General features: G+C 45.5%; 1 protein-coding gene, 1 long non-coding RNA gene and 1 pseudogene across 4 annotated transcripts; 1 reads left to right on the forward strand and 2 right to left on the reverse strand.

Annotated features, from left to right (window-relative positions):
• Window positions 1-29,395: 29,395 nt before the first annotated feature.
• Window positions 29,396-29,693, reverse strand: LOC138822385 (small nucleolar RNA U3; annotated as a pseudogene).
• Window positions 29,694-39,124: 9,431 nt separating this feature from the next.
• On the reverse strand, window positions 39,125-43,541 carry Klf4 (KLF transcription factor 4). The gene is made up of 5 exons (XM_070011174.1): window positions 42,858-43,541; window positions 42,612-42,732; window positions 40,869-41,880; window positions 40,570-40,734; window positions 39,125-39,517 (listed from the first exon to the last, which is right to left on the reverse strand). The coding sequence occupies exons 1-5, from the start codon at window positions 42,860-42,862 to the stop codon at window positions 39,342-39,344; spliced, it is 1,479 nt and encodes a 492-aa protein (XP_069867275.1). The 5' UTR covers window positions 42,863-43,541; the 3' UTR covers window positions 39,125-39,341.
• A 340-nt stretch (window positions 43,542-43,881) lies between these two features.
• LOC138819686 (uncharacterized) lies at window positions 43,882-51,827 on the forward strand. Of its 3 annotated transcripts, none has more exons than XR_011369573.1 (3): window positions 43,882-44,093; window positions 45,152-45,933; window positions 51,633-51,827. It is a non-coding gene; the product is annotated as an uncharacterized lncRNA (long non-coding RNA). The 3 variants fall into 3 exon arrangements; XR_011369574.1 differs by lacking the exon at window positions 43,882-44,093 and adding an exon at window positions 44,344-44,541; XR_011369576.1 differs by lacking the exon at window positions 43,882-44,093 and adding an exon at window positions 44,597-44,840.
• Window positions 51,828-71,094: the final 19,267 nt, after the last annotated feature.

Genomic DNA, 71,094 nt, shown 5'->3' on the forward strand with positions numbered 1-71,094 from the left:
GCATGAGCCCAGGGCCTCACTTTCTCACTTCGCTCTTTTGATCAAGGTTGGCACTCTAACAGTTGGGCCATTCTGGCTCCCCCCCATCTCCCGCCTCCCCCGTTAATTGGGGATAAGAATTTCTTAGGGGACTGGGAAGGTGGCTCAGTGGTAGAGCGCTTGCCTTGCATGCATGAGGCCCTGGGTTCGATTCCTCAGCACCACATAAGCATAAAAAAAACCCGGAAGTGGCGCTGTGGCTCAAGTGGTAGAGCGCTAGCCTTGAGCTGAAGAGCTGAGGGACAGCGCCCAGGCCCATGACCAGACCCCCCCCCCCAAAAAAAAAGAATTTCTTGTATTTGTCTTCCTGGGTTGGATTTAAACTGCAGTTCCTCAGCTCTCAGCCTCCTGAGAAGTTAGGATTGCAGGCTTGAGCCACCAGTGCCTACAAGTTTCCCTTTAATAAAGATACTCTTCATTTTGGGCTGGGAATGTGGCTTAGTGGTAGAGTGCTTGCCTAGCATGGGTTTGATTCCTCAGTACCACATAAACAGAAAATGCCAGAAGTGGTGCTGTGGCTCAAGTAGTAGCATGCTAGCCTTGAGCAAAAGCAGCTCAGGGACAGTGCCCAGACCCTGAGTTCAAGCCCTAGGACTGGCAAAAAAACAACAACAACGATATTCTTTATATTAAATTAGGGGAAAGGTGGACTATTACATCTACAATTACTTTGTTTCCAAATAAGGTTCATATCTTTGTATATTAGAGTTAGGACAAATTCAAATAGTCTGTTGAGGGAACTAATATAACCCCTTCCTTTCTGTGAAGTGTGCAGGGTGGCCTAGGGGCTCCGGAAAGTTCTCAGAGTATGGGTCCAGTTCTCAGTGAGCACAGAGCTCCCCTGTTCTTCATGGTCTTTGGGGAGCAGAGCCTCAACCTGCATGCACTTCTCCATTTTGAAGGTAGATTGAGGAGAGCAGCAGACTGAGAGGGGGAAGTCCTGTAGGACTTTAAACCCCAAGATAAACAAAATGTGAGTATTAGTCCTTTAGGAGTTTAAATTAGAGGGGGGGAGGTAGTTGAGGAGGTGGGAGGGATGGGATGGTAGGGGGAAAACAAAGGAGGAGGCAACAATGCTGGATAAGAAATGTACTCATTACCTTGCTCATGTAACTGTAACCCCTCTGTACAGTATTTTCACAATAAAAAAACATATTTAAAAAAAAAGAACAATGAAAAAAAAAGTTTAAATTAAAAAAAAAAGCCAAGCACTGGTGGCTCAAGCCTGTAATCCTGGCTACTCAGGAGGCTGAGATCTGAGGATCACAGTTCAAAGACAGCCTGGGCAGGAAAGTCCATGAGACTCTTATCTCCAATAAACCACTAGAAAACCAGAAGTGGCGCTGTGGCTCAAGTGGTAGAGCGCTAGCCTTGAGCTGAAGAGTGCAGGGACAGCGCCCAAGCCCAGAGTTCAAGCCCCACGACCGAAAAAATAAAGAAAAAAAAGAAAGAAGCTAAGGGACTGGGAATGGGGTTTAGTGAGTGGTAGAGTGCTTGCCTAGCACTCATAAAGCCCTGGGTTCGATTCCTCAGTACCACACAAACAAAAAAGGCCAGAAGTGGTGCTGTGGCTCAAGTGGTAGAGTACTAGCCTTGAACAAAAGCAGCTCAGGGACAGTGCCCAGGCCCTGAATTGAAGCCCCAGAACTGACACAAAAACAAACAAATACAAAAAAGCTAAAGCCCCTCCAAGGTAATTACTAATTAGTTTCTTTTGTTGTTTTTGGAGGCTTAACCAAAAGAACTTTGTTTTCTCACAGGTTGGAAGGCAGAAGTTCAAGATTGAAGTGCTGCCTGGCGGAGCGGGTTACATGCTGAGCTGTCTCCTTGCGCAGGCCACCGTCCTTTCCCTTTATCTTTGGTGGGCTTTTCTCTGTTTCACAGGTCTGTGTTCTAATCTTCTCTCTTTTGCATTTTTTGTGACTAAATTTAAAGTTTAATGCAGAGGAGATTTCTAAACACAAATGAGGGAGAAAAAGATGATGTGACCTGGTCCTGGTAATTATTCACAGCATACCTACTCCTCAGGGGAAAGGAAGATTTCTCCTGGCTAATTTTCTCTTTTGTAAAAAGGATTTTTGGGGTTTTTGTTTGTTTGTTTGTTTGTTGTTGTTGTTGTATGTGTGTTAGTACAGGGGCTTGAACTCAGGGCCTTGCTCTCTACCTTAATTTTTGTTTTCTGTTTTTTGTGTTTGGTTCTTTTTGCTCAAGGCTAGTACTTTACCACTTGAGCCTCTGCTCCATTTCCCACTTTCTGGTGCTTAACTGGAGGTAACAGTCTCACAGACATGCTGGGAGAGGCTGGCTTTAAACTATATCCTCAGATTTCAGATTCTTCAGCAGCTAGGATTACAGGTGTGAGCCATCTAATACCAGCTCAGTGCTGGATTTTTACTAGTTAACTGGAGACAAGAGTCCCCTTGAGGGGCTGGTAGAGTGTTTGCCTTGCAAGCCCAAGGCCCTGGGTTTGATTCCTCAGCACCACATAAGCAGAAAAAGCTGGAAGTTGCACTGTGGCTCAAGTGGTAGAGTGCTAGCCTTGAGCTGAAGAGCTCAGGGACAGTGCCCAGGCCCAGAGTTCAGGCCCCACAACCGACAAAAAAAAAGTCCCCCAGATTTGTGTGCCCCATCTGGCTTTGAATCTGGATATGCAGATCTTAGCCTCATGAGTAGCTAGAATTAGGATGCAAAATATTCAGCAATTTTTAAAAATTTTTATGAACATATATTAATTGTACAAAAGTTTCATTATGATATTTCCACACATGAACATAATATACATCGACCAAATTCATCCCATCTCTTGCTCCTTCTTAATCTACCACAGTCCTTTTCTCCTCCCACCTCCATATTTCTGAGCAAGGTTGTTGATCAGGTAGATAGAATGTGGCCTGCTAACCTGCCTTCTTCAATAATCATGTGACATGCATACCCCTTGTAGTGTATGGGAGCTATGCCTGGAAAGCTGAAAATGCATTTGTTTGTTTCATGAATCATTTCTTTTTTTTGTTGGTAGTGGGGCCCGAACTCTCAGGCTGGGTGCTGTCCCTCAGCTCTTCAGCTCAAGGCTAGCACTCTACCACTTGAGCCACAGCGCCACTTCCGGCTTTTTCTGCTTATGTGGTGCTAAGGAATCGAACCCAGGGCCTCATGCATGCAAGGCAAGCACTCTACCACTGAGCCACCTTCCCAGTCCCTCATGAATCATTTCTGAGCACCTACTCACTACCTGTTAAGTGTATGCTACCCCAAAAGGAATGAGTCCACAACACCTGAAATAGTCCAAGGACTGAGCATAGGAGAGGAAGCTGTAAGGACTCACATATTTCCAACTATAAGCAGAGTAAGGGACCATAGTAAATGCAGTGGCTCTGAGACCCACCCCTGTGTTACCATGGCCACACAATCTACATGGTGAAGTACTGGTAACATAATGAGACATGAGAGAGAGAGAGAGAGAGAGAGAGAAAGAGAGAGAGAGAGAGAGATACAGAGACAGAGACAACAGACAGAGACAGAGATGAAGAGGGAGAGGCAGAAGAAGAGGGAGGGAGGGAGTAAAGGAGTGAGAGAGGTTGGGAGGGATTTCCTCACTGTTTCAGTTAAAATAGAGGACAAAGTTCTGCAGGTGGATGGTAGTGATAGTTATGCAATACTGTTAATATACTTAATGTCACAGAACTTTATGTTTAAATATAATTAAACTGGGTGCTGGTGGCTCACGCCTGTAATCTCAGGAAGGCTGAGATCTGAGGAAAGCAGTTCAAAGCCAGCCTGGGCAGGAAAGTCTGTGAGACTCTTATCTCCAATTAACCACTCAGAAAACCGGAAGTGGCGCTGTGGCTCAAGTGGTAGAGCACTAGCCTTGATCTGAAAAGCTGAGGGATAGAGTTCAAGCCCCACGACCAACAACAACAACAACAAAATTAAGTTAGGGGCTGAGGCAGGAGGATTTTATGGGCCACATAGTGAAAACTTATCCCAAAACAAATACACAAATAATAAAATTTCTGCCTATTGGAAAGCAGCCAACTTGGAAGTTGGGAATCAAGAGGCAATATGGCTGGTGCTGACATCCCTAATCTTGAACCAAGCACTCAACAATGTTCATTTCTGGATTATCTAGGATTATAGGTGTGAGCTACTACATTGGTTCAAATTGGTTTTTGTTTTGCTTTGCTTTGCTTTGTTTAGTTTTTTAGGTAGGGTCTCACTAGCTTTGTCTGGGCTGGCCTAAATCTCTAGTAGCTACATTATAGGCATGTGCCACCTTGCCCCACTATTTTAATCATTTAAATATTTCTTTTGCCGCACCCTATTAAACCATGTTACATGCACAAATAGCCAAGCTTTTCCATCTGGATAATCTTCTCAGTTGCTGTTAAAGAGCTATAAGGCTGGGCGCCAGCCACTCACATCTGTAATCCTAGCTACTGAGGAGCTTGAGATCTGAGGATTGTGGATCAAAGCCAGCCTGAGCAGGAAAGTCTATGAAACTCTCATCTCCAATTAACCATCAAAAAAGCCAAAAGTGGAACTATGGCTTAAGTGGTATAGTGATAGCCTGGAATACAAAAGCTCAAGGACAGTATTTAGACCTTGAGTTCAAGGGAAAGAGAGACAGACAGAGAGACAGAGACAGAGAGAGACAGAGACAGAGAGAGAGAAAGACAGAAAAAGACAGAGTACAGATTCAGGCACATGGCAAGGTAATTTGATCAAATATTCAATAGGTAGAAAATGAAAACATTCTTTCTGGTTTTATGTCCTTTTTTTTGCCTCTCATCTTCAAACTGAATAAAGAGAAATAGGCTAGAGCTTGAGCTTGCCAAGAAAACAGGTTCAAATCGCGGCTTGATCATATACTCTAGGCAAGTCACATAATTGTTGTAGGCCTTGGTTTCTTTACCTATAAATTGAAGGCAAAAGCAACAACTCTTGTATAAGGGCGTGGATATCATAGCAGGTAGAAATCACATTTTCTATGGGCAGACATTGTGCTAAGGCTCTTAAAGACATTGACTCATGTAATCCTCAAGCCCAAGATGATCTCATTCCAACGCATATGATCCTCACCACATTGAGATATTACATTTTGTTAATTGAAGAATGCTTGCAAAAAGAGGTAAGCCTGGCCTTAGTAAACATCCAGTAAGTCGGAGCAATTCTCACTTTTAGAGATGTTGACCTGGAGTTTGAGAAGACAAAAATCTCTCAAATCACAATGTGGAGATGCTAGAGCTGGACTCAGCACTGGATCTTTGCTCTCTAAATCCAAACAAGAATCCTAGCCACAGGCTCATGCCTGTCACCCTAGCTAATCAGGGGGCTGAGATCTGAGGATGGCTGTTGAAAGCCAGCCCAGGCAGAAAAGTTTGTCTTGCACTTGTCTCCAATTAATCACCAAAATGCCAGAATTGAAGGTATAGTTCAAGTGATAAAAATGCCAGCCTTGAGTGAAAACACTAGAAGACAGCTCCAAAGCCCTGAGTTCAAGCCCCAGTACTGGAACAACAACAACAACAACAAATGCAGGGGTGCAGAAGAGACTGGCTGTTAGGGAAAGAAGTGGGGCTTTGAGCTTTGAAAAAGAAGCGGAGATAGAAACAGGGAAAGAGAAGCATTGCAAGCCAGACCAGCATGGACAAAGTTCTAGAGATGAGTTTGGGCTCTAGGAATAGTACATAGGGGATGGCCTGGCTTGAGACCATGAGCACGAGGCTGGAGAGCGTTTGGGACCATATCCCAGTTGATAATGGATGCAACCCAAGAATGTACTTCACACCCCTTAACAACCCAGAAACAAGCTTCCTGATACATTCCCACAAATATACACAAAACATGTCTACCACAGCATTGTAGATAATGCTGAGAAAGTGGAAATAAACTTCGTGTCTTTGATAAGTAACTAAAGGATAATTATAGCCTAGCCATACAATGGAATACTATACAGAGGTGAACAGGAATGAAAGAAAACCACATGCAATAACATAGAATTAATGGATAAAGAAAGCAAGCTGCACATAATGGCTTATTATGCAGCCTTCTTTAAAAAAAAATGTTACCATTTGTGACATGGGTAAACCCTGAAGACATTGTTAAATGAAATAGACACAGAAAGACAAATATGGAATGATTCTACTTCAATGAATAAAAAGTCAAAGTTGGCTGGGTAGTAGCTCAATGGGTAGCGTACTGGGTTAACATGTCCAAGGCCCTGGATTCAATCAACAGCATAGTAATTTTAATAAGAATTTGAAAATAGAAAAAAGAAATAGTCAAACTCATAAAAACAAAGAGTAGAATGGTGTTGACCAGGGCTTGGAGAGGACGTAGGAATGTGAAATTACTAATTTTTAGTATATGACTATATATTTAGCATATGACTATATATTTAGTATATGACTATACATTGAGTGCCCTGGCCTTCACAATAGGATATTGTGCCCTCAGACTTCAGAGGGCATAGTCTGTGCGGGCGTTCTCACCACAGGAAAGAAGGGCACACAGAAATATTTGGATACGTTTTACAGCTGGGTTGTCATTAAAGGGATACATTTTGTATAACACAGTCCAACTGCATCAAGTTCCCTGTACTAGCTGGGTGCTGGTGGCTTACGTGTGTAATCCTACTTGCTTAGGAGGCTAAGAACTGGGGACTGAGGCCCAAGGAAAGTCAAGGCAGACAAATCTGTGAGATTCTTACCTCCACCTAACCGGCAAAAGGCTAGAACTGGAAACGTAGCTTAAGTGATAGAACACCAGCTATGTGTGTAACAGCCAAGCAAGAACTCAAGACCTTAAGTTCAAGACCCAGGACTGGCACTAAATAAATGAACACCCTCTGGGAGAAAAAGACATGATGTTTTTCTTGTGAATCGTGTTTGAAAGGAAAAAAAAGATGATTAGGAAAGTGCTGTATATTATTTTCTCTTGAAATAGTCTAATTTCCTATGTCTTATAGTGCACTTTTCTCAGATTTGGGATCTAGTACCCAGGCTTCATTACCATCCTGAACCACTGAGTGTCGTTCCTCAGCCCTTTGTTGGGATGACTTTCCACATTTAGTTTTCCCTAAGTGTCAGCAATACCTGTGAGCGAAGAGATACGATTGTGATTTTTATGTTCCCAGGAGCTGGCCCAAGAGAGCTGCTAGAACCAGAGTTCTCAAATGTCTGAAGGCAAGCAATCCTTTCTGGCTTTGGATCCTATATCCATCTATCTCTCCCCTTTGCTTAGCCATTCTCAGCTCAGGGCTCTAACACTTTTCTGAGCTGCAGTGTGTGCTGGATCTCAAAGCATCTCAAAGCCACATTGTAGAACCAGGGCGCATGCGTGTGTGTATGTGTGTGTGTGTGTGTGTGTGTGTGTGTGTGTGTGTGTGTGCCTGTGCATGTGTGTGTGGATGTACCCATGCAATCTGGTTATTCTGGTTACACAGCATCGCATTGAAAACCCCGGAGCACCAAGCTGTCCTCATTTAGGAGTTTAAAAACAACAATCCCTTCCACTCATTCAGAAGTGCTTACTGGCTAACAAAACACCGCCACAGCCATTCGCAGGGATTGGAACTCCCCATACTGTGGGAGCTGAGTACTGTTCCCCCTTTCCTGCTTTACCGATGGAGAAACAGATGCTCAGACTAGGAACACTGATCGACCAAACTCCAACAGACTCAGGTCTGCCTAAAGGCAGAGACTTTCAGGCACCTGGAAGCAGGTTGGTGCACAGGCTGTGCGGGGCCTGCTGCCTGCTCAGGAGGAGGGTAGAGATTCAGGTGAGCTAGATCTCATGCCCTGACTCGTCTCTCCCTCACACTCTATGCTGGTCAGAAGCTTGTTCCCTAGGATGGGCTGAACTGAAAACTAGAACGTTACCCCCCCCCCCAAAAGCTGTGCTTGACTTGTAGATTCAGCAACTACAGCAACTCAAAGCCTCTGCTCAGTCGAGCCCTGTGCTAAGTGCTTTCACTCCAGGGTTAGCTTAGCTCTCTGATTGGCTGCCAAGAACCCACAGAAGGAAGATACTGAGTCGAATCTGGACTACAAGTGGGTATGTGGGTGAGAGAAACAAAGAAGGACTGAGCTGGAGCTTCAAGGAGGAAAGGGCTTTGGCTGGATGAAGGGATTGGTGAGGGAAGAGACAGAAGTTAGGAATGGAGGAATAAGTCAAGCCTGAGAAAGAGTACACACGTTCTTCATGTCTACACATATCACCGCCATAATTTTTACTATGTATGACTACCATCTGCATGATATTTACATAATCTTTTATTGGACTGTTGGTAAGATTTAAATACGTCGATTTAAAAGGGACAGTCTGTGTCACAAGTTTGCTTGCTAGTTTCTTTTTTCCCTAAACACACATGAAAATAAGTATTCAGGTGAAGAATGGCTATCCTTTTCTCTCTGTAAGACACGCTGGTACATCCAGGAACCGGGGGTTCCACACTCAGGAATCAGTGAGCAAAGATCTGATGATGAGGGAGAGCAGGGGGATGGGAGCATGCGGCTGGAAGAGCAGGCCTAAGGCTGCATCTGTGTGTGGATGGAGGATGGGTGAGCCTGGGCTTGAAAGGCCTTGTGTGGTGGTTCAGATGTCGGGCTGGGATCATCTTGGAGTGAGAAATAGAGAACTACAGAGAGGTTACTGGAGAAGCCAGAGGAAGGTCTTACCTTAAAATAAACCATAAAGGGACAAGAGTAAGTCTAGAGGTAGAACACTTGTCTGGCATTCTCAGGGCTCTAGGCTGTCCTGAGCATGGCAACTCCATCATCATCATCATCATCATCATCGTTGTCATCATCAGCATCTTGAAAAATCAGGGTAACAATGGACCTTGAATCTCAGGAAATGTTGGACAGATCTCCAACAGAGAAGGAACCTTAGAGTCAGAAAGCCATCTACTTAATTCCTAAATGCCTTTGGACAGGTTGATAACCTCACCTCCAGCTTTGTGTTTATGACTGGATATATGCCAGGGCACCCTAGGCAAGACTGGGAGGTTGATGATCACAGTATCTTTGCCCACTTCCTTATAGATCAAAGGTTCTCAGCCTTGACACAATTGGGTTTTTTTAATTTTAACATTCTTTATTATTCAGCTGATTTCAAGACTTGTATTTGTATGAGCTATACAATTGATTTTTTTTTTTGAGCCAGATAACCTCTTTGCTGTGGGTCACCATGGGTCACTTTCCTGCATGATACTGTATCCCTGGCCTCTGCCCAATAGATGCCAATAATATCCTCCCAGTTATGACACTTCAAAATGTCTCTAGACATTGCCAGATGTCCGCTGGAGGAGGAAGAGGATGTCTTTGAAGAGGTGGAATAAGCCCCAGTGACCTCAACTGTTTAGGCTAAAGCTGGATAGCAGTGAGTCTTGATTCAGAACCCTAGATTAGAAAAGAAATTTGTTTTCATCATTGCCTTGATCCCTGCTGGGCTACTTATTGTTTGCCTAATGCACGTTAACTATTGGCTTTCTTACTGATGTCCCGAGAAGAATACACATAAAGATGGTCACATGCTCCAGCACTCAAGGTATGACTTCATGCCTCTCTGCTTGGACCTGCCTTCCATGAGAGGCAGCCAGCAGGAAGAGAAAAGGCCTTTGTTTTGGTCTTAGGGCAACTATGGGAACACGCAGGACGCTTGCCCAGCATGGCGGCAGATTCATACACACTTTCCAGTTCCAGATCTTAGAACCTGGCCAACCTGTTCTTTGACTCATACAAATAATTATAGGAAAGCATCACTGAGCACCTACTGTGCACCCCTGCACACACGTATCTATCTAATCCTCACAACAATCCATTATCCACTTTATTACGTGAGGAAATTATAATCCCGTGAGACCCGGCAACTTGTGTGACATTGCCTAACCATTAAGTCGAAACCAGTTTAAAAGATGGCAGCTGCTAGTGCCGGTCCACCTGACTCTAAGTCCTTTGCTTTTTCCTCTTAGATCAAGTGGTATTTTCTCTTTCAGGTGGTTTTGTGAGGAGGGAACATGGTCACAAAAATGCCAGGACTCTGAGGAACCATTGTCACTGGTTCCTCAACTGCTGCTTTGGGTGCCAGAGCTTCAACCACATGCACATAAAACTGGAGAATGCTACCTCTGACATGCCTAACCTTATAAAACTGAAGTCCAGAAACAGAAAACCTCACAAATGGATAGCCTGGTGCGTTATTATGAGGCACACAACCTTGTAACTAACCCAGTCTAAAACTTTACCGGCCATTCTAGAAGCCATCCACAGGCCCTAACTCGGTGATAGGCCCAACCCTTCCTGCAACAGCACACACAATTCTCACATAGACTACAGTACTTGATTTTTTTTTCAATCTTTCAGTTATACAAAAGAGCTTCAATTCAGATCAGTGCTTGATTTCTTGCAATCATCATCTAACAAGGCATAGCTAAACATTATCATAGACAGGAGATTTAATTCCACCCTTTGTCTATTTAGTTGATGGGTTTTTCCCACATCCCTTTGCTTCCTTTTATTTTATATCTTAATTGAATATATTTAAGGTAGATAATGTAATTTTTTGATAAACACACACCTAATGAAATGATTGTTACAACCAAAAATCATTTTATTTTCATCTTCCATAATGAGAGAGAGAGAGAATGTGTGTGTGTTGGATACCTTGGGGCCTGAACTCTTGCTTAGTTTTCTTTCTCAGGGCTGGTGCTCTACCACTTGAGCCACAATTCATATCTAGCTTTTTGTTAGTTGGAATTAATGGACTCTCAATCTTCTCTACCTGGGCTAGCTTCAAACCTTGATCCTCAGATCTCAGCTTCTTGAGTAGCTAAAGTTACAGGCATAAGCCACATGTACTTGGCCATTGTACTCTTTCTATGTGTAGTAAGAGCACATAAGATATATTCTTAGAAAATTTTCAGTGTGTAATCAAATATTATTAATTATAGCCCTCATGTTCTACATCTATCAACTCTCACAATTTGTTGTTGGTTGTGGGGCTTGAACTCTGGGCCTGGGCGCTGTCCCTAAGCTCTTTAGCTCAAGGTAAGTGCTCTACCACTTTGAGCCACAGTGCCACTTCCAGTTTTCTGATGGTTAATTGGACATAAGAGTCTCACAGACTTTCTTGCCTGGGCTGGCTTTGAACCACAACCCTCAGATCTCAGCCTCCTGAGTAGCTAGGATGACAGGTGTAAGCCACCAGCACCCAGCCCCAGAGTTTCTTTTGGTCAAGGCTAGCATTCTACCACTTGAGCCAGAGCTCCACATCTGGTTTTTAGGGATAGTTAATTGGAGATAAGAATCCCACAGACTTCCCTGCCCAGGCTAGCTTCAAACCACAGTCCTTCGAACTCAATCTCCTGAATACAAGCATTTGCCACCAATGTCTAGCTCTCACAAACTTCTTTACCCTCCATATCTTTCCACATTCCTTCCTGCCTTCTGAAACCACTGCTCTACTCTACTTCTCTTCTTTTCTTTTCTTTTCTTTCTTTTCTTTTTTGTCAGTTGTGGTGCCTGAACTCTGGGCCTGGGTGCTGTCCCTCAGCTCTTCAGCTCAAGGCTAGTGCTCTACCACTAGAGACACAGTGCCACTTCCGGCTTTTTTCTGCTTATGAGGTGCTAGGGAATCAAATCCAAGGCCTCATGCGCGAGGCAAGCACTGTACCACTGAGCCACCTTCCCAGCCCTCACTCTACCCTATTCCTATGCACTGACTTAGAAGTGAGATCAAGCCATCTTGTTCTTGCAGGGCTGGGCTAAGATCATGCAACCTTTGTCTTTGTGTGGCTAGTTTATGTTGCCTGCATATCCCCCAAGTAGACCCTCTGCTGATATGTGCACAAAGGACACACAAGTAGCACCTCATGAAGATAGCCAAGCCCCATGTTGATTGTAACAATATTCACAATAGCCACAATCTGGAAACAACCTTAGTGCCACTGGTGAAATGACTAGAGAAATGATGGATGTACAAGGAAATATCATGAAGTCTTTATTGTTTTCTTTTTTTCTTCTCTTCTCTTTTCTTTTTTTTTTTTTTTTTTTGTTGGTCATGGGGCTTGAACTCTGGAGCCTGGACGCTGTCCTTCAGCTTTTCAGCTCCAGGCTAGAGCTACCACTTTAGTCACAGCACCACTTCCAGCTTTTTCTGCTTATGTGGAGCTGAGGAATCGAACCCAGAGCCTCATGCATGCAAGGCAAGCACTCTACCACTGAGCCACCTCCCCAGCACCATCAGGTGCTGCCATTTGTCCTGCTGTGAAGGAGCCTACAGGCATTATCTACATACCTTATGCCTTCACCTTCTGCAAATTGACCTTGTAAAAACCTTATAAGGAGACATTTACCTTCATCTGTTAGGTGGCTGTCCAATGGTGTAATTCACCAATCGATTCTGATCTTGAAAGGGAACAAGGTAAATTTTTATAGAAGAGATTAAAACTCTTAGTCCACATATTTTATATGAGATTGTTTTCTCTTTGTCCTCACATTTTGTAGAAGAGATTATATTTTTAGGCCTCATATTTTCCCAGCTCTCCCACTTTCCTTCTGTTATGTCTTCAGATTCAGCTCTGTCCATTAGATCCTCTAGATCCTCATGTATTTACTTTATAGAATTTATGTTAGCTAAGAAAGAATTTACGAAAAAATTTCAAGCTCTCTGTGTTTGTTTTAACATATTTTGTTTCTAAATATTTACTTGGGGGCTGGGATGTAGTTCATTTGCAAGGCACTTGCCTACCAAGTGCAAAAAGAAGACAAACAAAAGCCGGGTGCTGGTGGCTCACACCTGTACTGTAGTCCTAGCTACTCAGGAGGCTGAGATCTGAGGATCACGGTTCAAAGCCAGCCCTGCCAGAAAGTCTGTGAGACTCTTATCTCCAATAAACCACTAGAAAACCGGAAGTGGTGCTGTGGCTCAAGTAGTAGAGTGCTCACCTTACAGGAAAGTTGCAAAAATAAAATTACTATGTTTTCCCATATATTTACCCAGATTTACCTGTTATTAAAGTTTTATTCTGTTTGAGGCTAGGTTATGTGCCTCATGGCCTTTTACCCCTTAACACTTGAGTGTGTATTTTCCAAAGGTGAGGACATTCAGCCAAGTATGGTGTTTCAAGCTTGTAATACCAGCTGCTTGGAAGACAAAGATTGAGGAATCACAGTTTAAGGCCAATCCAGGACCTGCCCCAACCAAAATTCACAAGCCTCCATCTCAACCAATGGCTGGACATGTGATGCATACCTATTATCCCGGCAATAAGGGGAAGCCCAAATAGGAGGATCAAAGGCTGGCCTTGGCACAAAGCAGGGCCCTATCTCACAAAATAATCAATGTAGAAAAGGGCTGGCATAGTGGCTCACATGGTAGGAAACTGACTAGTAAGTGTGAGGTCCTGAGTTCAAACCCTAGTACCAAAAACAGCAACAACAACAACAACAAAGGGAACATCTAATTTTATTCCACTTCACCGATTAATTTTGTTTGCATTGTACAGGACTTTATCAATGCATTTTTTTTCAATCCTGGGACTTGAATTTAGAGCCTGGGCACTGTCTCTGAGTTTCTTTCACTCAAGTCTATTACTCTACCAGTTGAGCCACAGCACCACTTCTGGCTTTTTCTGCTTATATGGTACTGAAGAATTGAACCCAGGGCTTCATGCATACTAGGAAAGCACTCTACCATGAAACCACATTCCCAACCCTATAGTAGGTTTTGACAACAGAAACTTGTCTCAAAAGCAAGAGATAGCCCAGGCAATTTTCAACATATAGCTATGGTGAGGAAAATTACATGTTCTCCTGCTTTCAGGCCAACAAAGTGGAATAGAAAACAAATTAAGAATTCTACAATGAGCATGTCCTGCAAGTTATAGCAGAGAATATGCTCAGTGTTCTTAAAAACCTAGAGTGAGTCCTTTATGTGGCCAGTTGGGGGAGAAACTCAGGCCTGAAGGGGGAGAAGGGCATACCTTAGACCCTAAAATTGGGAACCGGTGAGCAGAAGAGCTAGAGTTGGAGACCATCAAACATCAGAGAGCCTAGAGGTCCATTTGTACAATCTTTTTATAGAAGTGCATCAACAGCATTATTTAGGAAGTGTGCCCCAGCTGACACTTCTTTTACCTATAGACCGAGAGTTTGACCTAGTTATAATAATAATAGTCAAGCATGGTAGTATAGGTCTGTAATTCCAGACTTTTAGAGGCAGGGCAGGAGGATCACAAGTTTAAAACCAGCCTGGGCTACATAGTGAGACTGTATCTTAGATAACAGATGAGATAGATGATAGATAGATAGATAGATAGATAGATAGATAGATAGACAGACAGACAGACAGGGAGATAGATAGATAGATAGATAGACAGACAGACAGGGAGATAGATAGATAGATAGATAGATAGATAGATAGATAGATAGATAGATAGATAGATAGATAGATAGATAGATAGATAGATAGATGATAGATAGACAAACAGACAGACAGACAGACAGGGATATAGATAGATAGATAGATAGATAGATAGATAGATAGATAGATAGATAGATAGATAGATAGATGGATGGATGGATGGATGGATGGATAGATAGATAGACAGACAGACAGACACATACATACATACATACATACATACATACATACATACATAATCTGGTTTATCCAAAGGCCAGTGGCTCATACCTCTAACATTAGATACTTAGGAGGCTGAGACCTAGAGGATTACAGTTGAAAGCCAGTCTGGCTAATAAATCTCAAGGCTTCATCTTCAAATAACCTGCAAAATTCTGGATAGGAGTTGCTCAAGTATTAGAATGCCAACTATAAGCAAGAAAGCCAGCTAAATGAGCTCAAGACCCTGAGTTCAAGCCCCTGTATTGGGGTGTGCGTGTGCATGTGTGCACACGCACATACACACAGAGCTGGTTTATGGAATACTTGCTATGAGGCAAACTCTATATAAGACACTATTCCATTTAATTTACAATCTTACTTTTAACAAGCCTATTGTTCTTGCCATTTTACAGGTGATGAAACCCAGGATCTGCTGAGTTAAGTAACCTGCCTAAGTAAGGTAAGTCCCACCCTAAGAAAACAGACCTAGCAGCATAGAAGCGCCAGCCTCCAGCATGAAATCTCTCCAACCACAGCACTGTGAGGAAGACAAAGAAGGCCCTGAGCTTTGGGGATTCACACTGGGGAGGAGCTGGAGGTGGTCAAGTGGGACTTCTTAAATGTGTTTTAGAACTCGTATTCATAGTAGCCAGATGTAGGCTAGGGGTGTAACGTAATGGTAGAGCTGTTACCTAACAACTGAGAGGCCCTGGGTTTAATTCCCAGCACCATTCACACACACACACACACACACACACACACACACACACACACACACACACACACACACACACACACACACACACACACACACACACACTTCACATATAATGGTTAGGTGCACAGAAACACTTCTCACCAGTTGTTTCCTTTAATCCCTCTGGCTGGCTGTCCATTATAAGGGGATAAACATAAGGTCCAAAGTACTACAGTGCTTTCCACAAGTTTTCAGGGCTATTCTATGACAGAGAGGAGATTTGACCCAGTGCTACTGTTTCCTTCTTTCTTTCTTCCTTCCTTCCTTCCTTCCTTCCTTCCTTCCTTCCTTCCTTCCTTCCTTCCTTCCTTCCTTCCTTCCTTTCTTTCTTTCTTTCTTTCTTTCTTTCTTTCTTTCTTTCTTTTTTTCTTTTGCCAGTCCTGGGGTTTGAACTCAGGGCCGGGCACTGAGCCTGAGCTTCTTTTGCTCAAGGTTAGCACTCTTACCACTTGAGCCACAGTGCCACTTTTGGCTTTTTCTGTTTATGTGGTACTGTGGAATCGAACCTGGAGCTTCATGTATGCTAGGCAAGCACTCTACCACTAAGCCCCAGTCCCAGCCCCAGTTCTACCATTTTCTAATTCTACTTGCCAAGCAAGCTGATTTGTTATGGAATTATATGCTTGATGTCAACTCCCTCAAGTGCTTCTAGAAAATAGAATATTTTCCATATAAATCCTTCCCCACTCACTTCATGAAAACAGCATTATCCTGAGGTAAACACCAAAAACACTTCAAAGCACACTATTACAAACCAATTCCCTTCATGAATGTAGGTGCAAAAAACCTCACAAAATATCAGTGAACAACACTGAACAGCACATTAAAAAGATCATATAACATGACTGGATGGAATTTATCCCAGTATGCAATGATGTTCAACATAAGAAAACCAATAAATGTGATATACCATATAAACAAAATAAAAGACAAAAGGCATATGACTATCTCAATAAAAGTAGAAAAACACTGGACAAAACTGGATACCCTTGTGTAATAATAAATCTTCAACACGCTGTGCTTTGAAGAAATGTATATCAAGAAAATAAAGACTATATATGACAAGCCCAAAGGCAACATCATAATCAGTGGAAAAAATAAAAGTAGCCGGATGCCAGTGGCTCACATCTGTAATCCTAGCTACTCAGGAGGCTGAGATCTGAGGATCATGATTCAAAGCAAGCCCAGGCAAAAGTCCATGAGAGTCTTATCTCTAATTAGCCACAAAAAAAGCCAGAAGTGGAGCTGTGGCCATGTGTGGTAGACAACCAGCCTTGGCCCGAAAACTCAGGGACAGTGCCCAGGCCTGGAATTCAAGGTCCAGGACCAGAAAAGAAAGGAAAGAATGAAGGAAGGAAGGAAGGAGAGAGAAAGAGAGAGACAGAGAGACAGAGAGAGAGAGACAGAGAGACAGAGAGAGAGAGAGAGAGAGAGAGAGAGAGAGAGGAGAGAGAGAGAGAGAATATCTTGAGCCCAGTCTCCCAATACTGCAAAATAAACACACAATTGCAAAATGAAATTAAGAAAATGATCTCAGGGGCTAGGAAGATGGTTCAGTGGTAGAGTGCTTGTCTTGCATGCATGCATGTTCAATTCCTCAGCACCACATAAGCAGAAAAAGGTGGAAGTGGTGCTATGGCTCAAGTGGTAGAGCTCTAGTCTTAAGCTGAAGAACTGAGGCCCCCCCCCAAAAAAGAAAAAAGATCTCATTTAAAATAGAATCAAAATATAACAAATACTTAGAAAATAACCTACAAAGCTCTTAATGTTTTACACAGAAAAACATAAGACATTAATAAAGAAATTATAGAGGACTTGAATAAATGGAAAGGCATCCTGTTCCATTTCTTATTGTTGAAATGTCTACACTGGGACTGAAGATGTGGCTCCAGAGCACCTGCCTGCCTAGCGAGCTGGAGGCCCTAGTTCAAACCTCAGTACTTCCTGTATACTAGTAAAATGTCCACACTGCCTGAAATCATTCACAGATTCCATGCTACCCCTCTCAACCAACAAGATAGCCTAGACACAGTTCTACTCCTGTACACCAGGAAATACACACAGGCACTTTCCTAGCTGCTTTGTAAATGAGCAATGGTACTTAGAAGTAAGTATACTAACAATTTAACCACCAAAAAGCCAGGAGTAGATTTGTGGTTAAGTGGTAGGGCACTGGCCTTGAAGGCATAAAACCCTGAGTTCAAGCCCCAAAACTAGCACAAAAAAATAAGATCTTTCCCTCCCAGAGCCTCAGTTTCTTCATGGAAATGTGACTAATGTCACCCATTCCTCTGTGAGCAGCAGGTTTACCAGGCTTTCCACAGGCAGTGAAGTGTTTATCTGCACTGGAACATGGCTGACTAGTAAAGCCCACATGGGTATGTTCCTCCTCCCACACTGTGGACCACTGGACAGCAGACCAGATGATAACCTGCCAGGTGCTGGTGCATCACACTTGTAATACTAGCTAGTCAGGAGGCTGACATCTGAGAATCTCAGTTTGAAGCCAATCTGGGCAGGAGAGGCCATGAGACTCTTCTCTCCGTAATCATCAAAAAAGCTCAGGGATAGCACCTAGGTCCTGAGTTCAAACCCCAAGACCTACACACACACACACACACACACACACACACACACACACACACACACACACACACACACACACACACACACACACACACACACACCTTTCCATGTTTCCAAGCACAGAAACTGGCATGTGTAACTATTCAACAAATGCTTGCTGAATACATTTTTTTTTAATATAGGATACACATGCAGTCACACAAAACACTTAAGTTTTTTTACAGCTTGGTACTTCCCAGTTTGAAAAGTGCAGCCAACTACCCTCCACCCCAAGCTGACTGACCGACCTCCTCATTTTTAGTTCAGCTTCTAAGTATGGTCATCACTTGATAGTAACTTCTCTTTGCTTCCTGTGAGTCAGAGAGCAAAAGGCACTGTCTCCAAGCCACCAGCGCAAATTTTCAACAAACGGCCCCATAATGACTAGTTTGGGTTGAAGTAACACCTGTCCCATCCCTTGTTATAATGTGTGAAAGCTCTCTAATTTGTTCAGTTTCTGTATTAATAAAGTTCAGGTCCTGTCATTTCTAAAGAGTCTCTAAGGATGCTTGCTCAGACGGGAAGTGAAAAGTCAGAAATGTCAGAGCCTGAAAGAGCAGAATCTTTTCCTAACAGCATGGAGATCAGGCAGGATGTTGAGTGATGTCTGCTCTGGGGGCATTAACATTGGGGTCCCAAGTCCCTCAACCATTCTGAGAGTCATCCAGAAAATGGGTTGTGCAGACAAGTGAATGGGCAAGCGTACCATGACAGACACAAAAGCCTTAGACATTATTATTTTATGGATGTGTGTGTGTGTGTGTGTGTGTGTGTGTGTGTGTGTGTGTGTGTGTGTGTGTGTGTGTGTGTGTGTGTTGGTATTAGGCTTGACCTCGGGACTTGAGGACTGTCCCTTAGATTTTTCATTGAACACTGGCACTTTATCACTTGATCCACAGCTCCATTTCCAGCCTTTTGGTATTTAATTGGAGATGAGTCTCCTGGAATTCCTTTTGTTCAGTGCTCTGTTTTAATGAACTCCTCAGATCACAGCCTCCTGAGAAGTTAGGACTACAGGCGTGAGCTATAGGCACTGGACCTATGGGCTTTATTGTCCCCTCCCCCTACATTTGGACAATGCCAGGCTTGATTGAGAGCTAGAGAAGTCACAGGGATGGAACCCCAGCCCCTCCCCCCCCCCCCCCCGCAAGCTGCCGGAACCTATCACACATCTACAAAAGGTATCATATTTGGGTTTGGGACAGAAAATATTGTTATATATATACTCATACACTTCAGAATTATGCATTTTGCTTGTTTTTGGTTTTGTTAGTACCAGAGTTTGAACTCAGGGCCTCACCTACTCACATGCCTTCAACTGGGCTTTCTGCAGGCTATTTTTCAGTCTCATGGATTTTTCTGCCAAGGTTGACTTTGAACTACCATCCTCTGATCTCAGCCTCCTGAGTAGCTAGGATAACAGATGTGAGCCACCTGCACCCAGCTGTTCAAGGCATTCCTTTGAAATAACACTGCACCCCTGCCTTCTACACAGCACCCCCCACTCCCATTCAAAAGGCACAGAACTTTGGGTGTGATATGGCTGCAACACCTGTCACCCCATTGATTACTGGGGTTTGTTGCTGGCTGGCTGGCTGGCTGGCTGGCTGGCTGGCTGGATGGATGGATGGATGGATGGATGGATGGATGGCTGGATAGATGGATGGATGGATGGACAGGTTCTCTCCTTTCTCTCTCACTGCTCCATGTGTCTCTCTCTCCAACTGCACTCTCCATCCAAGATAACGACCGTCCTAAAGCAAAAAAACCATTCTGTCATCAAGGGTATATAAGAAGCTAGTACCTGCTAGAACCTCCAAACAAGCCTCAGAGGGCACAGAAGCAGCCAGGCACTGGTGGCTCACACCTGTAATCTGAGTTATTCAAAAGGATGAGATCTGAGGATTGAGGTTCAAAGCCAACTGGGGCAGGAAAGTCTGCGAGACTCTAATCTCCAATAAACTACTCAAAAAAGCCAGAAGTGGCACTGTGCTAGAGTGCTCCTCTTTAGCAAAAGAAGATCAAGGGGAAATGGTGCTGTGGCTTAAAGTGGTAGAGCACTAGCCTTGAGTGGAAAAAGGTCAAAGACAGCACCCAGGCCCTGACCGGTGTGGGGGAGGGGGAGGGGGGGTTGGGGAAGCAAGTAAAATAGCAACAACCAAACACATTTCCATGTTGACTTATCTTGGTTAACTTTGGAAGTCTCAGCGGACAGGATTGATAAAGCCAATACTAAACGTTTAGCTCTAGGAAGAGCCATTGCTCCTTCTCTATGCAACATGCTGAGAGAGAGACAGAGAGAGACAGAGACAGAGACAGAGAGACAGAGAGAGAAACAGACAGAGAGATGGAGTGGGAGAGGGAGAGAGAGAGGGAGAGAGGGAGGGAAGGAGGGAGGGAGAAGGAATGGGAGAGGGAGAGGGAGAGGGAGGGAGAGACAGAGACAGAGAGAGGGAGTGGGGGAGAGAGAGAGAGAGAGAGAGAGAGAGAGAGAGAGAGAGAGAGAGAGAGAGGCAGGTATACATTTGACAAGATCACGGACATGGTAAAAGTCTACAGGGAAGCCTTCCCACGTGTGAAACTTAGTGAAAGTGAAGCTCCATTCAATCTAACAAATACAACTAATTGCACCTCTGTTTTGTTTAAAAAACAAAACAATATTAAGCCAGTAGAGCAACAGTGGCTCATGTCTATAATCCCAGCTACTCGGGAGACTAAGATCTGAAGATCAATGTTCAAAGCCAGCTTGGGCAGACAAAACCTAAAGGCTCTTATCTCCAATTAGCCAGCAAAAAACTGGAAGTGGAGGTGTAGCTTAGGTGTTAGAGCCTTGAGCAAAACAAGCTAAGCAAGAGTTCAAGACCTAGTACCAGCACATACAAACAAAGTAAGTATTTCAGGGATGTTTGCTGTGTGTTGATTGATGCACACATCTCCATTCCTTCCCATGCTGGTCCCTGCAGGCATTACTGCCTCACATTGGAAAGACATGGTTACTGAGGTTCACAGAGGTCAGGATAAAGACAGCCATGAAAACCAGGTGCCTGTTGCAGAAGACTTTGGTGTAAGGCTAGCCTGGGCAAGAAGTTCACAATACCCCATTTCAACCAATAAAAAGCTGAGCACAGTAGTACATGTCTGTCATCCCAGCTACTTGGGAAGTACAAATAAAATGATCACTGCCCAGACTGGCCTGGGCAAAAACAGTGATCCTATTCAAAGGAAATGGAAAAGCTGGAGAGCAAGCAAGTGAGAAAGAGAGAAAGAGAGAGAGGAGAGGGAGGGAGACAGAGAGGTTAGGGAAGGACAGGAAGGAGAGGAAGGATGATGAAGTGGGAGATGGAAAGAGAGAGGGAGATAAAGAGAGAGGGAGGAAGAGAAGGGAAAGAGAGGGAGAAGGGGAAAAGAAAGGAGGGAGAGAGGGAGGCAAGGAATAGAAAGGTGCAGGAGGAAGAGGAGAGAGAGTGAAGGGTGGGGGAAGGATCTGAGACCTCTGAGGGAGGCGTTGAGGATTGCTGAGTTAGAAAGACCACAGCAGCTGGAGTTTCCCTCCTTGGTCAGGACAATAAACAGCATGCTCTCGGAGTCTGCCAGATCAGGTGGATGCGCCCAGGGCTTGTGCTGACCACCCCAGGGCCTAGGGCCTGCTGGCTGTCTGCAGTGCGTTTGGTGCAGCACGTGGTGCACCGTGAGGAGTGCTGCTCTGGACCTGACTGCAAGAAGGTTGAGGTTTTCTTACCTGCTAGCAACTCCCTGCGTGCACCGCTATTGTCCCCCAGTTCGGCAATGAGGTTCAAGCAAGAGACAAGCCGCCATCAGTAAGACGCTGGACCCCAGCGAGGCGCTCAGGGTTCCCTTTCCCACCTCAATGGGACGCCAGGGGAGAAGTGTGTGGCCTTGGATTCGAACCCTAGGACCAAACACAAATCTAAAGAAAGCCAGAAATGAGTCCCCCGCTGAAATCCACCCCAAAAATATCTGCTAGTGGGTGTGTGCGGTGGGAGGGGCGGGGCAGGGGGGGAAATCTCTCATTCAAAACCTAGCCAGCTAATAATGATCATGTCTGGCACTCTCACGCATGCAATAAACGATGTTTTTCTATTTATTCGACAATAACCTTTTTGTTTCCTATTCAAAACTAGAGAGGTGGGGGGAAGGAGAGGGAGATGGGAAGTGGGGAGAGAAAGGAGGGGGGCGGGGAGAGGGAAGGAGGGAGGAAGGACTGTCATTGGGCAAAGAGGGTCAGCGGGACCAGTCAGTGGCGAGCCAGGACGACCGGCCAGGACCAACGGAGGTTTACTTTCTCAGCACCAACAGGTCGGGCTCGGCGGGGGAGGAAGGGGAAGGGCGTGGTCTCTGCGCGAGGCGGGGGGGGGGGGTGCGGTGGCGTTTGGGGGCGGGGGGGGGGGGACGGGAACCCACTGTCCCCGTCTTGTGCCCCGCCGTCCGGTGGGAGGCGCTGTAGACCGCGACACGGAGCCCGCCTCCGGCTCCTGCTCCAGGCGCCAGGGACGGCCGCGCCCTCCGGCCTTGCCCCGCCGGGGGGGAGGGGCGGGCTGGGGATCCCCCCCCCTCCTGCTCCGGGAGACTGGATGGAGACGCGGCCCCGGCCCGCGGGGTCTGCGCGGTCACCCCCGCGCTGCGCTCTCCGGACGCCGGCCCCGGGCGTGCTGCGCCCTGCGCGCTCCCACGTCCACCTCCATTTGGACACGCAGGGGCCCCGGGGTCCGGGCGCCTCCGGGTGGGTGGGTGCGGGTGGAGGAGGATTCGGTCTGCTGGTGGGCGTTTGGACTCCGATCCAGCCGAGTGGAAACTTGGGTGCCAGAGCCTGGACTCCCCGGCGAACCCCACTTCTGAAGATTCCCCTAGTGCGTCTCCGAACGTGCGTCTGCGGTCCCCGAGCTCTCCTCTCCGCCCAGCACGCCCGGCTGTCGGCACACCCCACCCAGACCGTTCACCCGGTTCCCACTGGGAACCCCAAAACGGGCGGGCATGCTGGGAGGAGGGCAGCAAAGCCTGCGAGCGCGGGGCCCTGATAGCCTGGGACGTTGCCCCTCCCCCCGTGTCCCCCCCTCCCCGGAACCCGGACATAGATATTACAGATATGTAATATAGTGTATAATGTATATGGAAGGCAGTTCCACAGGACATAAAAGTGAAATATGCCTAGTGCCGTTTGGTTACAAGGAGAGACTTCATGTGTAGATCCCTCTGATGGAATTGTGTTTTTTCCTTCCTTCCTTCCTTCCTTCCTTCCTTCCTTCCTTCCTTCCTTCCTTCCTTCCTTCCTTCCTCCCTCCCTCCCTCCCTCCCTCCCTTCCTTTCTTCCTTTCTTCCTCCCTTCCTCCTTCCTCCCTTCCTTCCTCCCTCATTCCCTTCCTCACTCTTTTCCTTCGTTCTCTCTTTTGTTGCTTTTGTTTTTGCTTTATTTTTGTTTAGTTTTTGCGCAAGCATTGCCTTCTTTGCCCAAGGCTGGCACTCTACCACAAGGGATTGCCATTCAACATATCCATTGAGGATGCAATGCATCTTTATCACTATTATCCCTTTCATCATTGTCACCCATCACTCCCAGCCCAGTCCATCTGTTCAAATTTCACAGTTTCATACGCTATGTATTGAGTAGTACAACTGCATTCTCCTCACTTCTGATGTTTTGCTGGTTAATCAGAGATGAGTCTCATGGACTTTTCTGTCTGGGATGGCTTGGAACCAGGATCCTCAGATCTCAGTCTCTGGAGAGAATCACAGGCACCAGGCTAGCAGCTGACTTCTGAATGTTAATTGGTCATAATTGCCTTGTTAAAAGACTGTGGGCCATTCCAAACTCTAAAAAGACTAGAGGAAGAAAGTTTCTAAGACTCACAGCTGGGAGGGCACCGGCTTATTATTGTCTGTGTTAGATTATACGTTAGCACACTTGTTGAATTTTCCGCTTTCACTTTTCAGTATCTTTCCAATTCCCAGCTACTCTGGAAAGTTAGAGAAGGGTGGTGGGAGGGTGGGCGATGTGTGTGACACAGATGGAGATGGAAAAATTGCCTAGAACATATTGACATTTATCTAAAAAAAATAAAAAGCTAACATCCCCACACAATTTAAAGCTATGATGTTAGAAACAGCATATAATGGCAAAAGTTACTTGTAAAACATCTGTTTCTTTCAATGGGAGGATGACTTTTCTGCCAAGAATTTATGAATTTTATATAGGAGCTCGTTTCTGTTTGGGGAAAGGAGAAGGAAGCTCGCAAAACAGACCCTTGGCTTGGAGGAATGCAGGTACTTTTGTTTGGTGTGTGTGTGTGTGTGTGTGTGAGTGTGTGTGTGTGTGTGTGTGTGTGTGTGTGTGTGTGTGCATGTGTGTGTGTGTGTGTGCATGCACGCTTGTGCGTGTGCAGGTCCTGGAATTGGAACTCAGCTTTATGTTCTTGCTTGGCTTTTTAGTTCAAGGCTGGAGCTCTAACACTCGAGCCACACCTCTACTTCAGCTTTTAGCTGGTTAACTGGAGATAAGAGTCTTCAAGACTTTTCTTCCCTAGGCTAGCTTTTATTGTTGTTGTTTGGTTTTTGGTTGGCCCTGGGGCTTCAATTCTGGACCTGGACGCTGTCCCTCAGCTCTTCAGCTCAAGGCAAATACTCTATCTACCACTTGAGCCACAGTGACACTTCCGGTTTTGTGGTGGTTAATTAGAGATAAAAATCTCAGGGACTTTCCTTGCTGGGGCTGGCTTTGAACCTGGATCCTCAGATTGCAGCCTCCTGAGTAGCTAGGATTATAATTGTAAGTCACCAGCACCCAGCGCAACTTGTAATAGTTTTGCTTCTGACTTTCAGAGGCTGCTGTTGGGGTAGAAGCCACCTTTCAGAAGGACAGGAGGGAGAACTAGAAAAATCTCCAACTAGAATAGAGCAAAGCACGATCCTAGCCATTGGTTTTGAAGTGGTTGACTTCCTTCTGAGACCTCATCTTTAGAGGTCTTGAGAGAGTACCTCTGGGCTTCAAACTCAGCTGTCTCAAGGAATGTTCCATTCATATTCCCACTGACCAGATAGGCGACTATTCAGTCTGCTCAAAACCTTCCCTAGTTCTCTACAACTATACTTGGTCATCTAGTAAGTGTTCCTTAGAGTTTGTTGCCTGGAAGATTTATCTTTTTAAATCTATCTGGAGGCTGCTCAAAAAGGCCACCAGAGAATTAGACCCAAAGTGGACTGGCAGTGAAAACATTCATGATTACCTATTGATTCAAAGCAAGTTTGTTAGCCCAATGAGCTCTCTTCCCATAGCTTAGCAAGCTCCTTCCCCTTTACACAGCTTAGCAGGCTCCTTTCTTAGGCAACACTAGGCCCATTTAGTAGAGACAGTACATAATCAGCCTCTGACCCTCTCTACGTTGGGATGGCGCTTCTCTGGGGCATCTACCACCACATAAGGCAACAAGATCCCCTTAGAGGGGATCCCCTTTCAGGTCTGGGCAGTTGCAGGGCCCTTATCTACTACTTGGGCAACAGTCATAAATCCTAGTCTGCCATGATGAAGCCCCTGGTCCATACGTCCACACCAGGGTCTCCGCCTCCTAGCCCCTTCTAGCCCTTCTTAAACCTCTTAGGTTATATAGGTTACCTCAGACAATAGCCAGCATTTCTTCTCACTCCTCTCTTGTGAGAAGGGGTCTTGTTGGTCTTTTTACCAGTGATAAACCTTTATTTGTTCTTTGTACCTGGATGTTTGCATGGTTTTCTGGCAAAGTCTAATATACTCTAACAAAGTTTGTCTAAGCAGGTTTCCAATCATCTTCTCTAGCAACTGGAAGAACTTTCTGCTCTAGAGAAAGTATTATGCTAAGGAATGAGATTCCCTTTTGGAATTTTGATTTTTCATTAGCATTTGTAAATTGTATCAAAGGATTTTGTATGTGTGTATATGTATATATAGATGGGATGGGGATTCACATTCTGCTTTTTTTTTTTAATTTAATTTAATTCTATTTTATTTTATTTTTTGTCAGTTCTGGAGCTTGAACTCAGGGTCTGGGCTCTGTCCCTGAGCTTCTTTTGCTCAAGGCTAGTGCTCTACTATTTGAGTCACAGTGCCACTTCTGGCTTTTTCTGATTATGTGGTACTGAGGAATTGAATCCAGGGCTTCGTGCATGCTAGGCAAGCACTCTACCACTGAGCCACATACCCAACAATCAGCTTTATTTTGTTATCCACTCACAGCTAGTGCTCTACCACCTGAGCCATGCCTCCAGTTCCATGTACCAAGAATGCTTTTGGATCAAATTTATACCCTTTATTGCTTTTTCTTATTCCTCTCCTCCCCTAAGATATCCTTTAGGAAGGATTTCTCCTTTATGCATTTGAAATTAGACTTTTTAAGCTTCTTGATTCTCAATTGGAAATGCTCTCTCTCTCTCTCTCTCTCTCTCTCTCTCTCTCTCTCTCTCTCACTCTCTCTCTCCCCCCCTCAGGATTTCAGACAAAAATAAAACACATTCTAGCTAAGTATCAATATTGTAAATTGTCCAGGCATCCGTAGTTTATGCCTGTAATCCTAGCTACTCAGGAAGCTGAGATCTGAGGATCATAGTTCAAAGCTAGCCCAGGTGAATGTCCATGAAACTCCTTTCTTCAATTAAGCACCCAAAAAGCCAGAAGTAGAACTATGGCTGAAATTGTAGAATGCTAGCCTTGAGCAAAATAACTCAGGAGCAGCACTCAGGTTTTGAGTGGCATGGAAGGAAGGAAGGAAGGAAGTAATAACGAAAAGAAAAGAAAGGATTAAGGGCTGGGAATGTGGCTTAGTGGTAGAGTACTTATCTAGCATGCATGAAGCCCTGAGTTCGATTCTTCAGTACCACATAAACAGAAAAAAACAGAAGTGGTGTGATGGTTCAAGTGGTAGAGTGCTATGCTTGAGCAAAAGAAGGTCAGAGACAGTGCTCAGGCCCTGAGTTTAAGCCCCAGGACTGGTTTAAAAAAAAAGAAAAAAAAAGTATTAAGGGTTAGGATTTAGTGCATTCTTTCAAGTCAACACAAATTTATTGAGTACCTATTACTTGCCACACACATTTCCTTAGGCATTGCCCTGAGCCTTGTTGTAGAAAAATACACAGATGCAGCAAGCAAGCATCTGGCTTTAAGCAGTTTAAAAACATAAATAACCACAGGGCAGGATGGGAAAGCTCTTTAAGTGTAGCCAGAGAAGGCTGCTCCAAGAACTGACATTGAGTAGTCTTTCCTAATACATATATATAGATATAGATATAGAAGACATAGATATAGGCATTTAAAAAAATCAAATTAGAGGCCTGGGAATGTGGCTCAGTGGAAGAGTGCTTGTCTCACATGCATGAGGCCTGGGTTCGATTCCTCAGCACCACATAAGCAGAAAAAGCCAGAAGTGGTGCTGTGGCTCAAGTGGTAGAGTGCTAGCCTTGAGCTGAAGAGCTGAAGCACAGTGCCCAGGCCCACACTTTAGGCCCCATGACACCCCCCAAAAAAAATCAAATTGGATCATACTGTATCAATTCCTCCTACTCCCCAAGTTAATTTGTGAACATTCTTCTGCATACAAAGCATATTACTCAAGAGGTGGGGGCTGTAATTTTAGCTATTCAGGAGGCTGAGATCTGGGGATCACAGTTCAAAGCCAACCCAAGCAGGAAGGCCTCTGAGACTCTAGTCTCCAGTTAACACCAAAAAGCAGGAAGTGGAATGGTGGCTCAATAGAGTGCCAGCCTTGAGCAAAAAAATAAAATAAAATCACGGACAGTTCCCAGGCTCTGAGTTCAAGCCCCAGTACCAGCACATAGACAGATGATGGATAGATAGGTAGATAGCATATGACTCAAGAGTGTATGCTGGTAGTTAGATTTAAATTACCCATTTACTAATTATTTTTCACTTGTTTTTATTGATATTTTATCTCAGTCAGATTATCTAAGACTTATGTCCCTTGTTGTTAAAATAAAAATATGAATGCTTACCTCATAAGGTTATCATGGAGGGTTAATGAGAAAAATGTTTAATTATAGGAAAGGTATGGAATACACCTTAACAATTATTAGCCCTTATTTACAAGTATTACTTACTACATAATGGTAAAGGAGCACAGAAGTCCATTCCAGGATCTATCAAAAGGAATTAGATCTAAAACCAATGAATGGTACAAGTGAGCTAAAGGAAACAAAGCAAACAACAAAACAGAACTCAACACAACCAACAAAAGCCCCTCTGAAGACAGTATCCCAAATCTCATGAGTTCCAGGATACATTCATTCTTCTGCCCTCCTGATGCTCAATACTCATAAACACCTATGTGTTTGTGTCTTAGTTAGGGGACCTCAGTGCTTAGCCACTTACCCTGATATGTCCTGTGCAAGCTGAGGGTGAGAGTCAGGGAACCTCAGGCTAGAATGGAGATATGGGACCATAATAGTTGACCATGCTGGGGGGTGTGGCACATCCATCCACTCCCCCATTTGTACACAGATGGCTTTGGGTGGGAATTCTTTGGAATGTCTTCTGGCCCTGCCATTCATTTGCTCCTCTGCTCCTCAGAGCTTTCCTTGCTTCTGTGATCTGAAATGGCTCTCTGAGTCACTTGTTCATGCCTGGTGGCACATCCCCAGATCTATTTTAGGTAGAGATCCTGGTTAGGGGAAAAGGGATTATCTTTAGCTATTGGGAGCATTAGAAGAATGTTGGCAAATGGTATTGGAAGATGAGCAAGAGACAAGAGTGTTTCCTATGGGCTCAAACTGTAACCTCAAAACAAGCAAGCTCTAGTGTATAATGTTTAACAGCTAACTACCTCTGTGGCATTCTTCATTGAAAAGAGATTGGGTTTTTCCCCCTTCCTTCCTTTTTTCCTTTTTCCCTCCCTCCCTCCCTCCCTTCCTCTTTTGGTCCTTCCCTCCCTCCTTTCCTTCCTTCCTTCCTCCTTCCTTCCTTCCTTCCTTCCTTCCTTCCTTCCTTCCTTCCTTCCTTCCTTCCTTCCTTCTTTCTTCCCTTCCTTCTGTTTGTTCCTCTTTACATAGTTTCTCCAGAGTGTCACTGTATAGAACAGACTGTTCTGGTACTCAGAATCTTCCTGCCTCAGCCTCTCAGGCACTGGGATTACAGGTGTACACCACCATACCACATGAAGATGTTTTCTTAAGTTCATTTCCAGTGAATCTAACGACAAACAGAACTGCTAGTTCTTGTTACAGACTGTTGAATGCACATGCAAAATTCTTTTCACTCTGTGAATAAAATGCCCAGCAAGAAAGGTCATGATTTATTTTGTGATTTGGTAGTGATTATGGAGTGTCTTTTTTTTAAATTTTTTTTTTTAAAGAAACCACTCAGACTGTGTTCTCTCCCTCTCACTTCCCACAAAGGAGAAGAAGAACCATCATCAATGGCAAGTGGCAGACGCCCCGAGAAAACACCAGGTGCCAGCTTCACATTCAGGAGAGAACACTACCTCTTACACTCTACCTCTTATACTCTACCTCTTACACTGTACCTCTTACACTGTACCTCTTACACTGTACCTACTTCTTACACTGTACCTCCTCCCCGTGGTTTCAGGTACTCTACACAATCCTTGAGATTTCTCTAGTAACAAACTATAGAAATGATCCCTGAAAGGATAGCCTTTGGAGTGTCTTGATATAGGTAAGAAAGTATTGCATTTTCTGAGCTCATTATCTAAATTCCAACCTAGAGGAATGTGGGTTGTTTTTAAGAGAATGACAGATAAGATTACTTTTCTCTATTAGAAAAAGGGATGGGTTAGGCCAATCTTACCCACCTAGTTGTACGCTACAGCACATTACCCAGTGAGGAATAAAAAGCCAGTTCTTCTTCCAAAGGGGTGAGGAACTTGCTTTATCTCAGAGACTCTGCCTTAGGCCAACAAAGTCTAATTTACTCTAGCACCTGGGATGCAGAAGTAAGAGTTTGGGTTTCAGAGGCAGGCCTGGGTTCCTTCACAATTATGTGACCTTGGGCAAGTACTTGTCTCCCCTTAGTGTTAGTCTTCTTCCCTACAAGAAGGCAACAACAAAACCCTAAGTATTTTGGTATAAACCAGATGCCAGTGGCTCACAGCACTGAGCTTCTCAGAAGGCGGAGAGATCTGAGGATCCTAATTTGAAGTCACCCAGGACAGAAAAATCCATGAAGCTCTTATCTTCAATTAACCAGCAAAAAGCTAAAAGTGGAACTGTGGCTGAAGTGGTACAACACCAGCCTTGAAAGGAATAGCTGCTAGGCACCAGTGGCTCTTGCCTATAATGGTAGCTACTCAGGAGGCTGAGATCTGAGGATCATGGATCAAAACCAGCCTGGGCAGGAAAGTCCCTGAGACTCTTATTTCTAATAAAACCACCAGAAAACTGGAAGTGGAACTGTGGTTCAAGTGGTAGAGTGCTACCCTTGAGCTGAAGGGCTTAGGGACAGCACTTAGTCCCAGAGTTCAAGCCCTACAACCGACTAAAAAAAAAGAAAAAAGAAAAAGGCCCAGACATCAAGCCCTAGTAACCAAGTGTGTACATGCCTCTGGGCACATACAAACACCTCCCCCCCACCCCCCACCCCCACCCCCCACCCCCCCAAAAAAAATATCTGAGCATAATACCATACGTGCTCAATGAATATGAATTCTCCTTTATAATCCATTTACCTCCAGCTTATTCAAAGAGCAACTCCAAATCCAAGTTCAAGGAAAAAAAAAAAAAACATTTTCTTGTGGTCAGCGACAAAGATAAAAGAGAGAAACAGAAGAGTTAAAAAGAAACCAAACAAACAAATAAACCACATAGTCTAAACCCGCAATCTGTGAAATTATCCCTCCTCACGAAGTTTCTATTCCAGGCTTTCTGTTGCCAATCTGGGAACACTGTCAAAGCAAATGTTAGTTAAAAATTGTTTACCAAAGGACAGGTAGTTAAACATCATGTAGAGAGTATTGATGAGAGTATTGTTAGGGGAAATCTAAAATAATTTTTCTCAAACCTTTATTTATGAAGGAAGACATTGAACCAAAGTGTTCAAATATGTCCTGAGGTGATCAGAGAATTCTTTCTTTTCACCTTCCAGTTCCTTCTTCAAATCCACTTGTTGGCCATATTTCTTCAGTGCTTTCTTTCTGTAACAAAGCATGGTATTCTCATTAAGGAAATCGATGAAGAGTACAGACCTCCCTAGGAATGGTCAGTTGCCAAATTGACTACCAGCTCCACATTGCTGGAGCCCAGAAAGACCATTCAGACAGAAAAAACAGCCTCCTACTTCCTTCACCAGAGTAAATATTTGGCCTAGAACCTTTATCCATTTTCTTTTAACATACAATATCAACTGGGTCTCAGGACAAGAAAATGAAAAGGGAAGCATCCCCAGAACAAGTCACTGTTTCCCAATGCAAATTGAGATCTGAACATTAAACAATAGGAATCAACTAGTCCTTTCACAAAGGCACAAATTGCAAATCAGACTTCCATCCCAGAGAGGCTTTGCCTAACAAAGTCTTCAATGCAAAGAATCCCCTAAGCAAAGACTGCTGTCTCCTCCCTCTCCTCTCTCTCTCTCTCTCTCTCTCTCTCTCTCTCTCTCTCTCTCTCTCTCTCTCTCTCTCTCTCTCTCTCTCTCTCTCTCTCTCTCTCTCTCTCTCTCTCTCTCTCTCTCTCTCTCACTCAAAACAACAAAATCAGTTTGAGCCAGGTGCCCACAGTCTCACACCTGCAATTCCAGCTACTAAAGAGGAAGAGATCTGAGGATCATGGTTCAAAGAAGGGAAGCTGCTTATCTCTAACTGACCTGCAAAAGGCCAGAAGGGTAGCTGTGGCTCAAGTGACCAAATACTAGTCCTTGAGCCAAAAAAGCTAAGGAAAAATGCCTAGGTCCTAAACTCAAGCCCCAGTACTGGCACAAAAAGAAAGAAAGGAAGAACGAAAGAAAGGAAGAAAGGAAGGAAGAAAGAAAGAAAGAAAGAAAGAAAGAAAGAAAGAAAGAAAGAAAGAAAGAAAGAAAGAAAGAAGAAAGAAAGAAAGGGGCTGGGAAGATGGCTCAGTGGTAGAGCGTTTGCCTTGCAATGCATGAGGCCCTGGGTTCGATTCCCCGGCACCACATAAGCAAAAAGAAAAAAAAAAGCCGGAAGTGGCGCTGTGGCTCAAGTGGTAGAGAGCTAGTCTTGAGCTGAAGAGCTGAGGGACAGCGCCCAGGCCCAGAGTTCAGGCCCCAAGACCGGACCCAAAAAGAAAGAAAGAAAGAAAAGAAAGAAAGGGAGGGAGGGAGGGAAAAAGGGAAGGAGGAAAGGAAGAAAGGAAGATGAAAGAAGGGAGGCAGGAAATAAGGAGGGGGGAGTAGTTTGTTTCTATGGTGTAGATATGCAGTCTCTACACTGTGAAATCCCAAAGTCCTTGGGGGGGGAGGTTAAACACCCCAAAACTGTTCCATGTTGCATTAATCATTAGTTCCAAAAGGAGTTTATCATATTTTGTTGAATAAGGCCCAAACTTTCATGTTGAACTTGAATAACGGGTTTTTAACATGACTTAACATGCACCTGATAAAGAAGTTGGATTTTTATAAAATCATAAGCAATCAAGAAAATTGTAGAAGGAAAATGATACATGGTGGTTGAGTCTCTCAAAAAAGTATCTGATCACGTTCCAAAGAGGAAAACATTTGTAATGGGGCTGAGATGCTGATTTTTCTTTCTTTCTTTCTTTCTTTCTTTCTTTCTTTCTTTCTTTCTTTCTTTCTTTCTTTCTTTCTTTCTTCCTTCCTTCCTTCCTTCCTTCCTTTCTTTTCTTTCTTTCTTTCTTTCTTTCTTTCTTTCTTTCTTTCTTTCTTTCTTTCTTTCTTTCTTTCTTTCTTTCTTTCTTTCTTTCTTCTTTCTTTTCTTTCTTTCTTTCATTTTTTGGTTGTTGTTGGTCGTGGGGCTTGAACTCCAGGCCTGGGCACTGTCCCTCAGTCTCACAGACTTTTCCTGCCCGGGCTGGCTTTGAACCACAATCTTCAGATCTCAGCCTCCTGAGCAGCTAGGATTACAGAGGCGTGAGCCACCGGCTCCCAGCCAAGATGTGGATTTTCATTGCATGCACACACACACACACACACACACTGTGTGTGTGTGCTCTTTGTGTAGCAGTTGTAGGAAAAAGGATTTGTTGATATGTATATCTGCCTTATTTTTTTTCTCTCTCTCTCTGGTTCTCCTGCCTCAGCACAGCCACTGGTGAGGCAGGCCCTTGAGAGCATTACCTAGATTGGAGTTGCATGAAAAGAGAAAGCTGCACAGAGCCAGAATACTACTGTAACTCTCTGTCTCTGTCTCTGTCTCTGTCTCTGTCTCTCTCTGTCTCTCTCTCTCTCTCTTGCTAGTACTGGGTTTAAACTCACGGCCTGGGCACTGTCTCTAAGGTTTTTTGCGCAAGGCCAGTACTTTGCCACTTGAGCCACATCTCCCCTTCTGATTTTTTGTGCTTAATTGGAGATAAAAGTCTCACAGACTTTTCTGCTCAGTCTGGCTTGGAACCTCGATCTTCAGATCTGAGCCTTCTGAGTAGGTAGGATTATAGGCATGAGCTACCAGTACAAGACTGCCCTTTTGGTTTGGATTGTGTGTTTTTTTTCTTTTTTTTGTTTTTTGTTTTTTGCCAGTCATGGGGCCTGAACTCTGGGTCTGGGCGCTGTCCCTCAGCTCTTCAGCTCAAAGCTAGGACTCTACCCCTTGAGCCATAGCGCCACTTCCGGCTTTTTCTGCTTATGTGGTGCTGAGGAATTGAACCCAGGGCCTCATGCATGCAAGGCAAGCACTCTACCACTGAGCCACCTTCCCAGCCCGTGTTTGTTTTTTTTTTTTTTCTTTATGCCAGCTATGGGGCTTGAACTTAGCGCCTCATGTCCTTTGCACCTGTTTATTTGTTTTTGCCAATCCTGGGGCTTGAACTCAGGGCCCGGGCACTGTCTCTGAGCTTCTTTTGCTCAAGGCTAGTGCTCTACCACTTAAGCCACAGTGCCACTTCTGGCTTCTTCTATGTATGTGATACTGAGGAATCAAATCCAGGGCTTCATGCATGCTAGGCAAGCACTCTACTACAAAGCCACATTCCCAGCCTTTACATTTATTCTTGAGCCAGTAATAAATCTATGATCTGAGGATCATGGTTCAAAGCCAGTCCAGGCAGAAAAGTCCACAAGATTATGTCCACAAAAAGGCAGAAGCTGAGTTGCAGCTCAAGTGGTAGAGCACCTGCTTTGAGCAAAAAAACTAAGGGACAGTGCCCAGACCCCGAGATCAAGCCCTAGTATCAACACAGACACGGATACCCAAATACTTTGCACACCACATGTACACAAACAATTGCAGAAAACTGGAGCGTCTCTCAAGTCTCTGAACCAAAGAAAAGTCACAGTGATTGGGAGACTGAAAGTCTTTTAATTCTCAACTAGTTTACTGGAAAAACTTGGTTAGCAAAACTTTCTGAATTGGGTGTACCTGTTTTGTCTATCATCTTATTAACTAGCCAACTGAAGACAAAAGTATCAGAAATGCTCTAATTATGTCAGCAAGAATGAGAAAAGAAAGCAAGACACTAATTTTTACATAAAGGGCATCTCAATTTCTTCATCTGCTTATGGGCATAGAAGGAAATTCCATCTCTGTCTTTTATTAAAAGGATTCATTGAGTATCAAATGGTATAAATGCTTCATAAAACTCACAGACCTGTACAAAGGTGAAGAATTGTTATACACCAGCAAGAAGTGACCTGGACAGAAAGAGGTGTGCTTGTCCCTGTGCAAAGAACCCCTTCCAATTATGCCCAGGACATTCAGCTGTCCTGTAGCTTACTTGAAGCTCAGAGTTTTTAGTCCACATATCCAGGCTTTCCATAATGTCTCCAAGAAGTGATTACCCCAACCCTTGAGGGCTTTTCAGTGGGTCAAGCCCCTGAGTACATTGATTTTGTTATCTTGGGGATCTGGCCATTATGCAGTAACATGTGAGGTAGTACCCCCCTGGCCTTGTGGACAAGACAGGTTTGACTGATTAGTAAAGAGCTTGTTTTCATACAGAATTCTTGCTTTTTGGCGCAAGACTGGGACTCAAGCTCAGTATCTGAGGTTTTCACCCATTGGCTGATGCTCTACCACCTGAGTCACACCTCCAACCCTCAACATTCTTATTTCTGATAGTTCTTTTGGATTTATAGACAGAATATTCTGTGGCACATTCCACAGCTTTCATTATATAGACAGATTATGGTGGCTTTATATGAAAGATTATTGAATGTCTACCTGTGAATAATGATAGTTTCCAACTATTTTTATTATTATTATTATTATTAACTGCCTCTTGGCAGTTACTCAATATACAATAGCTGGTAGAATGTGCTAAGAAAATACAGAACTGAAACCAACAAAACGTAATGAACTATAATGAAATAATAAATAGAATGATTTAAAAAGTACATACATATACACAAAGTATAGGACTTTGTATGTAAGGGAGAGAAAGAGGAGGGGAAGGGAGTAGCTGATCTACAAATCCATTAATACATGTTGTGCTGAATTCAATAAGAATTGTCAGTCTCCAATGATGGCATACCATATTATTCTAAACATTCAATTTCTTTCTGTGCCAGTACTGGGGCTTAAACTTGGCCTAGGCACTTTCCCTTAGCTTTTTCTACTCTAACACCTTCAGTCACACCTTCATTTCTGGCTTGTTGTTCTTTATTCATAGATCATAGTCTCAGGGCTTTTCTGCCTGGGCTGGCTTCTAACCTTGATCCTTCGTTCTCAACCTCTCCAGTAGTTATGATTACCAACACATACCACTAGTATCAGCTTCAAACAATGTTTGAAAACAAAAATTATTCTATCTCATTGGAGATGGTGAAGGTATCTGATTGGGTTTTGGTTTTCCATAAAATAGGGTTGCAAGAATCCATTGAAGTAGAAAGAATATTTTGCAAGAAGAGACGGACTGAGCTTGACTAGTAGGAAGCACTACTGTTGATCGTGTGTGTGTGTGTGTGTTTGTGTGTGTACATGCAAGTTAAAATCTAGGACATAAAATTAAGTGTCATAAGGACAGTATAATAAGCAGGCATCTCAATTATTAGGTACCCTTTATTATACAGTGTCAATGGCTCTGGAACAACATAATGACAGTATGCTCAGGAGCACAAGACCTATAGCTCTGACCGTAAATAGACTGGCTATTTGTATATGTTGAATAGTGTTTTTGTCTTGATACATTTTAGAAAGGCTAACATTCATTTTAGATACTAAGGCCTTGTCAAGTTAAAAAATGTGAAATGTGTAGTAGTTTCCCTATAACAGAAAAGTTTGAATATTAAATATATTTTAAATAAATGTCTTGATAGTTTTGTGTGGGTTTTTTTTTCCTAATACGAGCACTTAGCAAAAAAGATGGAAACATTCAACAAACCTTTCTTTTTGTAAAACACAAGATCTCCCATAGCCCAAGCTATCCTTGAACTTGGGAATCCTACCTCACTTTTTTGAGAGCTGGAATTACAGGCTTGTGCTGCCACCCTGAGCCCCAAATCCAGTTTTGTAAAACAGTTTTGTAAGTCTTACGTAGAGCCTTCTGGCTCTATATAAGAGGTATGAGAGCAACCAACCACTATTCAACACGAAGGAAAATAAGTCTCAGCATATAGGCCTTTTCTTTACATAATTAAAAAAAATAAAACCTAAAAATTTTTACTTGCATTCTTAAAGTTTCTCCATGCTTATTCTTAGTTTAGAAAATTTGAAACTCAAAAGGAAAATTTAAGCTGTGACCATTAATAATATTTTGGCATTTCCTTCCTGAGAAAATTAAGTCCTTTAATTTCCTATTGTTTCTTTCTCTCCATCACACACAAAGGCACACAGCTAGTCATCCTGTTTATAGTCGTATATCCTACTTTTTCCATTTAACATACCATGAACATTTTTCCATGTCATTAAGTATGCTTTGAATATGTTCTTGACCGCATAAAATTCCATCCTATTGATGCACCTGTTTTCTTTTAAGCAGACACATGCCATGCTTCCCAGTCATGCTGGGCTCTTAATTGAAACGGCAAAGAAAATGTTGTGTGATCCACTATGTTCCTCTTATTGTTTTTAATTCTATTTATAAAAGGTATTGCAGTACAAACACATCTATGGACACTAGATAAGATGGCTAATAAACACTCCAGAGAAAATGTCAGCTAGTTCACGTCCCCTTGCTCTCCTTGGTTATATACATCACCAATATAAAAGTGTCAACTAGCCTCACCGTTGCTTCTTCCATTTTGTGAGAGCTACAAATAACTTTACCACCATCTCTTTGAGGTTATGATAGTATAGTTTTAACACTAAGTAAATGCTAAATAGCTACAACCTTCCAGAAATGTAAATGTCATACATATATAAAGTCACCACCTACAACTTTAAACTTGAGTATTCACGATGCAGATGTGGGGGGGGAGGGGTTGTTACTGCTCATGAATGCTCCCAACACTCCCCAATCTGAGTATTTTAATTTTGTCTAATTCTGTTTTCTAAGGGATTGTGGAAGTTTTATCTGCTACACACAGGTTTGAACCTCGTTAAGGGAATGAAACAGCATAAATGAAACCTTTAGTCCTCAGGAGGGCGCTGTGGAACTATATTCCTTGGGTTGCCTTGCCTGGGGAAATTTCTTTTGCTGCTCTTAATTCCGTAGGGAATGCAAAACCAGGCCTCTGAAAGCTGTAATTTCATTTACTTTTAAATAAAGACAAACCATTCCATCTTTTTTTAAGCTGTGAAACAGGAATTGTATGTTTACCAATGGAATACTGTCATTAAAACTGAGCAAATGAAAGAATTGAGCAGTTTTTACCTAGAAAAGGACATTCAAGGGAGGAAACTGCAGTTTTATATTGATTTGTAAACAGAACCCAACTGTGATAGTTCCTGTAAAACAAAATAGCATTTTAGAACAAGTCTTTTATAACTTGTCAAGATACCGTTGGTGCCAAGTGCCTTGGTGGCTAGCGCTAGACACTCAGGAGGCTGAGATCTGAGAATCAGTTTGAAGCCAGCCCAGGTAGGAAAACCCAAGTCCATAACAAACTTATTTCCAATTAAGCACCAAAAAGCCAGAAGTAGAGCCTGTAGCTCATGATGAGTGCCAACCTTAAGTAAAAAAGAGCACCCAGGCCCCGAGTTCAAGCCCCAGGACTAGCCTTCCCCTGTTATTACAGGTGGCTTTTTAGTGGACTTCTGTGCCCTGTACTCTAGTTTCAATTGAAATTTGTTTGCATGGACTTTTAAGATAAAAATAAAACAGTGACATCATTGTTCAGATAAAATATTATAGGTTTATTTAAAACTTAATTCTCACCTTGAGTATGCAAAATACAAACTCCACAAAATGTTCAATTTTTTTACTTTGTAGTTTACAAATATACAAAATAGAAGTTTGCTTAAATTTATATTACATATTTATTAAGGCAAGGAACTATATAGAAAAAACACATTTGTTCTGCTTAAGGCATACTTGGGAATAAACCATTGTACAAATTATTGCACATCTGAAACCACAGTGCATAACAGACTGTCTGCATAAAAAAAATGTTAAAAGTAAACCAGGCGTAATTTACCTGACTTAGGTCATACATGTAGATCGGAAGACAAAAATAGATTCCTTGTCAAAGTATGCAGCAGTTTGAGAACTTTGGCTTCCTCTTTTGGTACCTTTAGAACCAAGACTCACCAAGCACCATCATTTAGGCTATTAGAACACATATTCTGTACCTGAAATTTCTTCCTCTTCTTCTAACTGAATAATGGCTTTTAGAAGGCAAAGAGAATACAAGGTGATCTGTATATTTATATTGCATCTGAAAACACAATTCAAGGGAATTCTGGTCTTCCCTACTCCCCCTCCCCCCAACTGAGGGATCTAATTTATACCCTGATATCCACAGCTTCCGGTCACCCCCATTGTGGTGTTTGTAAGTCCAGGCATATTCAAGTTGATTTAGAATTGGAATGATAGAAGATCCAGTCTCAGACCCCATCTGTTCTTTGATTTTTTTTTGTTTTATTTTTTAATTTTTTTGTCTTTTTTGGATTCCTCCTTTCTCTTGATTATCCATTTCACAAGCTGACTTGTTGTGACCATGATTGTAGTGCTTTGCCAGCTGAGCTCTCCCCACATGGGAAGACAACGTGAAAGGTTTGAAAAAAAAAAATACTGAATTCTCTTCTGGCAGTGTGGGTCGTCGTATGTATCCACTGTCTGGGATTTAAAAGTGCCTCTTCATGTGTAAGGCCAGGTGGTCCGACCTGGAAAAGGCCCTGTCGCACTTCTGGCACTGGAAGGGGCGGTGCCCCGTGTGTTTTCGATAGTGCCTGGTCAGTTCATCAGAGCGGGCAAACTTCCACCCACAGCCATCCCAGTCACAGTGGTAAGGTTTCTCACCTGTACAGAGTAAAGGGGAAAATGAACAAAAACAAAAATGTTGAAGCCACGGCAGGGATCCTTAAATGCAGATTCCCCACATACCTCAGTCCACTTCTGCAAAAACCCAGGAATGACTTTTTGCCACCACAAAGGATTGTATTAAATTTCACATCAACGGGAATAATAACCAATCATTGTTGTTTTAAGTAGTTGCTCATTTTTAGGAGAGACACACACACCCCTCGCATCTACACTTCAATACAGACATCTTTTCATTCCTTGTGTTTTCATTCTTGGGAGCCAAAACCACCACTGTAGCAAATTACTGGTAATGTAAAGGCCCCAACTGGCACAAATATCCTATCCCATTACAATTGGCTCTAAAAATCCACAGGTGGCTAACATTCCGGCACAAACATTCCACTTTTCATAAACAATACGTCAAAGACAACTATATGCATCTGCTTAAACAATACTGAAAAATCTCTACAGTAACAATATATTATTATTATTGAGAAAGGGGTGGGGGTCCTGCTGTGTTGCTCAGACTAGTCTCTTCTAGGAGGTTCAGGTGAGTGGCTTACATCAATAATCTTAACTCAAAAATTTCCCTGGCTATCATAACACCAGTAAAATAGAAACCAAAGAAGGGTAGGATTTTTTAAAAAAGGTATATAAACAGAACCAGCAAAAACAATCCAGGAGAAAAAAAAACCCTAAGAATTGACTTTTTAAAAAAGCCATCATATTCCTGCACTGCAAAGTATAATTTCTTGATTACCAAGCGGAGAGAGAGGCCCACCTGCACCGATAATCTCCCTGCCTTTTAAGGGCCTAACGAAACTGCGCATTTAAGCACAGATACCATCCATCAAGCAAAAGGCTCCTGGGCAAAAACGCAGGCGCCAGTTTGCTGTGTCCTTCCCCCCTGTGATCCAGGAGATTAAGGAGATACTCTCAGGAAACGAGAGTCCAGGGCGACTCCAGAGCCCTGGAGAGGTGAGGACACCCACCTAACCTCCGGGCCTTTCCTCGCCTTCGCCTCCCCACCATCCCCTACCCCTACCTACCTGTGTGGGTTCGGAGATGTGCCTTGAGATGAGAACTCTTTGTATAGGTTTTGCCGCAGCCCGCGTAATCGCAAGTGTGGGTGGCCGTCCTTTTCCGGGGCCACGACCTTCTTCCCCTCTTTGGCTTGGGCTCCTCTGGCAGGCAGGAACCGGGTGGCATGAGCTCTAGTAGGGGTTGAAGAGGGTGGAGGTCACAACACTGTGGGGGGGGGGAGGATGTGACCCCCGACCGACACGCCCGAGTTCCCTAAGCGCCCCCCCCCCCCAAATCTCCTTCCTCCTCCTCCCCAGGGACTGACCTTGGTAGTGGAGCGGCGGGACCTGCGGCTGCATCTGGTCAGGCAGGAAGGGTGGGTAGTTGGGCCCCGGGTGGGCATGGAAGCCCGGGGGCAGCGGCAGGGCGGGGTGACAGTCCCTGTTGGCCAGCAGTTCCTCGGGACTCAGGGTCGGGGTAGTCCTGCTGGGGAGCTGCCGCCCCAGGGAGAAGTCGTGCGCGCTGGGCCGGTGGCCGTTGCTGAGCGGGGGTCCCGCACCCAAGTGGGCCTCCAGGGGCCGGCCGACGGTGCACGAGGAGACCACGGCCTCCTGCTTGATCTTGGGGCACATGCGCGGCGGCCCGCCGCTGTAGGGCGCCACCACCACCGGGTGGCTGCCGTCCGGGCTGCCTTTGCTAACACTGATGACCGACGGGCCGCCGTACTCGCTGCCGGGGGCGCTCAGCGACGCCTTCAGCACGAACTTGCCCAGCAACCCGCCACCTGGCGGCGGCGGCGGCGGCGGCTGCTGCTGCTGCTGCGGCGGGATGTACACCGGGTCCAATTCGGGCCGCAGGAGCTCGGCCACGAAGCCGCCCGAGGGGCTCACGTCGTTGATGTCCGCCAGGTTGAAAGGAGCCGTGGGAGGAGGCGCGGGTTCCCGGCCATAGAGGAGGCCGCCGCCGCCCGAGCTGCCCGGTGCCACCCCCGGGTCCCCTCCGGCCCGGAGCGGATAGCTGAAGCTGCAGGTGGAAGGTGCGCTGGGAGGGCCGCTGCTCGACGGGGAGGACGAGGACGAGGCGGAGGCGGACGACGACACGGTGGGGACCACCGCTTCTTGATGGGACAGCGAGTTGGAAAGAATAAAGTCTAGGTCCAGGAGATCGTTGAACTCCTCGGTCTCTCTCCGGGGCAGGAGGGCCGGGTTGTTTCCGCCGCACGCCGCGCCGGCTCCGCCACTCTCCAGGTCCGTGGTCACGGTGGCCGCCAGGTCGAAGGGGCGGCCGGGAAGCACCGGGGGAAGCCGCTTCATGTGGGAGAGCTCCTCCCGCCAGCGCTGCAGAGGGGACCGGGCGCGAGACAGGCCGTTAGTCGTCATCCCCTGCTGCCACCCCGACTATGTATGTACCGACTCGGTGGCGTTGGGCCCGGGGAAAACGCCACCCCGACATCTCCCAGACGCGAGATCGGGGGTGTGTGTGTGGAGGGGGGGGGGGAAGGTGACATAGGCTGAGCTAGATCCCAACCACCGCCGAGGTCCGAGGAGCGGCGGGGTGTGTGTTCGCCTTCGTGGGAACGAGCGCCACCGTCCCCCAGCCGATCTCCTCCTTCGCCGGATCCCGGGGCGGCGGGTGTGTGTGTATGGGGGGGGGGGGAATAGGACTCGCCAGGCGCCCGTGGACTTGGGGCACCCTCGCCACCCGACCGCCTACGCCCTCCTAAGGCTCACCCCAGCCCAGCCGGTGGCTCCGGACTTAGCCACCACCTCCCCCCTCCCCTCGCCCGGGTGGCCCGCACGCGCCCACCCTACCGTCCTCGAGACAAGTGGGGAACCGCTGTGCGCCCCTGGCGGCACCGCGGCGCCCAGACCACACACGCCACACGTTCAATCTACACCCCCCCCCCCACACACACCCCAGTCATCCTGGAGCCTGTGCGTCCCTTCCCGGGGTGATCCTCACCGCCCCCCCCCCCGCCCCAACACACACACACACCGGGGTCCGCCTAAGCCCCACTTCACCCACAGAAACACATCGGGAGTCCCGGGCCACCCCCGGCGACACTCACGTTATTCGGGGCACCTGCTGGGCGCAGTGTCTTCTCCCTTCCCGCCGGGCCGGGCGCGAACGTGGAGAAGGACGGGAGTAGGGCGTCGCTGACAGCCATGTCAGACTCGCCAGGTGGCTGCCTGCGGACCAGGCGGGCGCAGGGAGACAGGAGTCAGGGCCGCTCGGGGCCACCAAACACCCCACCGGTCCCCGGCCACTGCTCCCAAACACCCCAGCGGTCCCCAACACCCGGCATCTCACCTACCTCATTAATGTGGGGGGGCCAAGAAGGTCCTCCGGAGTCCGAAGAAGCGGGGGTACCCGAACCCCAGTCACCGAGTATTTAAAAAAGGAAAATCTAGAAGCGAAGCCCCAAGCCAAGAAAAAAAACACAAAAAACACAAAAACACCCAAGTTGCCCGATATTCGTCTTCTTTGGATTAAATATGAACTGGTGATGTCCTTTCTTAAAAGTTCCTTTGTATGCAAAAGTTCTCGGGAAAGTTGTAAACTCGTATCAAAATATCAACAGTCAGCAAGGCGAGCGAGTAGGTCCGGCGGGCGGGCTGCGCCCCGTTGCGCTCAGCGGCGTCCCCCGCCGCGGTCGCGGCCGCTGCGGCTGTCGGCGGCGGCACAGGGGCTGTGGCCGGGGCGGTGGGCGGGTGGCGCCGCCAGGTGAGAATGGCCGCGGTGGCGCGGAGCTGCGAGCTGGGCGGCGGCGCAGGGCGCGGAGTCCTGGGGGCTGCGCGGGGCGCGCGCGGCCATGGGCGCGGGCCACGGGCGGGTAGGTGGGTGGGGGGCCAGAGGGGCGGGGAGGGGCAATCGGCGGCTCTGGGTGCCGCCGCCGCCCGCCACCGCCTCTGCTCCCCGCGCGCCCGCAGCCGCGCTCGCTCACTGGGGCCGGGGAACTGCCGGCGGCCGCCGCGCGCTTCTTACTTTATAACTTCTCGGCTAGCGCCTACCCCCGCCTCCTTCCCGCAGCGCGCCCCGGTCCGCCGTCAGGCCCCGCCCCTCTCTTTCTTCTCCCCGCCCTCCCGCGGCCCCCCGCGCGTTGCCATGACAGCTAAATAAACAAACTCCACGCACGTGGGGGCGGGGGAAAAAGGAGGGGCGCGGGCGGGGCGGGGCCTGGCCGGGCTGGGCCGTGACGCCAGCCGGGCAGCTGGCAGGCTGGAGCCGCGCTGACGCCGGCGGTGGTGGCTGCGGCGTCTCCGGCGTGGGGCGCGGGGGTGCGGGGAGCCCGGTACAGGTCTGATTGGCGGCGCCACGGGGACCCTCCGCGCCTCCATACTCGGTCCCCCGTGGGTTCGAAGCCCGCGGCCGGGACGGCTGTTGGTAGTTGAGAAAAGGCAGCGCGCCCCTCCTTGAGCTCGTGTACGCGCTGGCCGCGCCGTCCGCGCGAGCGCGCGAGAAGCGAGCGCGATGATCCGAGTGACTCACCGAGTCCGCCCGCCCCTTGCAGCCGCGCTCCGAAGCCGCGCTCCCGCCCCGCTGCGCCTAGGTCCGGGGCTGGGCCTGGTCTCCCTCTTGATCGTCGCGGGGCTCCGGTCGAGTGTGGGTGGGGTGAGGTGGGGTGGGGATAGCGAGAGGAGGCGGGTGCCCAACCCTGGGTGGTGGGGAGCAGGAACCTCCAAAAGGCCGCCGTGTTCCGCGCCTGCCACGGGCGCAAAGACGCCAGCCGGGGATGGGGGACGGAGTGCGGGTTTCGCTATTTACAAATAAAAAGGAGGGCGGGGGGTGTGTGTGTGAAAGATTTATTTGGGAACCCGAGGCGCGTAGACACCTTTCAACCCGGCCTCTCAAAGCGCTTGGCAAGCTACGCGCTCCCCCGTCCACTTTATGGATGAGAAAACTGAGTCATAACGAGGTGAAGAGGCGAGGTGAAGGTCAAACGACAACTCGCTCGCTTCTGCCTAGGCTCCGGGGCCGGTCGGACCCACCGAAGAAGGGTGAGGGCGAGGCGTGGGGGGGGGGGGGGTCGGGGGGGAGTGGCTCGGGGCCGGGCAGGGGAGCCGGGGTTGGGTGGTGAGCGGCCCGCCTCCCCGGCCCACCGAGCCCCGCCGCCGCCGCCGCCGCGGCCGCCGGCCGGGAGGAAAGGAAAAGGGATCGTTATTTCAGCCTTTAGAACGCGGCCTCCCCGCCCCCTCCCGCCTCCGGGTTTGGGATCAGTAATTTTCCAGCCGGGAAATGTGTTCGCCCTCCTCTCTGCACGCAGTCCCTCCCACCCCCCCCTTCTTCTTCTTTAAACGTGAGTGTGGTATTCAGTATCGTTTGCTACACGTAGGCTCGCGTGGTGTTTATGTTGGATTCGGGCGTGGAGAGCTGGGTTCCACCCGCCCTCGCGGCCGAGCCCCCTCACCAGCCAAGTCAGCCCCGGGGGAAGCCAAGGGAGAAACAAGAAGAGGTGGGGACCCGGGGAGCCGGAGCCGGCGGTGCCCCCGCCGCGCGTGCGCCCGCCCGCAGATCCTGCGGCGCCAGGTGCCACGTCACTGTGTTGTCGCTGTCACCTGTGTGAAGCTCGCGATCTTGGTACCTACTTCTTCCTTCTTCTTCTTTCAGAATATGTGTTATCCCAGATTTTTCCACTCCTCTCCGACCACAGAAGCATTTTTGGAATGCATGTCGACCCGAGACGCCTCACTCTGCCAAAGGCAGGAATCCCTCTAGGATCCAGAAAGCCGGTCGCTCCGAAGGTTGACTTCTGTCCTCCACCTTGGTTTTTGGCTGTCGGCTTCCATGGGGGGTGAGGGCCCAGCCTTGGCCCGGGAAACATCCTTCTGTGGCTGGGAGGGCTTCAGTCCCTCCCCGTGGAACTAGGCCAGTTACTGAAAAGTGGGAGCCAAGACCACCCCCACCCCTTTCCTTGTGATGGCAAAGACCCACTGGTGGGCTACTGGGAAAAACCACTCCCCCCCCCATTAAGGTCAGGGTCCCTAAACCCCAGTGAAGTTGGAGGAGCTTTTGATTGGCAGCCATTACCCTTGGGATTTAAACATGTAAATCTGGATTTGGAGCTTATGGCTTGGCTAATCCATTTTACCAGATTCATTCGACTTGGCTTTTATTTACCTAAGGCAGTAGCCCTTCCCCCTCACCAAAACCAACCCGAAACGACCACAATTGAAACACACACACACAACAACTATAGTTCACAGATGAATTGGGAAAGCCACTATTATGTCATCTAATCAAGACAAAATTCTGAAACTCAAAAAAGATGAACTTTCCAAACAGCCTTCTGAGTGATAAAAGCCAATGCCTCTTAAGTGGCAGGCAACTATCTGGTTCTTCTGATTGCATCATGAAAGGAAATCTGTACTCACCCCAGATTTCTAAAAGAGGTAAGGACTTCTAGTTCACAAATCATCTCTTTCCAAGGCAGGTGCCTGCCGTGACAACAGGGTTATGACCCTCCCTCTTTTCAGAACAGGTAGGGCCAGAAGAGTTAAATCCCTGCCCTATATAATTTATAAACATGAGGCTGAGTAAACCTTTGATGACTAAATTGCACTCTAAAATAATAATAATAGAAGACACCCTTTAAAGAAGAATTAAATACTGGTGACTTTTATTCCAGCAAACTGATATTACAAGTTTTGTGGTATGGAAGTTAATTATTAATGTCTTTGCATTGTAAAATACTTTTTTTTTCCAGCACAAACTGCATTAATTGGCAGAGTAGAGTGATAGAAGCCATTAGTGCTGGGGAGGGGGTTCATAGAGCTGAAGAGGGGTGAAGAGATGTTCTGAATGTTTTACAAGCAGAACTCAGGAGTGAAGGAAGGGGGAATATTACCCATCATGACACCGTAATCCCCTGTACATCATCATTCTAATAACAATGATATTTTAAAGGCCCAGAACCTAGTACCTGCAATTGGGCATACATCTGGACATACTGGATACTCCGGGGGGAGGGGGAGAGTGGAGAGGCAGGTCCTGGCCTGTGTTCTGCATAGTGGACGCAGGACAGGATACAAAAGCAAGGGATGATTTTCTGTACCAGAATGGCTTTGAAATGAAATCCTTACTGATAATAGAGGGAGGGCTTTGCAACTTTCACAAGGGGGCCAAGGTATTCTTAGCTTCCATTTCCATCTCCCTATAAAACAGCCTTCTTTTAACCTTAGTGGTCTTTGTGGTGGTTTTGTTTTGAGACAAGATCTCGCTGTGTTAACCTGTTCTGGCCTTATCTTTCCTTCGCTTTCTGGGATTACAGGTAGGTGCTACCATGCTTGACTTTAACCTCAGTCTTACGGTACAGACTTACGAAAGTGGGCTTTAGAAGCCAGGTATGGCAGTACACACACCAGTATCCTAATACTTAGCAGGCTGAGTAGGAAGATCACCAGTTTGGTCTACATAGTAAGACCTTGTCAGAGAAAAGAAAGTGGAAAGAAAAAAGGTAAGCTTTGATACCTGATTTCCTAATCTGACTCCGCTGCTTGCTAATTGGGTAAGCAACTGACCTCAGTTTCCTGGTTCCTTGTCTATAAAATGGGGATATCTATGTTTTGGAGTGACAAAGATCTAATTAGATCATCTAAAGTATTGAATACAGGCCTGCCCAATCCATACATAGTAGCTTTTAATATCACATAAATAAAGGCTGGAAGGAGAGGAGCTATTGTTTTAGGCAAGTTCCAATTTAGTGCCCGCCCAGTACATGGTCATGCTCTGTATTTGTTGAATGAATGAGTAATGTACTTTTCCTTCTTGAGCAGTCCCTTAGTCGGAAGCTGTTCTCCAGCTCTCCACTATAAGCTCATTAATCCAGTTTCTTACCAGAACCACAGTTGGCCCAAGACTCTTACAATTTCATCACTTCCTCAGCTTCCTAAACAAAACATTGATTTCTCTCAATTCCTTCCTTCTTTTCTTTGACTTGGGCACATAGGCATCTACTGATTTATCCATTTCCATTGCTAAGCACCTCCATTTGCTTCCCATTTCCCAGGGTTTTTTTGTAGCTTCCTATTATGGCTGTAGCTCCCAACTCCTCTTTACCGTTTTCCTCCATCCCAGGAGAAACATGCCGGCTTACCTGGCTGCTTCACTGAAGGCTTCTTAATCCAGCCCTCCAAATTCTTTCCAGAATCTTTTCTAGAGACAAACCCCACCATCCTTAAACTTTTCACTGTATGTTCCTGCAAATCCCTGAATACATGGTGTGCCCTTTCGATTGTTTTTCTGTCTGAAATGAAAGACCCTCATCATACTCGAACTCCAAAGGCCCTTTCGAGATTTGCACTCTCGCTTAGCTTTTAAGCAAAGCTCTTGCTTTGCTCAAGGTTGGCTTTATACCATTTGACACACCTTCACTTCCACTTGCAGCTTTTTGGTGATAAATTGGATCAAATAGGCTTGCTTGCCTGTGGCTGCCTTTAAATCACAATCATCAGATCTCAGCCTCCTGAGTAGCTAGGATTATAGGCATGAGCCATCCATGCTGAACCAAAGCCCTCTCAATTGTCCCTCATTCAACGAGCCCCTGTCTTCTGAAGTCCTGTCTTCTGAAGTCTAATGAAGCAGTGGGCTGCCTGCTTTGACACTCATTTGGAAGAGTTGCTGCTACTCCCTATAAGCCTGTTGCAGAATGAGTGAAGTGAGTAGAACTGATGGGATGCGACTGAGGGGAGCCTGCCCTTATCCAAATGCATCCTTAAAAAGTTCATAGGCAGGGAACTTCATTTTTCACCCCTTTTTTTCCTTCATTAGAAAGCTTTATTTAAAAAGAGGGCTGAGGGCTGGGAAGGTGGCACAGTGGTAGAGTGCTTGCCTCACAGGTGTGAGGCCCTGGGTTCGAGTCCTCAGCACCACATAAGCAGAAAAAGCCAGAAGTGGCACTGTGGCTCAAGTGCTAGAGCACTAGCCTTGAGCTGAAGAGCGGAAGGACAGCGCCCAGGCCCAGAGTTTAGGCCCACGACCAGACCTCCCCACCACCACCAAAAAAAAAAAGGAGGGACTGAGAATGTGGCTTAGTGGTAGAGTGCTGGCCTACCATTCATGAAGCCCTGGGTTCAATTTCTCAATACACATAAACAGAAAAAGCCAGAAGTAGTGCTGTGGCCCAAGTGGTAGAGTGCTAGCTTTGAGTAAAAGAAGCTCAGGGATAGGGCCCAAGCCCTGAGTTCAAGCCCCAGGACTGGCAAAAAGAAAAAGAATAAAATCCCTCTCAACCCTGTTCCTTAAAAAAATAAAACTATTGGATGAAGTGAAAGAACAGTCCTGGCCAAGCATTGAATTAAAAAACTTGAAAACACAAAAATAACCAAAATTCAAACCAAAACCAAATGGAGAGAGTCAACTCTTCCGCAGCCAAATTCATTTGCCTTTCAAAACCCAAACGTGGGGTAGTGAAGTTTTTAGAGCAGAAAATGAATTACAGACATTTTAAAAATCAATTCTCAGAAATTTAATTAAAATCTTGTTCATGAACTCTTAGGTTGGATCACTTAAATTACATCATTTGCACAAAAACTTAGGCTCAACACATCCTTTAAGCTATTAAAAAAAATCTAAAATAAATAGGATTACCTCAATGATCCTTGAACAACTTCTCTGGACAGCAATTTGTTAAATTCAGCATTTTAGTGTTAAAAGCTTGTTTTGGAATGTTAAAAAGGTATTAAGAAAAACGTGTTGAGGGGGGAGGATGGGAAGGGATGGGAAGGGGAAACAAAGGAGGAGGCTACAATGCTTGGTAAGAAATGTACTCATTAGGGCTGGAAAGGTGGCTCAGTGGTAGAGCGCTTGCCTTGCATGCTTGAGGCCCTGGGTTCGATTCCTTAGCATCACATAAGCAAAATGAAAAAAGCCGAAAGTGGTGCTGTGGCTCAAGTGGTAGAGCACTAGCCTTGAGCTGAAGAGCTGAGGGACAGTACCTGGGCCCAGAGTTCAGGCCCCACGACTGGACCCCCCCCCCCAAAAAAAAAAAAGAAAATAAAGAAATGTACTCATTCCCTGACTTACAAACCTGTAACCCTAGTGTATATCTTTATAATAACTGAAAGAGATGAGCCTGGTGGCTCATGCCTATAATCCTAGTTATTTAGAAGGCTGAAATCAGAGGATCCAGGTTCAAAGCCAACTGGGCAGGAAAGTCCATGAGACTTTTTTTTTTTTTTTGTCAGTTGTAGGGCTTGAACTCTGGGCTTGGGCACTATCCCTCAATTCTTCAGCTCAAGGTGAGCACTACTGCTTGTGCCACAGTGCCATCTCTGGTTTTCTAGTGGTTTATTGGAGATAAGAGCCTCAGGGACTTTCCTGCCCGGGCTGGTTTGGCTTTGAAATGTGATCTTCAGATCTCAGCCTCCTGAGTAGCTAGGATTACAGGTGTGAGCCACCAGCACCCAGTTTCCATGAGACTTTTACCTCCACTTAACCCCCAAAAGGCAGAAGTGGATCTGTGGCTCAAATGGTAGAGTGTCAGCCTTGAATGGAAAAGCTAGGGACAGCACCCAGGCCTTGAGTTCAAGCCCTAGTACTAGCAAAAGAAAAAAATAATAATGTTGCTTTTTTTTTTTTTTTTTTTTGTCAGTCATGAGACTTGAACTCTGGGTCTGTACACTATCCCTAAGCTGTTCAGCTCAAGGCAAGCACTCTTATCACTTGAGCCACAGTGCCACTTCTGGTTTTCTAGAGGTTAATTGGAGATAAAAGTCTGACAGACTTAACTGCCAGGGCTGGCTTTGAATGGTGATCCTCAGGTCTCAGCCACCTGAGTAGCTTGGATTACAGGCGTGAGCCACCGGCCCCCAGCATAAAGTTACTTTCTTAAATGTCAAAGTATAGGATAGTTGTTTTTAATGGTAAAGTACTTGGCAACAAGTTTCTTTTGTGTAAAGAAGTTTAGGCTAGCCGGACACCTGTGGCTCACGCATGTAATCCTAGCTACTCAGGAGGCTGAGATCTGAGAATTGCTGTTGAAAGCCAAGCCTGGCCAGAAAAGTCCATGAGACTCATATCTCCGATTAACCACCAGAAAACAGGAAGTGGTGCTATGGCTGCAGTGGTAGAGCTGAAGAGCTCAGGGACAGTGCCTAGGCCCAGAGTTCAAGCTCCATGACCAACAACAACAAAAAAGAAAATTTGAGGCTAAAATGAGCTATCTTCAATCTGCCTGATTTTATTGTTAAGATCACCAGAAGTACCCTCTGGATACTATGGGCACTGGAAATCAGATTTTAAAGTAAATGAGAGAGCTAGGAATGTGGATTAGTGGTAGAGTACTTGCCTAACAGGAATGAAGCCCTGGGTTCAATTCCTTAGTACCACATAAGCAGAAAAGGCCAGAAGTAACACTGTGGCTCAAGTGGTAGAGTGATAGCCTTGAGCACAGAGAGAGAGAGAGAGCCTAAATTCAAGCCCCAGGATTGGCAAGAAAATAAATAGAATGCGCTAGCTGCCCAGCATGGTGATAGACAGCTGTATTCCCAGCACTCAGGAGACTGGGAAAGATGGAGAGATCTAGGCCAGTCTGAGGAAACATCTGAAAATCCAATCCTAGAAAAATTGAAAGTATTAAATTTAAATATTAGAAGAATTTAAATGAATTAACAAAACAAATTGGCCAGATAAACTCGTTGCTGGAATCATCTTCTTGCTCTGGTTTACCACATTTTACTGTTGCTGCAAGGAGGAGAATTAATCCCAAAAGAGAATTGACATTGTAGTCTCAAAATTCTTCATGTAAAAGCCTTTATGCCTTGAATTCTTATGTTCCTTTAGACTAAAGGTAAAACAGTTTTGCATTATGGAAAGTTGCTTATTATCCTGTACTTTGACATTTAAGAAAAAGCAACTCTTCGAAATAAATGCTTCACACCCTGAGAAATGCAAACAAGAAGCAAGCCATTCTGTGTTTAATTTTCTTCTCAGTTTGTGGGCTGGACAAGAAGGTAGCTTATTTTTACCAATGTGACATTATGTACATTGAGTGAGCCAGAGAAGTGACTTTAAAAAATTAACAGTGTATTTGATTCACCCATGCTTCCTTTTCACATGTTTGTTAATTGATTTCAATGTTCTTCCTGATCAGGAGAGTGCCCTGCAGGTGGCCAGTAGCAATGTTCAAAAAGAGAAAAAGCCCAGGCCCTGAGTTCAAGCCCTCGGATCAGCATGAAGGAAAAAAAAAAAGGAAGAAGAAGAAAAAACCCACCACAAGTATCAGAGTACTTGCCTAGAAAATACGAGGCCCTAAATTCAAACCCCATTACTGCCAAAAAAAAGAAAAGCCAAGGAAAAATAAAAGTTCTGGTAGCAGCCAAGTATCTCATAGTGTGTTCTGGTAATTCAAATCTAGACACACCCTTCTCATATCGAAGGCCAATCCGAAGCCTTCTGAAGGAGGGAGAAAACCTGAGGACATTAATCTGAGAGAAATTCCAGATTTATAACAGATATTCAAGAGAGTAACCTGTTCAGAATTAGGTAATCTGTTCAGAATTTAAGATCTGTTGATGTAGTCAGTTACTGATGATTTGTAGTGTGTGTATTTGTGTGTGTGTGCTGGTCCTGGGACTTAAACTCTGGGCATGGGTTGCTATCTGTTTCTGAACTTTTTTGCTAGCACTCAACTACTTGAGCCATAGCTCCACTGATTTTGGTGATGAAAGTCTCATGGACTTCTTGCATGGGCTTGCTTTGACCTCAGTGCTCAATCTCATCTTCCTGAGTAGCTGGGATTACAGGCTTGAGCCAGTGGCAACAGGCAGATGAGTTTTTCTAGTGACTAAATTTAGCCAACCAAGCTCTTGAGGGAAAACACTGTGTTTTTCTGTGTTCTGATATTTCATTCAGTTAAGTTTTCCATTGTAATAGAAAGTCACTGGGGCTTCCTTCAAGGACATAGCAATATCTTTGGCTTATCTGAATGTAGCTCCCAGGTATCATTATCTGAGTTTAACTTTTTGAGTCATCTTGCTATAATCCTATTTAGGAGTTGTATTTCCCAGAACTTTCTGGTTTATGGGAGATGAAGAGATGAAGGAATAAAAGCATGCTTAAGACTGTGGTGGAAGCCAAGAGCTCGTAGCTCATGCCTGTAATCCTAGCTACTCAGGAGGCTGAGATCTGAAGATCAAGGTTCAAAGCCAGCCCAGGCAGGAAAGTCCGTGAGACTCATATCTCCAATAAACCACCAGAAAACGAAGTGGTGCTGTGGTTCAAGTAGTAGAGTGCCTGCCTTGAGCTGAAGAGCTCAGGGACAGCGTCCAGGCCCAGAGTTCAAGCCCCAAGACCAGCCAAAAAAAAAAAAAGACTGTGGTAGAAGCTGGGTGTTGGTGGCTCTTGTCTGTAATCCTATCTATTTAGGAGGCTGAGATCTGAGGATCATGGTTTGAAGCCAGCCTGGGCAGCAAAGTCCCTAAGATTCTTTAATAAGCCCCTCAGAAAAAGCCAGAAGTGGAGCAGTGGCTCAGGTGGTAGAGCACTCACCTTGAGCAAAAGCAGCTTAGGGACATTGCCTAGGTCCTGAGTTCAAGCCCCAGGACTGGCTAAAAAAGAAAAGAAGAAAAAAAAAGACTGTAGTGGAGATATGTGGCTGTTGACACCCAAGGATTTGGAATCCTGGCCCTGTGTTGCCTGTTTCTAGCCCCATGACCATAAGCACATTACCCATCTACCATTGTTGTACTTCTTAGTTACATTGGTCTACGAATGTGTGGGTCCCACAAGTAGCTGTGAGCAGTGAGACATTATATATGAAAGGTAGCATTGATATTAGTTTTTCCTCTCAATAAGACAATATAGGGCTGGGAAGGTGGCTCAGTGGTAGAGCGCTTGCCTTGCATGCATGAGGCCCTGGGTTCGATTCCTCAGCACCACATAAGCAAAAAGAAAAAAAGCCGGAAGTGGTGCTGTGGCTCAAGTGGTAGAGTGCTAGCTTTGAGGTGAAGAGCTGAGGGACAGCGCTTAGGCCCAGAGTTCAGGCCCCAAGACCGGACCCCCCCTCCCCCCAAAAAAAGACTGAATTATAACTTGAAATGGTTTCTGCAGTATCCACTGTAGGAATAGGATGCAATGCTTTGGATTTGAAGACTGAAATGACTTGTCCTAGTAGTTTTGTTTGTGTGTATGTGCCAGTTGGGGCTCTGCCCTCTTCCTTGACTTTTTCCTTCCAGGCTCACTCTCCACCAGTTGAGCCATACCTCCAATTTCCAGCCTTGCTTTTTTCTTCCTGCCTTCCTTCCTTCCTGCCTTCCTGCCTCCCTCCCTCCTTCTTTTCCTTCCTTGCTTCCTTGCTTCCTTCCTTGCTTCTTTCCTTCCTTCCTTTCTTTCTTTCTTCCCTCCCTCCCTCCCTCTCTCCCTCCTTTCCTCCTTCCTGCCTTCCTTCCTCCTTGCTTTTTTCCTTCCTTGCTTGCTTGTTTCCTTCCTTCCTTCCTTCCTTTCTCTCTCTCTCCTTTCTTTCTCTTTCTCTCTTTCTTTTTTCTTTCTTTCTTCCTTCCTTTCTTTCTTTCTTTCTTTCTTTCTTTCTTTCTTTCTCTCTTTCTTTTTTCTTTCTTTCTTTCTTTCTTTCTTTCTCTCTTTCTTTCTTTCTTTCTTTCTTTCTTCCTTCCTTCCTTCCTTCCTTCCTTCCTTCCTTCCTTCTTTCTTCTTTTGTCAGTTCTAAGGCTTGAACTCAGTGCCTGGTAGCTGCTGTCCCTGAGCTCTTTTGCTCTACCACAGCTCCACTTACAGTTTTATGGTGTTTAATTGGATATGGGAGTCCCATGGACTTTCTTGCTGGGGCTGGCTTTGAACTGTGATCCTCAGATCTCAGTCTCTTGAGTAGCTAGGATTAAAGGGTGAGTCACCAGCACTCAGCTTCCACTTTCAGCTTTTTATTGGTTTCTAGGATTTTTATGCCAGGGTTGGCTTTGAATCAGGATCCTCAGATCTCAGCCTTCTGAGTAGCTAGGATTCCAAGTGTGAGCCACTAGTGTCCAGCTGTCATGGGAGTTCTTCACCCCAAATCAACCGATGTCAATAGAGATTCAATAGTCAAGAACTAGATTTCCCCTAAAACTTGGCAGACCCTCTTTTAAGTAAGCCCAAATACAAATCAGGAATCACATTTCTTGAGTTCATATCATGTTTTGTGTTGTTTTGTGCCAGGTCTGGGGCTTGATCTCATGGCCTGGGAGCTGTCCCTGAGCTTTTGTGCTCAAGGCTATGGCTCTACCACTTGAGCCACACTCTACTTCCAGCTTCTGGTGGTTAATTATAGAAAAGTCTCATGGGCTTTCCTGCCTGAGCTGGCTTCGAACTATGTGATCCTCAGATCTCAGCCTCCTGACTACCTAGGATTACAGACGTGTGAGCCACTGGCATCTGGTAACAAAGGGTCTTTTTGGTATTGTAAAATCCAGAAAGATGATGCCATTGTGCCATTGTGTTGAGTTTAGTAGGCCAGAAGGGAGTTTTGAAACCAAGGCCACTGTGGAAGCATTGTATCCTCCTTGACAAAGTCTTTCCTAGAAAGAATAATGGAAGGATCTGCTCTCTTCTCCCTCCAGGGTTCAGAGGGTGAAGGGACTTTCCAGCTTTAGAGGAGAGTTGACAGGTGCTGTGCTGAGCTCTTCATGTAACTTTGTCTGTGTACCCTGCCACCATTGAAGTGCTAGGGTCTCAGCTGCAAGGTACAGAGATTCTACCTGACTTACTCATTCCAGAATGTCATATAGACAGGGTTAAAAATTTTTTTTCCAGTCCTGAGGCTCAAACTCAGGGCCTGGGCACTGTCCCTGAGCTTCTTATACTCAAGGATAACACTCTACCACTGGAGCCACAGTGTCACTTCCAGCTTTTTCTGTTTAGGTGGTACTGAGGAATTGAACCCAGGGCTTGATGCATGCTAGGCAGGCACTCTACCACTAAGCTACATTCCCAACCAGACATAGTAAATTCTTAGTACATACTTGTTTAACAAATGATTCCTACTTTAGAGCTTTAAAAAACCGTAGCATAGGAATTGGGCTATCAATGACTTACAACTGTAATCCTAGCTACTCAGGAGGCTGAGATCTGAGGATTGAGGTTTGAAGCCAGCCTGGGCAGGAAAGTCCATGAGAGGGCTGGGAAGATGGCTCAGTGGTAGAGCGCTTGCCTTGCAAGCCTGAGGCCCTGGGTTCGATTCCTCAGCACCACATAAGCAAAAAGAAAAAAGCTGGAAGTGGCGCTGTGGCTCAAGTTGTAGAGTGCTAGCCTTGAGCTGAAGAGCTGAGGGACAGCGCCCAGACCCAGAGTTCAGGCCCCACGACCGGACCCCCCCCCCCAAAAAAAAGAAAGTCCATGAGACTCAAAAAAAGAAAGTCCATGAGACTCTTACCTCCAAGTAAACACCAAAAAGCCAGAAGTATAGCTGTAGCTCAGGTGACAAAGAGCTAGCCTTGAGCACAAAAACTTAGAGACAAAGTTCAGGCCCTGAGTTCAAGCCCCAAGACTGATAAAAAAAAAAAATAACAAAATCAGAATGTTTACTTACACACACACACACACACACACATACACGCAGAGAAATATTTTAATTTTGGCCTGGAACTCATGATCCTTTTGTCTCAGCCTTCCAAGTGTGAGGATTACAGATGTATACTATCATATTGATCTTTGGTTTCCTCTTTTTTTTTTTTTCTTCTGTCAGTTGTGGGATTGAACTCTGGGCTGGGGAGCTGTCCCTGAGCTCTTCAACTCAAGACAAATGCTCTACCATTTGAGCCACAGTACCACTTCTGGTTTTCTGGTGGTTAATTGGAGATAGTCTCATAGACTTTCCCGCCCAGGCTGACTTTGAATCACAATCCTCAGATCTCAGCCTCCTGAGTAGCTAGGATTATAGGTGTGAGCCACTGGGCGCCCAGTGAGCAAGGGTCTTATACATGCTAAACAAGCATTCTATCACTGGATTACATCCCAGTCCAAGGTATTATACTCTTTTTTTTTTTTTTTTTTCCAGTCCTAGGGCTAGGACTCAGGACCTGGGCGCTGTCCCTGAGCTTCATTTGCTCAAGGCTTGCACTCCTTCGCTTGAGCCACAGCACCACATCCAGCCTTTTCTGGTGATAGGAGTCTCATAGATTTTCCTGTTTGGGCTGGCTTTGAACCTGAATCCTCAGATCTCAGCTTCCTGAGTAGCTAGTATTACAGGTGTGAGCCAGTGGCACCTGGCAGTATTGTACTCTATATGCTGCCCGGCACTGAATATTATGACCTCCTCCTCCTCCTTTTCTTCTTCCCTCCTTTTTTTCCTTCCCTTTCTCCCTCCTTTTACTTTTTTAAAATATCTACCCATACGTATATCAGTTTTTGGACAAGTCAGACTTTTATGCCAGTAAGTTTGACTTACTCCAAATTTTGAAGATAGGACAATTGTACAATATTAGAATGTAATTAGAGACCCCACATACACATACGCAGAGAAACAGAGGCCTGGGGGGGGAGGGAAAGGAGAGGGGGGAAGGTAACGTATCCATGTCACATGTTGACAGAGCCATATGAGAAAACAGGTGTGTTGACTCCTATCCAAGTCTAAGCCTCTTCTAAGCACGAACATGGAAGCTTATAGCCTGTACTTCTGTGGGCCCCCTTCCCTTCTATAATCCAGAAGTGCACACCTTAGCAAGGTGTATGCCTGTGGTCTCAGCACCTTCTACAGGTCTCACTAAGCCCTAAGGACTTTGCCTGCATTATACCCATAATAGTCCTGTACAGTGGCTATTGATAACTACATCATGGGGAAAAGAAATGGGAGAATAGGAAAGGAGACCTTCTCCTATTTGGATACTGGGGGCAGAAGAGTGATACTGGCAGGATCAATCTTCCCTGTACAGATATGAGATTTTTGGGAAGATTGAAGAATGGTCCCTTCTCTCCTAACCCTAACTTGGGCATAAGACTCAGCATAAGCAACACTGTCCAGCTACATCAGGATCAGCCTAGAGACAAAGTACGACACAGTTCTTGCTGGCAGAAGCCCTGTTCTGGAATGACTGAGCTGTCCAGCATGGCCAATGTGTAAATGTCAAGTAAACACCAAATTCAAGTGCAATCTAACTATTGTGCTGAGACTGTTTGCTTTAGATACAATAGCAGGAAGGGAGAAGGAGAGGGTAGAGGGAAATGTATGTCACTCCAACAAAGTATGAACACAGTGAGACCTCCCTTAGCCACTGTTCTAAAAGACCAACGTCAACTAAATAAAAAAGTCTACACTCCAGGGCTGCAAAAATAAGTGTGCCCCTTTACTTGAAAAAAAAAATTGAGATGAGAGAACATTTTCCAGTCCATCACACTCAGCAAAGTCATCCTGTTGAATTTGTGACTCACAGGCCCTCTGTGTCAATAGAAAAAGTAAGCCCAACATTCTGACTTCACTGGGAGATGGAGAGTTGGGATGAGGCAGGGCCAATTTGAAAACAGGCTCTGAGCTCTGACAATAATAGCAAAGGAAACACCGTGGACAGGCAGGGTGATTGCATCCGTTGTTCCTTTTCCTTTATTTCTTGCTTGTCTGTTAGAAAGGAACCAATTTGAACTTTTTTCTTTTGTAGCATAAACACTGATGGAGGAGGATATAGCCTTCTAGACATTCTTTTGCTTGTCCTCTGTACCTATTATTCTCTTATTCTAGAAGCTAGTGATTATTTGTATTCTTTTATTTTTTATTTTTCTTTTGCACTGGTACTAGGGCTTGAACTCAGGACTTCACACTCTCCATTGCCTTTTTCTACTCAAGGCTGACACTCTACTACTTGAGCCATGTGTTCACTTCCACCTTTTTGGTGGTTCATTGGAGTCCGGTGGTTCCTTGGAGTCCGTTGCCTGGGCTGGCTTTGCACTTCGATCCTCAGATCTCAGTTTTATGAGTAGCTTGGATCATAGGCATGAGCCATCAGTATTGGTTATTTTACTCCCTACCCCCTATCCCTGCAGTGCTGGGAATGGAATCCAAGGACTTCACACATGCTAGGCCAGCATACTGCTACTGAACAACATACCCTAGCCCTTTATATTATTGTTTTTTTTTGGGGGGGGGGGAGGAGGTAGATTGGTATTTTTTCCTACAGGAAAAAGATGAATCTCTAAGCTCTGATCTATGTAAGACTGGAATCAACTCGTGAGTAAGTTGGAATGTCTGGAAATGTCTCTGCATTAGTCCAGACTTGGATCACACCTCTTTATTTTGAATAGGTATATGAAGCTCATAGAAGTTGGATAACTTGGAGTATTCCAACCCACTTTTCTCTGGCTTCAGTTTGAAGTTCAATGTGATTTTTCAGACAGCGTCTTATTTTGCTGATCTACTATAAGCCAGATACTGGCCTTGTCACAGGGGTCTCTTAGATGAAGAGTTCATCATTCCTTTTCTCATGGAGCTCAGGGACAAAGCAAAGCACTATTGTCTAGGCCACAGTGATGTGATCAGCTCAGATTACCTACAAACCAGTTGAGGTTTATGAGGAAAAAAACAGCACCCAGAGACTCATCACTTGTTTTCCAAGTGGGTTCTATCTGCAGGTAAGTCAGGAATGTCTCCAGAGCTAGAAAACCATGAGGAGATAATTGACCATAGATCTAGGTACAGGGAGCAAAACCAGCTGATCTGAAAACAAAGCTGGTCGCTTTGTTTGGCTCATTGCAGGGGAGGGGGCCAGAAAGGTTCAGTGTTTGGTCTTGTCTAGCCACAAAGCAGATGCCAGGGCTGTAGCTGGGCTGTAGCATTGGAAAGCCTAGACTCTAGACTAGGCTCTAGTCTGAGCTTACCACACATGAACTTGGGCCTATTTGTGCTGTCTGCTTAGGGTGGTGGGGGGTGGGGGGGGGGGTGGGGGAGCATCTGGAACACAGAGGCAATTCCTGAATGGATAAAAGATTTCTCTGGATAATTAGATTGGTGCTTGATTTTGTTTGGATGGTTCCAGCCTAGACACTCTTAAGGAATTTAAAATCAAGGAAGGATTGTTTGGGTTCATAGTTTTAAAGGTGTTAACCCATGGTCACTAGGCCCAATTGCTTTGGGCATGTGACAGGCAGTACATCACAGCAGGAGTATGTCCCAGCTTCAAAGAGACAGGAAGAGGAAGCAGAGGGATTCTAGTATGTACTCAAAAGATACACCCTCCCCCCACCCACATTAGGCTCCCCTCTTTTTTTTTTTTTGGTTGTGGGGCCTGAACTCTGTCCCTGAGCTCTTCAGCTCAAGGCTAGTGCTCTACCTCTTGAGCACCACAGCATCATTTTGGGCTTTTTTCTGCTTATGTGGTGCTGAGGATTCAAACCCAGGGCCTCATGCATGCAAGGCAAACACTCTACCACTGAACCTCCCCAGCCTAGGCTCATCCTCTTAAAGGTTCTACCACCTCCCAGTGGTAGCAGGGCTGGGGACCCAAGCCTTTAACAGAGGGGGGGGGGGCTTTGGAAGACACCTATCCAAACCACAGCATCTATTTGATGCCTAAGAACTGCAGTAATAAATATTTCTCTGTGTGCTATATGAAATAGTCATGAGTCCATCAGTGTTACTTGTATTCTGTTTAGATAGAAACTTTTCTACAATTTCAAGGCTATTTAGGCGTGAAAAGCCAAAAGCCTAAGATGACGTCCATCTTTCATATGGATCATGCTTAATCCTCCACTGCACATTCAATCAAATTCCAGTTTCTATGACTACAGGTGGGGGTGTTCCATCCTTCTGCTTTTGGGCTTAGATTTATATTTGTGGTTCTGAGGAGTAAGCGTGGTCTCTCCCACTGGCAACCAGCTGCCTCCCTCCTTGCATGTGCTCCAGTGGTACAGCTTCTGGTGGTCACTTGCCCTGGTCACACATTCACCCTGTCCTAGGAATTTATTCCTACCATTACCATGAGTATCCAAAAGTGGCAAAAGCTCATTTTAAGCTGGGCGCTGGTGGCTCACACTTGTAATCCTAGCTACTCAGGAGCTGAGTTCGAGGATCTAGGTTTGAAGCTAACCCTGGCAGGAAACTCCTTGAGACTCTTAAGTCTCCAATAAACTACTCAGAAAAATCTGGAAACGGCACTATAGCTCAAAGTGGTAGAGCAATAGCCTTGAGTTGAAGAGCTCAGGGGTGGTGCTCAGGCCCAGAGTTTAAGCCCCATGAACAGGAAAAAAAAAAAAAAAAAAAAGGTTTAGTTGGGCACTGGTAGCTCACACTACTCAGGAGGCCAGCCTGGGCAGGTAAGTCCACAAGACTCTTATCTCCAATTAACTACCAGAAAACTGGAAGTGGCTCAAAGTGGTAGAGTGCTAGCCTGGACAGTGCCCAGGCCCTGAGTTCAAGCCCCATGACCAAAAATAAGTAATAAATAAATATGCAGCCTTGGATTTGATCCTCCCAGCACTACCCCAGAATTTAACTTCTTACCATAGATATGGTAAGAGATTCAGTTCATGAAATATCTACAATGTAAAGCAAAAATATTTTTATGCTAAATTTATTCCCGTGCCATAAGTTTTGGTTTCTTCAGTTTCTTCTGGGATACCTTTTTCTTCTGTGCAACCTCCTCCTCTGGTTTAGGAACAATCTGCTCCTCAGTAAGGATCATCTCAATGTGGCAGGGGAGCTCATGGATGGGTTAATCCTACCATGGGCTCTGTAAGTTCCGTGGTGCATCTTAGGTGCTTTGTTCACCTGGATGTGATCTGTTCAATGACCAGGGAGTCTACATCTAAACCCTTCAGTTCTGCATTACTCTCTGCATTCTTAAGCATGTGCAGCAGAAATTCAGCACTCTTTTTGGGCTACCGACCCTGTGTCCAGCCCCACTGGCCTGGGTACATCTGCCAACTCCACCATTGTAACACCGGAATGGCACACATAAGCAAACTGTTTTCACCTTATTTTCAAGCACAAAAACTATTCTTTTTGTTGTTGTTGTTGTTTTTGGGTTCAGTCCTGGGGCCTGAACTCTGAGCCTGGTCACTGTCCCTCAGCTCTTCAGCTCAAGGCTAGCGCTCTACCACTTGAGCCACAGCACCACTTCCGGCTTTTTTTCTTTTTGCTTATGTGGTGCTGAGGAATCGAACCCAGGGCCTCAGGCATGCAAGGAAAGCGCTCTATCACTGAGCCCCCTTCCCAGCCCTTCTACTAAGGAAGCCATTGCAAATTTATTTATTTTTTGGTGCCTGTCCTGGCGCTCAAACTGAAGTCCTGGGTGCTGTCACTTAACCTTTTTGCTCAAGGCTGGTGCTCTTCCACTTGAGCCACACCTCCACTTCCAATGGTTTTTTTTTTTTTTTTGCTGGTTAATTGCAGATAAGAATCTCACAGAATTTCCCGCTAAGGCTGGGTTTGAGCCATGATCTTCAGATCTTAGCCTCTTGAGTAGCTGGGTGTGAGACTACAGGTGTGAGGCACCAGTGCCTGGCTCACAGATTTTAATAGCTCCACCACTTTAATACTTTGGCACTGTAAAAATACTTTGAAGTGACTCACAGTGAAAAATGCATTTTTTTTCTTTCTTTATAAAAGTTAATAATAGAGAAATGGAAAACCAAGTCCATTAAACTGAAAAAAAAAAAAAAGGGAAGCTCACATGTGATATGGTTGCTATGATTGCACATCCAATCTGTCTCTTAGCTTCCTGGCAGCCAAGTCAAAATAAAGGAACAAGCAGAGTTCCACCATAGCTCTCATTATCAGAGAGGAAGAAGTCCACGGTTATTTTGGTCCTTAAACCTCAAGTTCACTTCTCACCTAGAAGCCCACATAAGGACATTGATAGACATGATAATTAATGTTTTTGGCAACAGCTTTACCACAAATGCCAATTTTTGTCTGCCATTGCTGGTGGAGGCCTTTAATTAAGGTCAAGGGCTTAACAGTGAAGCAGACATCAGTGAGGGCTTGGCTAACCTGGTTAACATCTGCCTCCAACACAAAGCAAAATGGAATAAAGGGCTACTTAGCACCACGAGTGAAGTAGAGCCGAAGCCTAGAGGATCACACAGTGATCTGCATATTGGGTAAGGAGGGAAGAGCAAAGCTTTCACAGAAGAGACAGCATTCATCCTGGGCTTGGAGGAGTGAAAAGCAGCAGGCATGAGAGGGAATGGGTCAGCCAGGAGTGGGGAACAAGTTCAAGGGCATGGCATACTGGGAATACCTAGCCTGTTGGGAGAATGTCAAACTATCTGGAGTTTTATCCAGGTAGCTCACACCTAGAATCCTAGCTACTCTAGAGGCTCAGATCTGAGGACAATGATTCCAAGCCAGCCTGAGTAGGAAAGCTCATAAGACTCTTATCTCCAATTAATCACCCAAAAGCCAGAAGTGGAGTTGTCACTCAAGTGGTAGAGAACCAGTCTTGAGCAAAAAAGCTAAGGGACAATGGCCCGGTTCTGAGTTCAAGCTCTAGTATGAACACACACACACACACACACACACACACACATACACACACACACACACACACACACACACACACACACTTCTTGGGTTTTGAGAAAGACATATTCATTAGTTTTCTCACTGGATTTGCTGCTTTGACATTTTCTGGTTCCTCCAAGACAACTTTTTTATTGTTGTTGTTGAGTTAAGCAAAAATGAATGAGGATCAGATGGACCTCATTTCTCTTGAACACACACGGGCCTCAAAACAAAGAGTGGGGGGAGGGGAAGAGGCTGACAGAATGTGTCTTGGCTTTTGCCAAACCCAAAGTATTTAAAAAATCACACAGGACGCATCTCGAACCCAAATATATGCCTGGCTTCGCCCACTCCTGATGGCCAGCTGTAGCTGTTTAAGAAAATGAATTGTGCACAAGAAAATAGGGTCTGAATGGAGAAGGCTCATGAAAGAGAATGACTGGTACACGGTTTACCCTTGAGGACCTACAATCTCATTGCTTTGTAGAGAGAGAGGGCCAGGGGAGAGATCCTCCTTACCAAAGTATTCAATCTAGCTCGCCTGTAGAGAACAATTGAAACTTCCTATTATTTAAGTTCATTGTATCATGTCTAGAAAGAATTCGGCATCTCTTGTTTCTTTCCCTCTCTGTCTCTGCATTTTACATTCCAGGGTGTAAGAATGGAGAGAAACATGTTTCTCATCAGTCTCTATTCATATAAGGGAGACTCGGTGAAAGATGGTTAAGAAGGGAAGAACAAGATCACGGATATACTGTGTATTCCAATTCCAATCTCTTGGCTTGAAGATTAGGGGCATTTGAAACATAGATGGAATCCGACCTGAAGAGGTAAACTGATTAATTGATTTCTTACTGGATCATAGTTGATCAGTTGTAGAGTAGAGACTCAAAACTGGACTCCCTGGTGGTAATAGGTGTGTGTGTATGTGTGTGTGTGTGTGTGTGTGTGTGTGTGTGTGAGAGAGAGAGAGAGAGAGAGAGAGAGAGAGAGAGAGAGAGAGAGAGAGAGAGAGAGGGAGAGGGAGAGGGAGAGAGGGAGAGGGAGAGAGAGAGAGATAGACAGACAGACAGACAGACAGACAGACAGAGAGGGAGACAGAGAGACACACACAGAGAGATACACAGAGAGACACAGAGAGAGGGTACTGGGGCTTGAGCTCTGGGTTTTGTGCACATGGCTTTTTCATTCAGGATTGGTACTCTATCACTTAGACCACACCTCCTTCACTTCTGGCTTTTTGGTGGTTAATTGGGGATATGAGTCTCTGGGGTTTGTCTAACCAGGCTGGCTATAAATGTCAATCCTCAGATCTCAACCTCCTGAGTAGCTAGAACTACAAGTGTGGGCCACAGAGCTGACTTAGTCGTCCTTATAATCTAGCAAGTAAAGGGTTAACCTTGGACACCCTGGGAGACTCCTGGGGAAGCTGGTGCCTTACCTCATTACAGTTCCTGGCACAGGAGTTATTAAATGGCTGCACGATCACCCCATCCGTGGGAGTCATTTTGCACTTGAAACTTAGAGCCAGTGACTCAGTAAGGTCACTCAGTAGCACGTGGTTCCCCTGTCCGCAGCTCCAGGGCTCTCCCAGGACACGGCCAGCCTCCCCGCTTTGCTCATCTGTGTGCTGTCAAGCATCTTGGCTGACCAGAACCTGCCCCAGTTTTCACACATTCCTCTGTGCCCAGGGTGAGGCTCGGGGTAGCCAAATATCAGAACCTCAGAGAAGCCTCCTAAGCTTAAAATATACCACCAAGCAATGGAGGCTTTCTTTCCATCCTCTAGTAAAGGAGTGTGTGTGTGTGTGTGTGTGTGTGTGTGTGTGTGTGTGTGTGTGTGTGTGTGTGTGTGTGTGTTGTAAATCGAAGATCAGCCAAATTAAATTTAGTTTAACTTGTTCAAACAAAATTACATTCACATGGAGACATGGTGGGGTGTTCCTGGCCTCAATGCATAATTCCTTTCCTTTCCTTAGGTTATAACTGCTCTTCTCTCGCTCTCTCTCTCACTCTCATATTCACTCTGACTCTCATTCATTCTCTGTCTCTGCCTCTGTCTCCAAAAAATAGAGTCTCTTTTCCAATTTGCACTTTGCTGAGGGCGCGTGGGGCTATTTCTGGATATGGGGTTTAAAATGTACACACACACACACACACACACACACACACACATACACACACACACATTTCTAAGGGCCAAGGGTTTTTGGTTGTGATTTTTTGTTGGTCGTGGTGCTTGAACTCTGGGCTTGGGTGCTGTCCCTGTGCTCTTCAGCTCAAAGCAAGCACTCTACCACTTGAGCCACAGCACTACTTTCCATTTTCTGGTAGTTAATTGGAGATAAGAGTCTCATGGACTTTCCTGTCTCGGTTGGCTTTGAACCGCAACCCTCAGATCTCAGCCTCCTGAGTAGGATTACATGCGGGAGCCACTAGTGCCCAGTGAGGGCCAAGGTTTTGTGCTCTAAAATTCTTTTTTTTTCTTTTCTTTCTTTCTTTATTTTTGTCAGTCATAGGGCTTGAACTCTGGGCCTGGGCGCTGTCCCTCAGCTCTTTGGCTCAAGGCTAGCCCTCTACCACTTGAGCCACTGCGCCACTTCTGGTTTTCTGAGTGGTTTGTTGGAGATAAGAATCTCATGAAGTTTCCTGCCCAGGCTGACTTTGAACCACAGTCCTCAGATCTCAGCCTCCTGAGTAGCTAGGATTACAGGTGTGAGCCACCGGCAGGCCCCTCTCTAAAATTCTTTAGAACTTAAGGTGGTCTCAGCTAGGAATGGGTGGCTCACGCCTGTCATCCTAGCTACTCAGGAGGCTGAGATCTCAGGATTGAAGTTCAAAGTCAGACTAGGCAGGTTCAAAGTCAGACCAGGCAGGAAAGGCTGTGAGACTCTTATCTCTAATAAACCACTCAGAAAACTGGAAGTGGTACTGTGGCTCAAGTGGTAGAGCCTTGAGCTGAATTGCTGAGGGACAGCGACTAGGCCCAGAGTTCAAACCCCACAACTGACAAAAAAAAAGTTTAGGTGGTCTCAAATCCACCTCTAGTCTGCTGGACTCCTCCCTGATCCTGGTCTGTCTCCCACTAAGAAGCCAGGACAACCTCTGAGGCTGAGGCTGGATGCTGCTCCTTGGTCTCCAGCAACTTCCCAAAGACTATCTACAGCTTAGCCCTACAGCACCTGTCATCCGTGAAGCTTCAGACACATATGAGTTGTTTGGAGCCATAGGGAAATGGTTGCTCTGCTTTGCCATTCCCTTCCTTTCCCTTTTCCTTTCCTCTTTCTTTTTCTGGCACTGGGGACTTTTTCTGGCCCATGACTTTGGGCCTTGCATCTGATAGGCACATGGTTTGCCATTTGAACCATACCCCAGTTCTAGTCCAAGATACGCTCATCTCCAATTTACCAGCAAAAAGTCAGAAGTGAAGGTGTGGCTCAAGTGATATACTAGCCACGAGCCAAAACACCAAGCACCAAAAAGCCAAGTTAGAGGTCAAGGTCCTGAGTTTAAGCCCTAGTACTGGTACAAAAACAGAAATGAAAGGCAATGTTGTATTAGGATATAATCTGCTATGGAAGGGAGGGGAAGGGGAAAAGAAGGGAGAGGAAAGGAGTGGGGGTGGGGAAGGAGAGGGAGAGGCTGAATAGAAGGGAAGATGAGAGGAGAGGAGAACAGAAGGATAGAAAAGATAACTGATCTGGTGCATGGAGTCTGGCCAGGCTTTAAGAAGAAGGTGGTGCTGGGCGCTGGTGGCTCTCACCTGTAATCCTAGCGACTAAGGAAGCTGAGATCTGAGGATCACAGTTCAAAGCCAGCCCAGGCAGCAAAGTCCGTGAGACTCTTATCCCAATTAACCACCAGAAAACTGAAAGTGGCGCTGTGTCTCACCTTGAGCTGAAGAGCTCAGGGACAGCACCCAGGCCCAGAGTTCAAGCCCCACAATTGACAAAAGAAAAAAAAAAAAAGGAGGTTGCATTTGAGTCTAGAACTAGAAGGAGGTTTGTCAGGTGTCTCGGGCAGAGAACCATACACTGGAATCATGGGGAGATGCAGGAAGGCAAGAACTCACCTGCCTTTGGAGAAAGGATGAAGACTCTTCCTAGAATTGGGATCCATATGGCCCAAGACAAAGCCTAAGACCTTATCAGAAAAAACAAAACAACACCAACACCAACAAAAAAACCTAGAAAGGTTTGAGAGTATGATAAGAGGTCCTGAGTTCAAATTCCAGTACTGAAAAAAAAAGGCATCAGTGTTCAGTAGCTGCCACATGGCCTTACCAGGGAGACATTGTGGCCTTAGGTTCACACCCTGCAGGTGTGAACCCTGGGTTCGTCTACTTACGCAGAGTCACTGCAACACTCAGGGTTGTAGCTGCATTATTTAGACTTCGAGATGACTACTGTTATATCCTCAGTTTATATTTCATATCGCTAGACAGTGGAAGGCAGAAGCATCCAGATGAGGACCATGCCTGTGTGGCTTGCACTGGCTTTCTTGAAGATGTGGCCATGGAAAGTCAGAGTGTGATTACCAGGTTACCGTGTGGGCCTAGAATCCAAACAGGTCAGATAGGGGCCTGCATTGGGCATCAGTCCCTGACAGCTCACTGCAACCAACCTGCCATGGGGAAGCGGAGACTGAGAATCTACTGGGGAAGACCCTCCCCTTTCCCTGTGCAGCACTGGGCTGTATCTCCAGAACTGCTGAATGCCGTCATGTTGTCTTAGGGCTGGGATGTACCTTGTGTCTTACTTATTAAGATCTTGCTGAGAACAGAGTTGGGAACCTTACCTTCAGGTCTTCCCAAGTCCCTGCTCTCCTGAGATCCACCCGGGGCTTGGCAAGTCCTTGTGGATAGTGTTGGGCCTCTATTTGCATGGCTTAATTACCAAGCTTTCGCCTATGAAGCCTTGGGCCACCAGCTCCCTGATTCCTTTCATACACCATTACTTTCTACTTGCTACTCTCCTCACTGGACTCTCTCTCTCTCTCTGTTTCTCCAACACTCTAGGCTTACTCAAACTAGGGGTCTTTTGGTATTCCTTTCTTTAAAAAAAAAAAAAAATATATATATTTTTTTAATATATATATATTTTAAATTTTTGTCTGTCCTGGGGCCTGGACTCTGGGCCTGGGCACTGTTCTTGAGCTTCTTTTGCTCAAGGCTAGCACTCTACCACTTGAGCCAGAGCACCTCTTCCAGTTTTCTGGTGGTTAATTGGAGATAAGAGGAGTCTCATGGACTTTCCTGCCTGGGCTGGCTTTGAACTGCAATCCTCATATCTTTGCCTCCTGAGTAGCTAGGATTACAGGCGTGAGCCACAGTTGCTGGCAACATTTCTTTTTTAAAAATTATTATTCTTTAACTCTTTTTCCTTAAATTCAGGCCTTTGCATTTGCTAAGCAGCCACGCCACCTCTCCAGTTATACTCCTGAGCTTTTTGCTCAAATTTGCTGGCTGCCGGTGGCTCATGCCTGTAATCCTCGCTACTTAGGAGGCTGAAATCTGAGATCGCTGTTCAAATCCAGTCTAGGCAGGAAAGTCTGTGAGATTCTTATCTCCAATAAACCACCAGAAAACTAAAGTGGAGAGTGGCTCAAGTGGTAGAACACTAACCTTGAGCTGAAGAGCTGAGGGACAGCGCCCAAGCCCAGAGTTCAAGACCCATGACCAAAAAAAAAACGTCTTCAAATTTATCCCTGAGCCAGCCTGGACTGTGATCCTCTTGTTCACATTTCCTACATGGCTGACAAGTATATATCACTGCACTCATATTTTATTGCCTGACACAAGGTCTCTCTAAACTTTTTTTGGGGGGGGAGTTTGGTCATGGGCCTGAACTCTGGGCCTGGGCGCTGTCCCTCAGCTCTTCAGCTCAAGGCTAGCACTCTACCACTTGAGCCACAGCGCCACTTCCAGCATTTTTTCTTTTTGCTTATATGGTGTTGGGGAATTGAACCCAGGGCCTCATGCATGCAAGGCAAGTACTCTATCACTGAGCCACCTTCCCAGCCCCCTCTCTAAACTTTTTGCCTGGGCTGACCTTGAACTTCACTTCTGATCTCTGCCATCTCTGCCTCCCAAGTAGCTGGGATTGCAGGTATGAGTGACTGTGCCCAGCTCAACTCCAGTTTTTGTTTTTTGCCAGTCCTGTGGCTTGAACTCAGGGCCCAGGCACGATCCCTGAGCTTCTTTTGCTAAAGACCACTCGAGCAATAACACCACTTGCAGCTTTTTCTGTGTATGTGGTACTGAGGAATAGAACCCAGGGCTTCATGCATGCTAGTAGGCAAGCACGCTACCACCAAGCACATTCCCAACCCCTCAACTCTAGTTCTTTTGCATTTGCAGTTCCTACTACCTCAAGCATCCAAATAGCAAATTCTCTGAACTTCAAATCTGCTCAATGCCAACTTCCTGACATGAGCACTTTATGAACTGCAATCTCTCCTTTGCAAACTTGCAGTCCTGTCTACCCTTTGCTGGTTTTTTCCTCTGTAGCACTTACCACCACCTGACATATATTTTACTTGCTTTATTTTTCGTGTGTGTGTGTGTGTGTGTGTGTGTGTATGTGTGTGTGTATGTGTGTGTGTGTACACATACATGGACCAGTACTAGGACTTGAACTCAGGCCCTGGGCATTGTCCCTTAGCTTTTTTTGCTCAAGGCTGGCACCCTACCACCTGAACTACAGCTCCACTTGTGGCTTTTTTGGTGGTTAGAGATAACAGTTTCACAGGCTTTCCTGTCTGGATTGGCTTTGAACTGCGATCCTTAGTCTCAGCCCCCTGACTTGCTAGTATTACAAGTGCCTTGCTACATATTATCATTTTAATCTGGAGAACCATCAAACAATGGTTAAGTATTTTATAGATAAGGAATCTGAGGCTTAAAGAAGTTATCCTTTCTATTGTCTGAGTCCCTCGTAGGGGCCTTGCTACACAGAGTGTGATTCCAGTCCATTTTGTTCTCTTGAGTATTCTACACTTGCCCAGTGCCTGGCACAGTGGGACTGTTTAGTGACTATTTTAACAAATGAAAGAGTGAATGAACAAGCTGCTTTTTCTGTGAGAAGCTGTCAGCTCCCAGCTGCTCCTCAGGGGTGCATTCCTCCTTCAGATATATTAATCCCGAGTCAAGTTTAGCTTTGTTCTGGAGCAGCGGTGCTATCTCTTGGTAAATTTGCATATCTTGTTCTAATGCTTTAGGGCGAGTCACTGTCTTCTCTTATCTAACTCACATCTGCAAAGGTCGTGTGACCTGCGTGAGGTAGCAGATATTAGATTTGGCTGGACATTAGATTTAGACCTCTCTGTCTTGGGCCCTAATTAGTGATAGAAAAAGGCCAGGTTGGATTTAGGAGTTCTTAAAAGGAAAAGTAGAAGAAAAGAGCTTTATGCAGGGACCAGATCCATTGCCCAGGTTGGGAATTCAAGGGCAGCTGCAAGGTGTTCTGAGAATGCTGTCTCCCCAACATCTACTCTTGATAAGGTCAGGACTCACATGAAGAAAGTGAATTCTGCTGGGGAGGGGGACATGGCTGAAATGGCTGAGCTCCTGCCTAGCATGCACAAAGTTCTGAGCTCAAACCCCATACCCATAATAATAATACCAGATGAAAAATAAAATTTCCTTTTTTGCTGGACATAGAAGCACATGCCTGTAATCCCAGCACTCAGGAAATGAAAACAGGAGGATCATGAGCTCAAAGCTAGCTCAGGCTACATAATGAGGCTATTTCAAATGTGAAAAGAAAAAGAGGATGGGAGAAAGAGAGGAAGAGGAGAATAAGAAGAGAGAAGAGGACCCATGTAGCTGATTGTTCACATGGTTTGTGAGGGCCGAGAATTTGGGAGCCACAGCCCTCCACAACCTGTTGGAGGGGACTTCCCCCTGAGTGTCAGGCGCCCTTTGAGATATCATTGCCCACACTGCTGACCTCTGCATCTAGCAAGAACCTTCTAACTTTAGGCTGGGATCTGACAATACACTTGTGTGACTATGCACAAGTTGGATCTCTGATGGCATGATTTGGAAACTACTTGTTTTCTCTTCCTTTGTCTTGCAAGTAGATGTGGAAGATAATTCCCCTTTTTGGGGTGTGTGTGTGCTGATACTGGAATCAAAA

The sequence above is a fragment of the Dipodomys merriami genome, unplaced genomic scaffold, assembly GCF_024711535.1.
Source record: "Dipodomys merriami isolate MVZ:Mamm:240054 unplaced genomic scaffold, mDipMer1.0.p SCAF_11, whole genome shotgun sequence".
NCBI lineage: Eukaryota > Metazoa > Chordata > Mammalia > Rodentia > Heteromyidae > Dipodomys > Dipodomys merriami.

Coding starts and splice junctions, on each gene's coding strand:
- Klf4 (XM_070011174.1), bottom strand. Junction 40,735..40,868: donor CCCGCCGCTCCACTACCAAG/GTCAGTCCCTGG, acceptor AACCCCTACTAG/AGCTCATGCCACCCGGTTCC. Junction 39,518..40,569: donor ACATCTCCGAACCCACACAG/GTAGGTAGGGGT, acceptor TACTCTGTACAG/GTGAGAAACCTTACCACTGT.